The sequence below is a fragment of the Mauremys mutica genome, unplaced genomic scaffold (genome assembly GCF_020497125.1).
Source record: "Mauremys mutica isolate MM-2020 ecotype Southern unplaced genomic scaffold, ASM2049712v1 Super-Scaffold_100098, whole genome shotgun sequence".
Taxonomy (NCBI): domain Eukaryota; kingdom Metazoa; phylum Chordata; order Testudines; family Geoemydidae; genus Mauremys; species Mauremys mutica.
In genome coordinates this window covers 78,476-147,866 of record NW_025423265.1, presented here as the reverse complement: position 1 = coordinate 147,866, position 69,391 = coordinate 78,476, and the positions used below count along the sequence as shown (strand labels likewise).

General features: G+C 51.6%; 2 protein-coding genes, 1 long non-coding RNA gene and 1 other non-coding gene across 9 annotated transcripts; all 4 read right to left on the bottom strand.

The window, feature by feature from the left end:
• Nucleotides 1-23,388: 23,388 nt before the first annotated feature.
• Nucleotides 23,389-45,634, bottom strand: LOC123358868 (kelch-like protein diablo). The gene is made up of 3 exons (XM_045001026.1): nucleotides 45,618-45,634; nucleotides 43,310-43,537; nucleotides 23,389-24,918 (listed from the first exon to the last, which is right to left on the bottom strand). The coding sequence occupies exons 2-3, from the start codon at nucleotides 43,534-43,536 to the stop codon at nucleotides 23,430-23,432; spliced, it is 1,716 nt and encodes a 571-aa protein (XP_044856961.1). The 5' UTR covers nucleotide 43,537; nucleotides 45,618-45,634; the 3' UTR covers nucleotides 23,389-23,429.
• A 10-nt stretch (nucleotides 45,635-45,644) lies between these two features.
• LOC123358869 lies at nucleotides 45,645-48,227 on the bottom strand. The gene is made up of 4 exons (XR_006575781.1): nucleotides 48,117-48,227; nucleotides 46,795-46,941; nucleotides 46,379-46,530; nucleotides 45,645-45,696 (listed from the first exon to the last, which is right to left on the bottom strand). It is a non-coding gene; the product is annotated as an uncharacterized LOC123358869 (long non-coding RNA).
• Nucleotides 48,228-58,464: 10,237 nt separating this feature from the next.
• LOC123358854 (kelch-like protein 24) lies at nucleotides 58,465-66,908 on the bottom strand. Of its 6 annotated transcripts, none has more exons than XM_045001007.1 (5): nucleotides 66,866-66,908; nucleotides 64,007-64,161; nucleotides 63,325-63,403; nucleotides 61,473-61,700; nucleotides 58,465-60,396 (listed from the first exon to the last, which is right to left on the bottom strand). In XM_045001007.1, exons 2-5 carry the CDS (start codon nucleotides 64,086-64,088, stop codon nucleotides 58,947-58,949), a joined length of 1,839 nt encoding a protein of 612 aa, XP_044856942.1. In that variant the 5' UTR covers nucleotides 64,089-64,161; nucleotides 66,866-66,908; the 3' UTR covers nucleotides 58,465-58,946. The 6 variants fall into 6 exon arrangements, with proteins under 6 accessions (XP_044856942.1, XP_044856941.1, XP_044856943.1 ...); XM_045001006.1 differs by lacking the exon at nucleotides 66,866-66,908 and adding an exon at nucleotides 66,620-66,812; XM_045001008.1 differs by lacking the exon at nucleotides 66,866-66,908 and adding an exon at nucleotides 66,712-66,785.
• Nucleotides 66,909-68,949: 2,041 nt separating this feature from the next.
• Nucleotides 68,950-69,022, bottom strand: TRNAT-UGU. The gene has a single exon. It is a non-coding gene; the product is annotated as a tRNA-Thr (tRNA).
• Nucleotides 69,023-69,391: the final 369 nt, after the last annotated feature.

The window sequence follows — 69,391 nt, the reverse complement described above, 5'->3', positions numbered from 1 at the left end:
AGGGTGGCTGGCGGAGAGGAGAGGATAGCAGGGTGGCTGGCGGAGAGGAGCGCACAGCAGGGTGGCTGGCGGAGAGGAGCGGATAGGAGGGTGGCTGGCGGAGAGGAGCGGATAGGAGGGTGGCTGGCGGAGAGGAGCGGAGAGCAGAGTGCATGGCGGAGAGGAGCGGATAACAGGGTGGGTGACGCAGAGGAGCAGATAGCAGGGTGGCTGGCGGAGAGGAGAGGATAGCAGGGTGGCTGGCGGAGAGGAGCGGACAGCAGGGTGGCTGGCGGAGAGGAGCGGATAGGAGGGTGGCTGGCGGAAAGGAGCGGAGAGCAGGGTGGCTGGCGGAGAGGAGCGGAGAGCAGGGTGGCTGGCGGAGAGTAGCAGATAACAGGGTGGCAGGCTGAGAGGAGCTGATAGAAGGCTGGCTGGCGGAGTGGAGCGGATAGCAGGGTGGCTGGCCGAGTGGAGCGGAGAGCAAGTTGGCTGGCGGAGAGGAGCGGATAGCATGGTGGCTGGCGGAGAGGAGCGGATAGCAGGGTGGCTGTCGGAGAGGGGCGGATAGCAGGGTGGCTGGCGGAGAGGAGCGGAGAGCAGGGTGGCTGGCGGAGAGGAGCGGAGAGCAGGGTGGCTGGCGGAGAGGAGCGGAGAGCAGGGTGGCTGGCGGAGAGGAGCGGATAGTAGGGTGGCTGGCGGAGAGGAGCGGATAGCAGGGTGTTTGGCGGAGACGAGCGGACAGCAGGGTGGCTGGAGGAGAGGAGCGGATAGAAGAGTGGCTGGCGGAGAGGAGCGGATATCAGAGTGGATGGCGGAGAGGAGCGGATAACAGGGTGGGTGACGCAGAGGAGCAGATAGCAGGGTGGCTGGCGGAGAGGAGAGGATAGCAGGGTGGCTGGCGGAGAGGAGCGCACAGCAGGGTGGCTGGCGGAGAGGAGCGGATAGGAGGGTGGCTGGCGGAGAGGAGCGGATAGGAGGGTGGCTGGCGGAGAGGAGCGGAGAGCAGAGTGGATGGCGGAGAGGAGCGGATAACAGGGTGGGTGACGCAGAGGAGCAGATAGCAGGGTGGCTGGCGGAGAGGAGAGGATAGCAGGGTGGCTGGCGGAGAGGAGCGGACAGCAGGGTGGCTGGCGGAGAGGAGCGGATAGGAGGGTGGCTGGCGGACAGGAGCGGAGAGCAGGGTGGCTGGTGGACAGGAGCGGATAGCAGGGTGGCTGGCGGAGAGGAGCGGAGAGCAGGGTGGCTGGCGGAGAGCAGGGTGGCTGGCGGAGAGGAGCGGAGAGCAGGGTGGCTGGCGGAGAGGAGCGGATAGCAGGGTGGCTAGGGGAGAGGAGCGGACAGCAGGGTGTCTGGCGGAGAGGAGCGGACAGCAGGGTGGCTGGCGGAGAGGAGCGGACAGCAGGGTGGCTGGCGGAGACGAGCGGACAGCAGGGTGGCTGGCGGAGTGGAGCGGATAGCAGGGTGGCTGACGCAGAGGAGCGGACAGCAGGGTGGCTGGCGGAGTGAAGCGGATAGGAGGGTGGCTGGCGGACAGGAGCGGATAGGAGGGTGGCTGGCGGAGAGGACCGGATAGCAGTGTGGCTTTCGGAGAGGAGCGGAGAGCAGGGTGGCAGACGGAGAGGAGAGGACAGCAGGGTGTCTGGCGGAGAGGAGAGGACAGCAGGGTGTCTGGCGGAGATGAGCGGACAGCAGGGTGTCTGGCGGAGAGGAGCGGACAGCAGGGTGTCTGGCGGAGAGGAGCGGACAGCAGGGTGGCTGGCGGAGAGGAGCGGACAGCAGGGTGTCTGGCGGAGAGGAGCGGACAGCAGGGTGGCTGGCGGAGTGGAGCGGATAGCAGGGTGTCTGGCCGAGAGGAGCGGACAGCAGGGTGTCTGGCCGAGAGGAGCGGACAGCAGGGTGGCTGGCAGAGAGGAGCGGATAGCAGAGTGGCTGGGGGAGAGGAGCGGATAGCAGGGTGGGTGACGGAGAGGAGCGGATAGCAGCGTGGCTGGAGGAGAGGAGCTGATAGCAGAGTGGCTGGCAGAGAGGAGCGGACAGCAGGGTGGGTAACGGAGAGGAGCGGATAGCAGGGTGGCTGGCGGAGAGGAGCAGATAGCAGGGTGGGTGACACAGAGGAGTGGATAGCAGGGTGGCTGGCGGAGAGGAGCAGATAGCAGAGTGGCTGGCGGAGAGGAGCGGACAGCAGGGTGGGTGACGGAGAGGAGCGGATAGCAGGGTGGCTGGCGGAGAGGAGAGGATAGAAGAGTGGCTGGCGGAGAGGAGCGGACAGCACGGTTGCTGGCGGAGAGGAGCGGACAGCAGGGTGGCTGGCGGAGAGGAGCGGACAGCAGGGTGGCTGGCGGAGAGGAGTGGACAGCAGGGTGGCTGGCGGAGAGGAGCGGACAGCAGGGTGGCTAGCAGAGAGGAGCAGGCAGCAGGGTGGCTGGCGGAGAGGAGCGGACAGCAGGGTGGCTGGCAGAGTGGAGCCGATAGCAGGGTGGCTGGCGGAGTGGAGCCGATAGAAGGGTGGCTGGCGGAGAGGAGCGGAGAGCAGGGTGGCTGGAGGATAGGAGCGGAGAGCAGGGTGGCTGGCGGAGACGAGCGGATAGCAGGTTGGCTGGCGGAGAGGAGCGGATAGCAGGGTGGCTGGCGGAGAGGAGCGGATAGCAGGGTGGCTGGCGGAGAGGAGCGGATAGCAGGGTGGCTGGCGGAGAGGAGCGGACAGCAGGGTGGCTGGCGGAGAGGAGCGGACAGCAGGGTGGCTGGCGGAGAGGAGAGGATAGCAGGGTGGCTGGCGGACAGGAGCGGATAGAAGAGTGTCTGGCAGAGAGGAGCGGATAGGAGGGTGGCTGGCGGAGAGGAGAGGACAGCAGGGTGGCTGGCAGAGAGCAGCGGATAGGAGGGTGGCTGGCGGAGAGGAGCGGATAGGAGGGTGGTTGGCGGAGAGGAGGGGATAGGAGAGTGGCTGGCGGAGAGGAGCGGATAGCAGGGTGGCTGGCGGAGAGGAGCGGATAGCAGGGTGGCTGGCGGAGAGGAGAGGATAGAAGAGTGGCTGGCGGAGAGGAGCGGACAGCAGGGTGGCTGGCGGAGAGGAGCGGACAGCAGGGTGGCTGGCGGAGGGGAGCGGACAGCAGGGTGGCTAGCAGAGAGGAGCGGACAGCAGGGTGGCTGGCGGACAGGAGCGGACAGCAGGGTGGCTGGCGGACAGGAGCGGATAGAAGAGTGTCTGGCGGAGAGGAGCGGATAGGAGGGTGGCTGGCGGAGAGGAGAGGACAGCAGGGTGGCTGGCAGAGAGCAGCGGATAGGAGGGTGGCTGGCGGAGAGGAGGGGATAGGAGGGTGGCTGGCAGAGAGGAGCGGATAGCAGGGTGGCTGGCGGAGAGGAGCGGATAGCAGGGTGGCTGGCGGAGAGGAGCGGACAGCAGGGTGGGTGACGGAGAGGAGAGGATAGAAGAGTGGCTGGCAGAGAGGAGCGGACAGCAGGGTGGCTGGCGGAGAGGAGCGGACAGCAGGGTGGCTGGCGGAGGGGAGCGGACAGCAGGGTGGCTAGCAGAGAGGAGCGGACAGCAGGGTGGCTGGCGGAGAGGAGCGGATAGAAGAGTGGTTGGCGGAGAGGAGCGGATAGCAGGGTGGCTGGCGGAGAGGAGCGGATATCAGAGTGGATGGCGGAGAGCAGCGGATAACAGGGTGGGTGACGCAGAGGAGCAGATAGCAGGGTGGCTGGCGGAGAGGAGCGGATAGCAGGATGGCTGGCGGAGAGGAGCGGACAGCAGCGTGGCTGGCGGAGAGGAGCGGATAGGAGGGTGGCTGGCGGACAGGAGCGGAGAGCAGGGTGGCTGGCGGAGAGGAGCGGAGAGCAGGGTGGCTGGCGGAGAGCAGGGTGGCTGGCGGAGAGCAGGGTGGCTGGCGGAGTGGAGCGGATAGCAGGGTGGCTGGCCGAGTGGAGCGGAGAGCAAGCTGGCTGGCGGAGAGGAGCGGATAGCAGGGTGGCTGGCGGAGAGGAGCGGATAGCAAGTTGGCTGGCGGAGAGGAGAGGATAGCAGGGTGGCTGGCGGAGAGGAGCGGATAGCAGGGTGGCAGGCGGAGAGGAGCGGACAGCCGGGTGGCTGGCGGAGAGGAGCGGACAGCAGGGTGGATGGCGGAGAGGAGCGGACAGCAGGGTGGCTGGCGGAGAGGAGCGGAGAGCAGGGTGGCTGGGGGAGAGAAGCGGATAGCAGGGTGGCTGGGGGAGAGGAGCGGATAACAGGGTGGCAGGCTGAGAGGAGCTGATAGAAGGGTGGCTGGTGGAGTGGAGCGGATAGCGGAGTGGCTGGCGGAGAGGAGCGGACAGCAGAGTGGCTGGCGGAGAGGAGCGGATAGCAGGGTGGCTGGCGGACAGGAGCGGATAGCAGAGTGGCTGGCGGAGAGGAGCGGATAGCAGGGTGGCTGACGCAGAGTAGCAGATAACAGGGTGGCAGGCTGAGAGGAGCTGATAGAAGGGTGGCTGGCGGAGTGGAGCGGATAGCAGGGTGGCTGGCCGAGTGGAGCGGAGAGCAAGTTGGCTGGCGGAGAGGAGCGGAGAGCAGGGTGGCTGGCGGAGAGGAGCGGAGAGCAGGGTGGCTGGCGGAGAGGAGCGGAGAGCAGGGTGGCTGGCGGAGAGGAGCGGAGAGCAGGGTGTTTGGCGGAGACGAGCGGACAGCAGGGTGGCTGGCGGAGAGGAGCGGATAGGAGGGTGGCTGGCGGATAGGAGCGGATAGAAGAGTGGCTGGCGGAGAGGAGCGGATATCAGAGTGGATGGCGGAGAGGAGCAGATAGCAGGGTGGCTGGCGGAGAGGAGAGGATAGCAGGGTGGCTGGCGGAGAGGAGCGGACAGCAGGGTGGCTGGCGGAGAGGAGCGGATAGGAGGGTGGCTGGGGGACAGGAGCGGAGAGCAGGGTGGCTGGCGGAGAGGAGCGGAGAGCAGAGTGGATGGCGGAGAGGAGCGGATAACAGGGTAGGTGACGCAGAGGAGCAGATAGCAGGGTGGCTGGCGGAGAGGAGAGGATAGCAGGGTGGCTGGCGGAGAGGAGCGGACAGCAGGGTGGCTGGCGGAGAGGAGCGGATAGGAGGGTGGCTGGCGGACAGGAGCGGAGAGCAGGGTGGCTGGCGGACAGGAGCGGAGAGCAGGCGGCTGGCGGAGAGGAGCGGATAGCAGGGTGGCTGGCGGAGAGCAGGGTGGCTGGCGGAGTGGAGCGGATAGCAGGGTGGCTGGCCGAGTGGAGCGGATAGCAGAGTGGCTGGCCGAGTGGAGCGGAGAGCAAGTTGGCTGGCGGAGAGGAGCGGACAGCAGGGTGGCTGGCGGAGAGGAGCGGAGAGCAGGGTGGCTGGGGGAGAGGAGCGGATAGCAGGGTGGCTGGGGGAGAGGAGCGGATAACAGTGTGGCAATCTGATAGGAGCTGATAGAAGGGTGGCTGGTGGAGTGGAGCGGATAGCGGAGTGGCTGGCGGAGAGGAGCGGACAGCAGAGTGGCTGGCGGAGAGGAGCGGATAGCAGGGTGGCTGGCGGTCAGGAGCGGATAGCAGAGTGGCTGACGCAGAGGAGCGGATAGCAGGGTGGCTGGCGGAGAGGAGCGGACAGCAGGGTGGGTGACGGAGAGGAGCGGATAGCAGGGTGGCTGGCGGAGAGGAGAGGATAGAAGAGTGGCTGGCGGAGAGGAGCGGACAGCAGGGTGGCTGGCGGAGAGGAGCGGACAGCAGGGTGGCTGGCGGAGGGGAGCGGACAGCAGGGTGGCTAGCAGAGAGGAGCGGACTGCAGGGTGGCTGGCGGAGAGGAGCGGACAGCAGGGTGGCTGGCGGAGAGGAGAGGATAGAAGAGTGGCTGGCGGAGAGGAGCAGATAGCAGGGTGGCTGGCGGAGAGGAGAGGATAGCAGGGAGGCTGGCGGAGACGAGCGGACAGCAGGGTGGCTGGCGGAGAGGAGCGGATAGGAGGGTGGCTGGCGGACAGGAGCAGATAGAAGAGTGGCTGGCGGAGAGGAGCAGATATCAGAGTGGATGTTGGAGAGGAGCGGATAACAGGGTGGGTGACGCAGAGGAGCAGATAGGGTGGCTGGCGGAGAGGAGAGGATAGCAGGGTGGCTTGCGGAGAGAAGCGGACAGCAGGGTGGCTGGCGGAGAGGAGCGGATAGGAGGGTGGCTGGGGGACAGGAGCGGAGGGCAGGGTGGCTGGCGGAGAGGAGCGGAGAGCAGGGTGTCTGGCGGAGAGCAGGGTGGCTGGCGGAGTGGAGCGGATAGCAGGGTGGCTGGCCGAGTGGAGCGGAGAGCAAGTTGGCTGGCGGAGAGGAGCGGATAGCAGGGTGGCTGGTGGAGAGGAGCGGATAGCAAGTTGGCTGGCGGAGAGGAGCGGATAGCAGGGTGGCTGGCGGAGAGGAGCGGATAGCAGGGTGGCAGGCGGAGAGGAGCGGACAGCCGGGTGGCTGGCGGAGAGAAGCGGACAGCAGGGTGGCTGGCGGAGAGGAGCGGAGAGCAGGGTGGCTGGCGGAGAGGAGCGGAGAGCAGGGTGGCTGGGGGAGAGGAGCGGATAACAGGGTGGCAGGCTGAGAGGAGCTGATAGAAGGGTGGCTGGTGGAGTGGAGCGGATAGCGGAGTGGCTGGCGGAGAGGAGCGGACAGCAGAGTGGCTGGCGGAGAGGAGCGGATAGCAGGGTGGCTGGCGGACAGGAGCGGATAGCAGAGTGGCTGACGCAGAGGAGCGGATAGCAGGGTGGCTGACGCAGAGTAGCAGATAACAGGGTGGCAGGCTGAGAGGAGCTGATAGAAGGGTGGCTGGCGGAGTGGAGCGGATAGCAGGGTGGATGGCCGAGTGGAGCGGAGAGCAAGTTGGCTGGCGGAGAGGAGCGGATAGTAGGGTGGCTGGCGGAGAGGAGCGGATAGCAGGGTGGCTGGCGGAGAGGAGCGGAGAGCAGGGTGGCTGGCAGAGAGGAGCGGAGAGCAGGGTGGCTGGCGGAGAGGAGAGGATAGCAGGGTGTTTGGCGGAGACGAGCGGACAGCAGGGTGGCTGGCGGAGAGGAGCTGATAGGAGGGTGGCTGGCGGACAGGAGCGGATAGAAGAGTGGCTGGCGGAGAGGAGCGGATATCAGAGTGGATGGCGGAGAGGAGCGGATAACAGGGTGGGTGACGCAGAGGAGCAGATAGCAGGGTGGCTGGCGGAGAGGAGCGGACAGCAGGGTGGCTGGCGGAGAGGAGCGGATAGGAGGGTGGCTGGCGGACAGGAGCGGATAGAAGAGTGGCTGGCGGAGAGGAGCGGATATCAGAGTGGATGGCGGAGAGGAGCTGATAACAGGGTGGGTGACGCAGAGGAGCAGATAGCAGGGTGGCTGGCGGAGAGGAGAGGATAGCAGGGTGGCTGGCGGAGAGGAGCGGATAGCAGGGTGGCTGGCGGAGAGGAGCGGATAGTAGGGTGGCTGGCGGAGAGGAGCGGATAGCAGGGTGGCTGGTGGAGAGGAGCGGATAGCAGGGTGGGTGACGCAGAGGAGCGGACAGCAGGGTGGCTGGCGGAGAGGAGCGGACAGGAGAGTGGCTGGCGGAAGGGAGCGCATAGCATGATGGCTGACGGGGAGGAGCGGATAGCAGGGTGGGTGGCGGACAGGAGCGGATAGCAGGGTGGCTGGCGGACAGGAGCGGATAGCAGGGTGGCTGGCGGACAGGAGCGGATAGCAGGGTGGCTGGCGGAGAGGAGCGGATAGAAGAGTGTCTGGCCGAGAGGAGCGGACAGCAGGGTGGGTGACGCAGAGGAGCGGACAGCAGGGTGGCTGGCGGAGAGGAGAGGACAGCAGGGTGGCTGGCAGAGAGCAGCGGATAGGAGGGTGGCTGGCGGAGAGGAGCGGATAGGAGGGTGGCTGGCCGACAGGAGCGGATAGGAGGGTGGCTGGCGGACAGGAGCGGACAGCAGGGTGGCTGGCGGAGAGGAGCGGACAGCAGGGTGGCTGGCAGAGAGCAGCAGATAGGAGGGTGGCTGGCGGATAGGAGCGGATAGGGGGGTGGCTGGCGGACAGGAGCGGATAGCAGGGTGGCTGGCGGAGAGGAGCGGATAGAAGAGTGTCTGGCCGAGAGGAGCGGACAGCAGGGTGGGTGACGCAGAGGAGCGGACAGCAGGGTGGCTGGCGGAGAGGAGAGGACAGCAGGGTGGCTGGCAGAGAGCAGCGGATAGGAGGGTGGCTGGCGGAGAGGAGCGGATAGGAGGGTGGCTGGCGGACAGGAGCGGATAGGAGGGTGGCTGGCGGACAGGAGCGGACAGCAGGGTGGCTGGCGGAGAGGAGCGGACAGCAGGGTGGCTGGCAGAGAGCAGCAGATAGGAGGGTGGCTGGCGGATAGGAGCGGATAGGGGGGTGGCTGGCAGAGAGGAGCGGATAGCAGAGTGGCTGGCAGAGAGGAGCGGATAGCAGAGTGGCTGGCGGAGAGGAGCGGATAGCAGAGTGGCTGGCGGAGAGGAGCGGATAGCAGGGCGGGTGGCGGAGAGGAGCGGATAGCAGGGTGGGTGACGGAGAGGAGCGGATAGCAGAGTGGATGGCGGAGAGGAGCGGAGAGCAGGGTGGCTGGCGGAGAGGAGCGGAGAGCAGGGTGGCTGGCGGAGAGGAGCGGAGAGCAGGGTGGCTGGCGGAGAGGAGCGGAGAGCAGGGTGGCTGGCGGAGAGGAGCGGATAGAAGAGTGGCTGGCGGAGAGGAGCGGATATCAGAGTGGATGGCGGAGAGGAGCGGAGAGCAGGGTGGCTGGCGGAGAGGAGCGGAGAGCAGGGTGGCTGGCGGAGAGGAGCGGAGAGCAGGGTGGCTGGCGGAGAGGAGCGGAGAGCAGGGTGGCTGGCGGAGTGGAGCGGATAGCAAGTTGGCTGGCAGAGAGGAGCGGATAGCAGGGTGGCTGGCGGAGAGGAGCGGATAGCAGGGTGGCTGGCGGAGAGGAGCGGATAGCAGGGTGGCTGGCGGAGAGGAGCGGATAGCAAGTTGGCTGGCGGAGAGGAGCGGATAGCAGGGTGGCTGGCGGAGAGGAGCGGATAGCAGGGTGGCAGGCGGAGAGGAGCGGACAGCCGGGTGGCTGGCGGAGAGGAGAGGACAGCAGGGTGGCTGGCGGAGAGGAGCGGACAGCAGTGTGGCTGGTGGAGAGGAGCGGAGAGCAGGGTGGCTGGCGGAGAGGAGCGGATAGCAGGGTGGCTGGGGGAGAGGAGCGGATAACAGGGTGGCAGGCTGAGAGGAGCTGATAGCAGGGTGGCTGGCGGAGAGGAGCGGATAGCGGAGTGGCTGGCGGAGAGGAGCGGATAGCAGGGTGGCTGGCGGAGAGGAGCGGATAGCAGGGTGGCTGGCGGAGAGGACTGGATAGCAGGGTGGCTGGCGGAGAGGAGCGGATAGCAGGGTGGGTGACGCAGAGGAGCGGATAGCAAGGGGGCTGGCGGAGAGGAGCGGATAGCAGGGTGGCTGGCGGAGGGGAGCTGATAGCAGGGTGTCTGGTGTAGAGGAGCGGACAGCAGGGTGTCTGGCGGAGAGGAGCGGACAGCAGGGTGGCTGGCGGAGAGGAGCGGACAGCAGGGTGGCTGGCGGAAGGGAGCGCATAGCAGGGTGGCTGGCGGAAGGGAGCGCATAGCAGGGTGGCTGACGGGGAGGAGCGGATAGCAGGGTGGCTGGCGGAGAGGAGCGGATAGCAGCGTGGCTGGCGGAGAGGAGCGGATAGCAGGGTGGCTGGCGGAGAGGAGCGGATAGCAGGGTGGCTGGCGGACAGGAGCGGATAGAAGAGTGTCTGGCGGAGAGGAGCGGATAGCAGGGTTGGTGACGCAGAGGAGCAGATAGCAGGGTGGCTGGCGGAGAGGAGAGGACAGCAGGTTGGCTGGCGGAGAGGAGAGGACAGCAGGGTGGCTGGCGGAGAGGAGCGGATAGGAGTGTGGCTGGCGGAGAGGAGCGGATAGGAGTGGGGCTGGCAGAGAGGAGCGGATAGCAGGGTGGGTGGCGGAGAGGAGCGGATAGAAGAGTGGCTGGCGGAGAGGAGCGGATAGAAGAGTGGATGGCGGAGAGGAGCGGATAACAGGGTGGGTGACGCAGAGGAGTGGATAGCAGGGTGGCTGGCGGAGAGGAGAGGACAGCAGGGTGGCTGGTGGAGAGGAGCGGATAGGAGGGTGGCTGGCGGAGAGGAGCGGATAGGAGTGTGGCTGGCGGAGAGGAGCGGATAGGAGTGTGGCTGGCGGAGAGGAGCGGATAGGAGTGGGGCTGGCGGAGAGGAGCGGATAGCAGGGTGGCTGGCGGAGAGGAGCGGATAGAAGAGTGGCTGGCGGAGAGGAGCGGATAGAAGAGTGGATGGCGGAGAGGAGCGGATAACAGGGTGGGTGACGCAGAGGAGCGGATAGCAGGGTGGCTGGCGGAGAGGAGCGGATAGCAAGTTGGCTGGCGGAGAGGAGCGGATAGCAGGGTGGCTGGCGGAGAGGAGCGGATAGAAGAGTGGCTGGCGGAGAGGAGCGGATAGAAGAGTGGATGGCGGAGAGGAGCGGATAGCAGGGTGGCTGGCGGAGAGGAGCGGATAGCAGGGTGGCTGGCGGAGAGGAGCGGATAGCAAGTTGGCTGGCGGAGAGGAGCGGATAGCAGGGTGGCTGGCGGAGAGGAGCGGATAGCAGGGTGGCAGGCGGAGAGGAGCGGACAGCCGGGTGGCTGGCGGAGAGGAGAGGACAGCCGGGTGTCTGGCGGAGAGGAGCAGACAGCAGGGTGTCTGGCGGAGAGGAGCGGACAGCAGGGTGGCTGGCGGAGAGGAGCGGACAGCAGGGTGGCTGGCGGAAGGGAGCGCATAGCAGGGTGGCTGGCGGAAGGGAGCGCATAGCAGGGTGGCTGACGGGGAGGAGCGGATAGCAGGGTGGCTGGCGGAGAGGAGCGGATAGCAGGGTGGCTGGCGGAGAGGAGCGGATAGCAGGGTGGCTGGCGGAGAGGAGCGGATAGCAGGGTGGCTGGCGGACAGGAGCGGATAGAAGAGTGTCTGGCGGAGAGGAGCGGATAGCAGGGTTGGTGACGCAGAGGAGCAGATAGCAGGGTGGCTGGCGGAGAGGAGAGGACAGCAGGTTGGCTGGCGGAGAGGAGCGGATAGGAGTGTGGCTGGCGGAGAGGAGCGGATAGGAGTGGGGCTGGCAGAGAGGAGCGGATAGCAGGGTGGGTGGCGGAGAGGAGCGGATAGAAGAGTGGCTGGCGGAGAGGAGCGGATAGAAGAGTGGATGGCGGAGAGGAGCGGATAACAGGGTGGGTGACGCAGAGGAGTGGATAGCAGGGTGGCTGGCGGAGAGGAGAGGACAGCAGGGTGGCTGGCGGAGAGGAGCGGATAGGAGGGTGGCTGGCGGAGAGGAGCGGATAGGAGTGTGGCTGGCGGAGAGGAGCGGATAGGAGTGGGGCTGGCGGAGAGGAGCGGATAGCAGGGTGGCTGTCGGAGAGGAGCGGATTGAAGAGTGGCTGGCGGAGAGGAGCGGATAGAAGAGTGGATGGCGGAGAGGAGCGGATAACAGGGTGGGTGACGCAGAGGAGCGGATAGCAGGGTGGCTGGCGGAGAGGAGAGGACAGCAGGGTGGCTGGCGGAGAGGAGCGGATAGGAGGGTGGCTGGCGGAGAGGAGCGGATAGGAGTGTGGCTGGCGGAGAGGAGCGGATAGGAGTGTGGCTGGCGGAGAGGAGCGGATAGGATTGGGGCTGGCGGAGAGGAGCGGATAGCAGGGTGGCTGGCGGAGAGGAGCGTATAGAAGAGTGGATGGCGGAGAGGAGCGGATAACAGGGTGGGTGACGCAGAGGAGCGGATGGCAGGGTGGCTGGCGAAGAGGAGCGGAGAGCAGGGTGGCTGGCGGAGAGGAGCGGACAGCAGGGTGGCTGGCGGAGTGAAGCGGATAGGAGGGTGGCTGGCGGACAGTAGCGGATAGGAGGGTGGCTGGCGGAGAGGAGCGGATAGCAGGGTGGCTGGCAGAGAGGAGCGGATGGCAGGGTGGCTGGCGGAGAGGAGGGTATAGCAGGGTGGCTGATTGAGAGGAGCAGATAGCAGGGTGGGTGGCGGAGAGGAGCGGATAGCAGGGTCGCTGGCGGAGAGGCGCAGCTGGTGGTGAAGATTGCAGGAGAACCCCCTGGATAGGCATGACAATCAGGTGTCAACCTGAGCAGTGGAGCATGTGAGGGTACGTCTACACTACGGGACTATTCCGAATTTGCATAAACCGGTTTTGTAAAACAGATTTTATAAAATCGAGTGCGCACGGCCACACTAAACACATTAAATCGGTGTTGTGCGTCCATGGTCCGAGGCTAGCGTCGATTTCTGGAGCGTTGCACTGTGGGTAGCTATCCCGTAGCTATCCCATAGTTCCCGCAGCCTCCCCCGCCCCTTGGCATTTCCGGGTTGAGATCCCAGTGCCTGATTGGGCAAAAATCATTTTCGCGGGTGGTTCTGGGTACAGCCTCACCTCTCCCTCCCTCCCTCCCTGAAAGCGGCAGACAACCGTTTCGCGCCTTTTTTGCTTGGTGAACCGTGCAGACGCTATAGCACAGCAAGCATGGACCCTGCTCAGCTCCATACCGCAATCGTGGATGTTTTAAACACCTCGCGCACTCTCCTGCAGTATATGCTGAACCAGGACCTTCGAACCGAGGCGAGTAAGAGGCGGATACGGCAGCGCGGCGATGACAGTGATGAGGACGTAGACACAGAATTCTCTCAAACCGCGGGCCCCGGCGCTTTGGAGATCCTGATGGTAATGGGGCAGATTCTATCCATTGAACGCCGATTTTGGGCCCGGGAAACAAGCACTGACTGGTGGGACCGCATTGTGTTGCAGGTGTGGGACGATTCCCAGTGGCTGCGAAACTTTCGCATGCGTAAGGGCACTTTCATGGAACTTTGTGACTTGCTTGCCCCTGCCCTGAAACGCCACAATACCAAGATGAGAGCAGCCCTCACAGTAGAGAAGCGAGTGGCGATAGCCCTGTGGAAGCTTGCAACGCCAGACAGCTACCGGTCAGTCAGGAATCAATTTGGAGTTGGAAAATCTACTGTGGGGGCTGCTGTGATGCAAGTAGCCAAAGCAATCACTAAGCTGCTGCTACGAAAGGTTGTGACTCTGGGAAACGTGCAGGCCATAGTGGATGGCTTTGCTGTAATGGGATTCCCTAACTGTGGGGGGGCGATAGATGGAACCCATATCCCTATCTTGGCACCGCAGCACCAGGGCACCCAGTACGTAAACCGGAAGGGGTACTTTTCAATGGTGCTGCAAGCACTGGTGGATCACAAGGGACGTTTCACAAACATCCACGTGGGATGGCCAGGGAGGGTTCATGACGCTCGCGTATTCAGAAGCACTACTCTGTTTAAACGGCTGCAGCAAGGGAATTACTTCCCAGACCAGAAAATAACAGTTGGGGATGTTGAAATGCCTGTCGTTATCCTGGGGGACCCAGCCTACCCCTTGATGCCATGGCTCATGAAGCCATACACAGGCAGCCTGGACAGTGGTCAGGATCTGTTCAATTACAGGCTGAGCAAGTGCAGAATGGTGGTGGAATGTGCATTTGGCCGTTTAAAGGCGCGCTGGCCCACATTACTGACTCGCTCAGACCTCAGCCAAACCAATGTCCCCTATGTTATTGCTGCTTGCTGTATTCTCCACAATCTCTGTGAGAGTAAGGGGGAGACCTTTATGGCGGGGTGGGAGGCTGAGGCAAATCACCTGGCCGCTGATTACGCGCAGCCAGACACCAGGGAGATTAGAAGAGCACACCAGGAAGCGGTGCGCATCAGAGAAGCTTTGAAAACGAGCTTCATCAATGGCCAGGGTACAGTGTGACTGCTGTGTTTGTTGATGAACACCCAACCCCCTTGATTGACTCAGTCCCTGTAAGCAACTCCCGCTCCCCCTTCGAGTACAGCTTACTTATGCAAATAAAGTCACTCTCATTTAAAAAGCATGAATTCTTTATTGATTCATTATAAAAAGAGGGAGAGAAGTAAGGGTGTGCTTTGGGAGGAGGAAAGGAGGGATGGAGAAGGCCATTAAAAAAAAAATTCAGAGTAACGACATCCTTCTGGTTTGGCTGTCCACGGGGGTGGAGTGGGCGGGTGCACGGAGCCTCCCCCCACGCGTTCTTACACGTCTGGGTGAGGAGGCTAGGAACATGGTGAGGGGGGAGGGTGGTTATACAGGGGCTGCAGCGGCACTCTGTGATCCTGCTGCTGTTCCTGAAGCTCCACAAGACGCCGGAGCATGTCAGTTTGATCACGCAGCAGCCCCAGAGTTGCATCCCGCCACCGCTGATCTTCCTGCCGCAACCGCTGATTTTCCTGCCGGTCTTCCTGCCGCCACCTCTCATCTCGGTTGTCCCTCCTGTCCTCACATTCACTGGCCTCTTTCCTGTAATTTGAAACCACGTCCTTCCACTCATTCAGATGAGCTCTTTCATTGCGTGTAACTTCCATAATATCCGAGAACATCTCATCTCGTGTCTTCTTTTTCCTCCGCCTTATCTGTGCTAGCCTTTGGGATGGAGGAGGGATGGTTGAAAAATTTGCAGCTGCATGAGGGAGATAAATATTTAGAAAGATACATTTTACAGAACAATGGTTATACTGTTTCACAGTGAACATCACTATTCACCTAGCACATGTGATTTCCCTACAAGGTCGCATTTTTCATCTTAATAGTGACTGCTTGCAGCTCTGGGGTTACAGATCTCACAGACACATCAGGTCCAGGCATCAGAATTCAGCTTGCATGCGGCCATGGTAAGCCACTGTCTCAGTGATTTACCCCTCCCCCCCAACGCATGGCTAATACCACGCTAGCTCCCTGCTAATCAACAACCTTCCCCCTCCCCCCCACCCACTGCTTGTCCGGTAGCTTGGGGAAGATCGCCTCGCCGGTGACCAAACAGAAAAGATCATCAAACTCCTCCCCTCCCCCCGCTTCGCTACGTGCAGGAAAGTGTTTTTTTAAAGCTGCTGCATTCCACGAACCCAGTAGAAAAATGGCCACCCCCCTTACTTAAATTCCTGATTTTTAACCAGGTTATCCTGAACGATATCACTTTTCTGAGGATAACAGAACAAGATAAAGAGCGGATGCTTCTTGAATGCCAGCAGTCACCGGGACCATACGCTGCTATGCTTTGCCACGCAATGATCCCTGATTACTTGCTACATGCATGGCGTGGTAAAGTGTCCTACCATGGTGGGCGGAACAAGGCTGCCTTGCCCAGAAACCTTCTGCAAAGGCTTCTGGAGTACCTACAGGAGCGCTTCATCGAGATGTCCCTGGAGGATTTCCTCTCAATCCCCGGACATGTTAACAAACTTTTCTAAGTAACTATACTGTCTGCGAATGCATCCCAAGTCCTCAGGGCAAATCAATCATTAAAAAAGGCTTGCTTAAAAAACACTGTTTGCTATTTGCAAAGGTACACTCACCAGAGCTCCCTTCCATGGCATCATTCTCTGGAATAGTTGCTTGTGAGGGCTGGGAGCAGGGTAATTCCGTCAGGGTGATAAAAAGCTCCTGGCTGCTGGGGGTCACGGAGTGCTGTGTGCTCTCTGCTAGGTCTTCCTCTTCTTCTTCCTCTTCATCTTCCCCGTCTGCATAATCCTCAGACATGGCAGAGATCACAACCCCCACCTCGGAATCCACGGTCAGGGGTGGGGTATTTGTGGCGCAGCCCCCTAACATTGCATGCAGCTCAGCATAGAAGCGGCATGTTTTTCGACCTGCCCCGGACCTTCCGTTTGCTTCTTTGGTTTTCTGGTAGGCTTGTCTGAGCTCCTTAACTTTCACTCTGCACTGCACGGAGTCCCTGCTGTGGCCTTTATCCGTCATAGCCTTAGAAATTCTTTCAAATACTTTTTCATTTCGTCTTTTGGAACGCAGTTCTGTTAGCACTGAATCCTCTCCCCAGATAGCGATCAGATCCAGTACCTCCCGTGTAGTCCATGCTGGGGCTCTTTTTCGATTCTCAGGAGACTGCATTGTTAACTGTGCTGATGAGCTGTGCATGGTCACCTGTGATGATGAGCTCTCCACGCTGGGGAAGCAGGAAATGAATTTCAAAAGTTCGCGGGGCTTTTCCTGTCTACCTGGCCAGTGCATCCGAGTTGAGAATGCTGTCCAGAGCGGTCAGTGGTGCACTGTGGGATACCGCCCGGAGGCCAATACTGTCGATTGCGGCCACACTAACCCTATTCCGATATGTTAATACCGATATTAGCGCTACTCCTCTCGTCGGGCAGGAGTACAGAAACCGATTTAAAGAGCCATTAAAATCGATATAAGGTGCCTCCTAGTGTGGACGGTTGTGGCGTTAAATCGGTTTTACGCTCCTAAAACCGATTTAAACGCCTAGTGTAGACCAGGCTTGTGATGCACAACCTCACCCCCCCATACCTTTCCCTGCTTCCACCCAGGCTGGGAGGTAAATTGCAGAGGAACTTCTGATCTCTGGAGGCTGCACTGACCAAGGACAGAAACTGCGGGTGGGGTGAGACTGTTGGGTTGCTGGCCTTTTAGACCCTGACGGGGAAAGGACACTGCCAAACTCACTTGCGGGTGGGTCTTTTGCTCATGGTTTGTGTTATGAATCCTGTTTGTGGTGTTTTCTCAACATGATGCCACATTGTTTCCCTCCTTTATTAAAAGGATTTTGCTCCACTCAGACTCTGTGCTTGTGAGAGGGGAAGTCTTGCCCCTTAGGGGGGTGATATGTAATTGTCCCAGGTCACTGGGTGGGGGTCGAGCCGGTTTTACATTGTTATTGATCCCCTACAGCCTGTAATAGATCCCCTACAGCCTGAACCCGGCCCTTGTTGCTGCCAACTCAGACGGGCAGAAGAGTTTCATTAGGAAGAACAACATACAATCTGGAGCCACCCCCAGGGCCTGTGCCTCACACACAGTGCTGTGCGCTGTTCAGCCAGCTCCCCTCCGGGCACTGTGAATCCTTCGCACCCTGGAGACTGAACCTTGGCTGTGTGTTCTAGAGTCGCTGGGCTGGCCCGTGGAGCACACGGCAGGCTGAGGGCAGGGGGTGGCTGTGGCAGGGGCTGTGGGCAGGGGCTGGCAGTGGGCAGAGGGGGGCTGCGGAAGGGGCTGTGGCGGGGGGTGGCTGCGGGGGGGAGACACAGACACTCACACACACGGGGGCGGGGCTGGGAGCAGCCTCTCCCCGCCGGGGACTCACCAGGCAGCAGCAGCCGGAGCCCCAGGGCCAGAGGTCCGAGGAGCAGCAGCAGCAACCGGGTCAGGAGGCAGCTCACATGCCTCCCGCAGCCCAGCCCAGCGCCCCCCCGGCGGCCTGGAGGAGGAATTACACCCTTCTCAGCCATAGCCCTTCAAAGCTTCCCTCGCAGGGAACCCACTTAACAAGCGGTTCTAAAACCGCTTCTAAATTTAACAAGCGGTTCGTGAACCGGCTCCAGCTCACCCCTGCCTGGAAGGAGAGTCTCAACTAATGAGATTGTTTCCCTTCCCTACAACTTGATGTTCTCCTTCCCTGAGACTTTCATTGCCCTCAGCAGCACAGAAGCTGTCAGACTGGGGCTGGGACTGCTCTTTTGTGTCCCCTAAAGTCTCATCTATATACCGCTCTGTCTCTCTTAGTTGCTCCTGAGGTCTCAAGAGCCCATACTCGGTCTCTGAGGGCCATGACCTTATGCTGAATGCATACATATGCCACCTGCCCAAGGAAGGGAATCATACATGCTGCATTCAATGCAAGAAACTGGATAACCCCCCCCTGCTGCTGCACTTCTGCCTGCATTCTTTTTATTCCTGCAGCTTTTTTGTTTGTTTTTTGCTGTTTTTTCAGATGGGTGGGGGGGTTTATTGACCCAAGTTTAGAGACTGTCAGGTGTATCTGGCTCTCTCGCTCTCTCACTCTCTTTCTAAACTCCCGTGCAAAACTCCCCTGTTCACTAGCTCTTCTGGTTGCTTAGGAGCTGGCTTTTTAATCCCCTGTGCTCCCTGAGTAGCCCAGCCCCCTGATTAACAATTAACAGATCCTAAAGGGATTGGGGATCAAACCCTCATTAAGAAGCTCTCAAACTTGCCTTGCAGGCGGCTAGGCTCAGCACATGGCCCCCCAGACAGACCACACTATATATTACAGTCAAGCAACAAGCACACAACAAAAACAAACTCACCCCAATGGTCATAGGTAATAATTGGAGATATGCCAATCTCCTAGAACTGGAAGGGACCTTGAAAGGTCATTGAGTCCAGCCCCCTGCCTTCACTAGCAGGACCAATTTTTTTTGCCCCAGATCCCTAAGTGGCCGCCTCAAGGATTGAACTCACAACCCTGGGTTCAGCAGGCCAATGCTCAAACCACTAAGCTATCCCTCCCCCCTTACTGTCATGTAGTCGCTCCTCCTTCACCTGGAGAACTCCCTTGCAAAACTCCCATTTGCTGCTCCTGTTCACTAGCTCTTCTGGTCGCCTTCTCTCCCTCTTGCTGTCTCAAGGACCTTGTTTACTACTCACTGAGATAAACATGCATTCCTTCGTTTAAGATAGAACGCTTGACCAGTTCTGCTGAATTGGGACTATGTGGGTTTGAACATGTGCCACCAACATCATTCAGGGGGAAATTCATAATTTTACTTATAATGTTGCTACCCACATTTTATCATGATGTAATTGATCAGTGAGTTGTTCATTTTCAAATGGTATCTCTGTCACGGACCCACAGCTCAGGTGCCCTGGAACAGTCTGTGGGAGGACCCCTTCAGTGTGCCGGCGCCAACCTAGGGTCTCACTCTTTCCTGAGGGTGAGCCACTTGGCTTCATTGCCTCCTTAGATTGAACCTCAGAGCCTTCAGAAGCCCTGCTCTACAGTCCACCTGAGCTGGACACCTGAGCGAGGCTTGTACACCCAAAGGGCACAGTGCATCCCGACCTTCAGCATTTGCAGTGACTCCAAGCTAGCGTGATACAAGCAGTTGGGTTTATTACCTCTCTGGAACACAGCGCAGAAAATCCTCAGTGAGCATAGAGAACATAAGAACAGCCAGACTGGGTCACACCAAAGGTCCATCTAGCCTAGGGCTAGTCTACACTTACCTGCCGGGTCGACGCGGTGAGTTCGACTTCTCGGAGTTCGAACTATCGCGTCTAATCTAGTCTAATCTAGATTAGACTGTGACGGAGCGATTCTGGCGGGACCCAACTGAGAGTGCCAAATCAGGACCAATTGCTCAAACAGGGCAGTTACAGCCCTAGGCTGGGGTTTTTCCACCTCTAAGGCCAACCAAACCAGCCAGACAAAAAGGACTTTGGTCTCACCCCACTGGCTAACCACAAGTCACACAAGCAGTTTCCTTAGACACTCCAGTCTCCCAGTATCACCACCAGTGCACTCGTCCTGGGGATGAATGGTTATGAAAACCAACACCCCAATAAAAGAAAACGGTTCCCTCGATCCCAAAGGACCAAGCCCCAGACCCAGGTCAATATACACATCAGATCTTACCCACAAATCACGCTGTTGCCAATCCTTTAGAACCTAAAATCTAAAGGTTTATTTACACAGGGAAAAAGGTAGAGATGAGAGGTAGAATTGGTTAAATGGAATCAATTACATACAGTAATGGCAAAGTTCTTAGTTCAGGCTTGCAGCAGTGCTGGAGTAAACTGCAGGTTCAGATTAAGTCTCTGGAACATCCCCCGCTGGGATGGGTCAACAGTCCTTCATGCAGAGCTTCAGTTTGTAGCAAAGTCCTTCCAGAGGTCAGAAGCAGGATTGAAGACAAGATGGAGATGAAGCATCAGCCTTATATAGACTTTTCCAGGTGTAAGAATCTCTTTGTCTTCACTGTGGAAATTTACAGCAAAATGGAGCCTGGAGTCACATGGGCCAGTCCCTGCATACTTTGCTGAGTCACAAGGCGTGTCTGCCTTCTCTCCATGGGTCCATTGTGTAGCTGACGGTCCTTAATGGGCCATCAAACAGGCTAGGCAGAGCTAACACCAGCTTGTCTGGGAGGCTTCCCCCAGAAGCACAGCACAAACTTGAAATACAGACAGCATAGAGCCAACATTCATAACTTCAACTAAAAATGATACAGACATATAGACAGCATAATTATAATCAGCAACCCAGAACCTGGTCTTAGACACCTTATATGACCCCCTTTACTTAGGATTTGGAGCCACTACAGGACCTTGGTTGCAACCCATGTTCTATATGGTCCCCATTTATATCAATAACGTCACAACCTGCCCTTAGTATCCTGTCTTTCGACAATGGCCAATGCCAGGTGGCCCAGTGGGAATAAACAGAACAGGGAATCATCAAGTGATCCATCCCTTGTCGCACATTCCCAGCTTCTGGCAAACAGAGGCCAGGGACACCACCCCTGCCCATCCTGGCTAATTGCCATTGATGGACCTATCCTCCCTGAATTTATTTAGTTCTTTTTTGAACCCTGTTATAGTCTTGGCCTTCATAACATCCTCTGGCAAAGAGTTCCACAGGTTGACTGTGCGTTGTGTGAAGTACTTCCTTTTGTTTGTTTTAAACTGCTGCTTATTAATTTTATTGGGTGACCCCTAGTTCTTGCGTTATGAGAAGGAGTAACTAACACTTCCTTATTCATTTTCTTCACACCAGTCAAGATTTTATAGACCTCTATCATATCCACTCTTAGTCATCTCTTTTCCAAACAGAAAAGTCCCAGTCTTATTAATCTCTCCTTATATGGCAGCCTAATCATTTTTGTTGCCCTTTTTTGAACCTTTTCCATTTCCAATATATCTTTTTTGAGATGGGGCGACCATATCTGCATGCAGTATTCAAGATGTGGACGTACCATGGATTTATATAGAGGCAATATGATATTTTCTGACTTATTATCTCTCTCTTTCTTAATGATGCCCAACATTCTGTTGACTTTTTTGACTGCCACTGCACATTGAGTGGATGTTTTCAGAGAAAATTACAGCAGTGCCAAAGCCCTCTGATCCCTCTATTTTGTCCCAGGTCAGGAGAGTCTCAAGCTTCCAGCGGCCCATGCTTAACAACCTCCCACCTGGACTCTCATCAGCCCTTTGTTCTTATTCCTGGGCCAAGATTGCTGGCTTCCTGAGGAGGGGTGGGCCATCCATGGTCATTAGTTGCTAGGTACCAAATGTCCAAGCAATTGGAATAGCTATTGCCTTCTCAGACTCTCCATGGTCACGGAGACCAAGCTATTTTCTTTCTCGAGCTTCAGGCCATAGGGCTTACACCCTTAAACACAAAGACATTTGTTACAACTGAGTTTAGCTTCACAAGGAAAAGTTGCCATGTCTCCCTCCCTGATTTGTATGTACATCCTTGGTAGCTATCATGACAGAGGCTTCTATGGTATTCCATCCATGTTCCCCTACATCCAGGTCAAAGATGCCTGCAGTTTCTCTACAATAGAGTGAGTTTGGACAGCAGGCATCTCAGCCAGGCTGACCTGCTGTTGTCTGAGCATCTGGGCACCACTGGACTGTGCAGGAGGAGATCCTCACGGCTGGACTCTTATTTAGGGCTGACTGACAATTTTCCATCAAAACCGTTTTCCAATAGAAAATTGGATTTTTGATTAAATACTTTAACAAAAATTTGCATGTTTTCTATGGAAAATTTAGCCTTTTCATCAAAAGAAGCACACAAAACCCAAAAAGTTTTCAGTAAAATGCTGAAAAATTTAGTCTGAAAACTGAAAAATTTTGATTGAGAAATGTTGCCTCAGTGCCATAGTTCGGGGTCTCATGCCTCCTTTCTCCTCCAAGGACTGCATCTCCGATGATACATTGCAGCAGAGGCTCCTGTGAATCACTGTGGCAGCTTAGCAAATGGAAAGTCCTTGGTGCATCATGGGAGATGTAGTCTGAAAAGCTAGCCTAGCCCATACAGAAGAATGGCACCCAAACTACAACTGCCATGGGGTATTTCAGGGTCCCTTCTATGAGATAGGTATATCTCCATATACATTCTGAGGGAGGGATAGCTCAGTGGTCTGAGCAGTGGCCTGCTAAACCTAGGACTGTGAGTTCAATCCTTGAGGGGGCCATTTGGGGATTGGTCCTGCTTTGAGCAGGGGGTTGGACTAGATGATCTCCTGAGGTCCCTAATAATCTATGATTTTTGAACTGATATTTTCACTTTTTGATTTTTTTGCTGAAGTTAAAATTTTCCATGGGGAAAAAACAGATTCCAACCAGCTCTATTCCTGCAATACCTGGGAGCACAGCCTGGCCCTTCTAAGAGAGCCACAACTGGTCCACTAGGCAGAGAAGGCACAAATATGCTAGCGCTTGCTTTTCTTTTTAACTCGTGTGATCAGCACCAATGCGGCACATGGCTGCTCAGTCCCTCACTCTGCCCTCCATGTCCCTTGTTGTCCCCCAACTCCACAGCCCCTGCTACCCATGCAAATCTTATACCTTCCCTCCCAGTACTGGGAAGTGACAGGGTCATCTCCGGGAGGATTCCCTGGATGGAAGAACCAGAGGGCTCCAAAGGAGCCCTGCAATGACATCTACGCCCACCCCTCTCCCAGCTCTCAGGGCAGCAACGTAGGATTTGCCACACAGGAACAGACTGTGCTCCATCCAGTCCAGCAGCCAGTGCAAGATCCTTCACCAGAAGAAACCCTGCAGCAGCAGCAGTTATGGGCTAACATGCTCCAAGGAAAGGTTCTTCCTGATCCTCAGTAGTTAGAAGTTGACTCGCCCTGAAGCAGGTTTATCCCCCAGCTAACACTTTTGATAATTCTTTTACTATTCACTGCTCCAATAACTCTGTACGTACTTGTTACCCATTCAGTGTCGAACCCTTTCCTGAATCCTGCTAATCTCTTACCTTCAATGGCAGGGGCCGAATTAGGAGAAAGGGGGTGCAGCCATGGCAGGTACCATTTCCAAAAGCTCCTACGTGACTTAAGTGCCTAATTCCCAGTGAAAGTCACTTTTGAAAATGGGACCTGGACTCCTAAGGACGTAGATGCTTTTGAAAATTGTCCCTGGTTTCTGGACAGCCCTGTCCTCCCCAGAAAGGCCTTAAGTCTTTGGCAGCTGGGGCAATGTAGAACACCCCAGACGCTGTCGGGGGCTAGCCCCAGAGTTGGGAGGGGCCTAGCAATGGGTTACCGCCCTCTCCTTCCCTCTCTTCCACAGGGCTGTGCTTTTTTTGCTGCTACTACAGCCTCTTTCCTTCGAGGAACCAAACAGATATTAAAATGATTCTAGGGGAGAGCTCTGACTTGGTAGGATTTTACACCCACTTTGCACAAGTGTAAAGGACAGCCCCAACACGAGGCAGTGGTGAACTGGTCCCTCTGTACCACACCCTTTCCTTTACCAACAATCTGCTGGTTTCCAGTGGAATGCCTTGGAGTTCCATATAAACACAGGTAAACACACAGTAAAGGTACAGGCAGGTGATCTTCGCAAATGCAGCTTTAGGGACAGGATACACTGACCATGAGGCAATCTGGCACGTGGATAAAAAGCCGCTAACTCTCTCCTAACTCAACAGCAGTCAGGGCTACAGATGTCTTTCGAAAAAGAGACAGAATAGTTTTTTTGGGTAACTTCAGCGTTGCACATCCAAATCCGCTGATTCCCCAGTTGCTAAAAGGGAGTCTTTCCAGACACTGAGTCCATCTGTGGTCTCCAGGTTCCCAATAGTAAATTGTGTTATAATATTCCTCTTCATTTTCACCCTCGTGGTTATTATATAAATATGTATTTTCGCCACCCAGCACGTAGATCCTCTTCTTCCAGCGCACCACACCAGCGCCAGCAATTTCAACTGGCAACTTTGGGATCACGACATCCTTGTCCACTCTTCCATCTTCGTCCAGGAAGAAACACTTTCGACTGCAATGCAGGTTTCCTGAATCAGGCCATCTCTCATTATGATGTCTCACTCTGCTCCTAAAATACCCACCAATAACATATATCCCATTATTCATGGAGACAGCTCCCGACCAGTAGCACTCTGCATCCAGAAGCACCTGCGTCCACACATTGGAGCTAACTTTGTAGATCAAAACCTTCCTGGAAACATACCAAGAGCCCAGTTTGTCTGTCACGCCACCTATCAGGTACAATTTATTTTTAAGCACTGTGGCAGCAAAATGGCTCAGACTGTATGGCAGCCGAGAGATGGGAGTCCAGGTCTTCGCCATCAAGTCAAAGCACTCTGCAGAATCGAGATAATCTTCATACCTGCACCAGCCCCCCACAGCATAAAGCTTCTGGCTGCAGTTTAGAAACCCATGTGAAGCACGGGGCATTGACATGGAAGGGAGTTGTGTCCACCGGCCTCTGAAAGAGCTGTACTCATGGAGAGTATCTGAATAAGAGTCATCTGTGTGCACACCTCCGGTTACGTAGAGCTTATCTGCCACTGCCAGGCAGCGAGCACAGTACAGGCATTTCAAAGGCGTCATCTTTTCCCACTTTTCTGTCTGGGGGTCAAAACAGCCTACCTGAAAATCCTTCGTTTTCAGCTCTGGGCCCTCCATGTTGAACAGGTCCACGCACACAATACACTTGTTGTACATGCCCTGTCTAAGACCTCCACACTCCTGCAACCTCTCTTGTCTGTTGAGACGCTTCCATCGCAACCGCATGTCCCCGCAATGTGCTGATTCTAACTGGACCTCTCGGAGCTCTTCCTGGGTAAGGAGTGGAAAGCGGACATGCCTCATTATCTTACTCAGGAACGGACGGCGGTTGGAAGTTTGAAACTTCATCCAGCGTCGCACTGCCCGGTAGACAACTATCTCAGAAGAGACCACCAGGCTGTCTGAGGAGATGATGCTAATCAAAGTGCTGGGTTTCAGATGTAGGAAGCTTTTGTCCTCCAGAGAGAGGTGCCTAAAATTCAGGCTGATCTGTCTCATGGCTACTCGGAGCAGAGCTTGTTCACCATGGGCATAACCCAGTTCATAAAGCACAAGGCAATTCTCAAGGGAAACTTGTTCCAGAAGAAAGCTGTGAAAGTAATGGGGATAAATGTTACTGGGGAAGTCACAAGTGTGAGACACTTCTCCCCTAGACATTGGGGTAATAGCAACACTTAATACAAGGAGCTAAAGTCATTCTAAAGGAGAGGATCAAATTACATATTTAATGAAGATTTGTGACCCAGTCCACAGATTCTCCGTGAAGCCTTGTTCAAGTCACTTACTCTGCGCCTCAGTTTCCCCATCTGTACAATGCAGAGAACAGCACTGCCCTACCTCACAGGTGTATTTTGCAGATAAATACATTAAAGTGAGGTGCTCAGATACTTTGGTTATGCGGGCCAGATACGTATTTAAACTAGATACCACCTTCAATTCACACAGCTCTTCCACTGGAAACAATGTGAGGTTTGTGCAAAGATCAGGCTTAGAGCGTGACCCTCATATATTAACTCTCTTTGAGTTAGGAAACTTACTGTTGCATTCAGCATTAGTCAATGGCAAAACATGGCTCAGGGCACTTTTAGGACCATAGCTAGTTCTGCCTATTTGTTTGTCTGGCCATTTGCACATCTGTCTAATCTAATCTAATCTAATCTATCCCCATACAGTATAATCTATGCCCACACACCACATCTATCTATCCCCATACGATCGATCGATCTAAGATATCTACCAATCATGTATTGTAGTGTATTGAAAACTGTCAAAATTGTATGCTGTCACTTAAAATTTGCCTGGTCCAGGCAAAGGGGAAGCATGCAATTCGAGCATAGGAGCAGTCAGTCTGCTGACAGCCAGCCTAGATTAAAGTGGAGTGAGCTGCCTCTCTGTTTTGGGGTTCTTGTGGGACATTGTTCAGAATTCTAAGAAATAAAGTAGCGTTAATAAGCAGTCATGGGATAAGAGGGAAGGTCCTCTCATGGATCAGTAAATGGTTAAAAGACAGAAAGCAAAGGATAGGAATAACTGGTCAGTTTTCACACTGGAGAGAGGTAAATAGTGGTGTCCCCCAGGGATCTGTACTAGGACCAGTGCTGTTCAACATATTCATAAATTATCTGGAAAAAGCGGTAAGCAGTGAGGTGGCAAAATTTGCAAATGATACAAAATTACTCAAGAGAGTTAAGTCCAAAGCAGAGTGTGAAGACTTACAAAGAGATCTCACAGGACTGGGTGACCGGGCAACAAAATGGCAGATGAAATTCAATGCTGATAGGTGGAAAGTAATGCACATCGGAAAACATAATCCCAACTATGCATATAAAATGATGAGGTCTAAATTAGCTGTTACGACTCAAGAAGGAGATCTTGTGGTCACTGTGGATAGTTCTCTGAAAACATCCGCTCAGTGTGTAGCGGCAACCAAAAAAGCGAACAATGTTAGGAACCATTAGGAAGAGGCTAGATAATAAGACAGAACATATCATAATGCTACTATATAAATCCATGGTACACCCACACCTTGAATACTGTGTGGGGTTCTGGTCGCCCTATCTCAAAAAAAATACTTTAGAATTGGAAAAGGTACGGAGAAGGGCAAGAAAAATGATTAAAGGTATGGAACAGCTTCTGCGTAAGGAGAGATTAAAAAGATTTCAGAGTAGCAGCCGTGTTAGTCTGTATCCACAAAAAGAACAGGAGTACTTGTGGCACCTTAAGGTGCCACAAGTACTCCTGTTCTTTTATTAAAAAGATTGAACTTTTCAGCTTGGAAAAGAGACAACTAAGGGTGGGTGTAGCGGAGTGGCTATCCGCTCCCGCCCGGTGGGGGTTTAAAACAGCCCTGGGAAGTGGCCGTTAGCTGGGCTGATTGGGAAAGTGGCTGCAGCTGGAGGCCACGCCCCAAACTGAAGCCCTGGGGCTTATAAGAAGCAGGGAAGCCAGAGCCCAGGCAGTCTCTCTCTGGCCATAGAGAGAGATGGGCCTGGCTGCTTAGGGCTTGAGACTAGATACCTGAGTGAAGCAGGGCTGGGGGACAGGCTGAGGAGCTAGGGAAGCTCCAGCCTGGAAAGCCCCAGGCTGCGGCCTAGCAAAGGGCAACAGGTACTGGGGGTTGCAGAGGGCAGCCCAGGGGTAGGACAAAGCAGCAGGTCCAAACCCCTATTGCCTGTGATGAGTGGGCTGATACTGCAGTCTGCCCCAGGGTGTGGGGCTAGACCATGACTGTCAGTGGCCACTACTGAGGCAAAGTGGGGATAGTAGGGTGGGGGTTCCCCTGGGAGGGGGAGACCCAATTATAGTAAAAGGGGCACTGGGTCCTGGGAGGGACACGGGGCCGACAGTAAAAAGGGGGATCACCGGCCTGCAGAGGGCGCTCCGCGCTGAAAAAGAGTTAATTCCCGGAGTAACCAGCAGGAGGCGCCGCGGCGGTGAGTCGGCCCGTTTACAGTGGGGATATGATAGAAGTTGATAAAATCGTGCCTGGTGTGGAGAAAGTAAATAAGGAAATGTTATCTACTCCTTCATGTAACATACAAACCAGAGGGTCACCCAATGAAATTACTACACAACAGGTTTAAAACAAACAAAAGGAAGTACTTCTTCACACAATGCACAGTCAACCTGTGGAACTCTTTGCCAGGGGATGTTGTGAAAGCCAACATTATAAAGGGGTTCAAAAAAGAACTAGATAAGTTTCTGGAGGATAGGTCTATCAATGGTCTATCAACCCCATGCTCTGACTGTCCCTAGCCTGTGATTCCCAAAAGCTCTGAATGGATGACAGGGGATGGATCACTCAATGATGACCTGTTCTGTTCATTCCTTCTGAAACACCTGGCACTAGCCACTGTTGGAAGACAGGATACTGGGCTAGATGGACCATAGGTCTGACCTAGTATGGCCATTCTTATGTTCTTATGTCACATTGTAACCTTCCTGCAAGAGTATTTATGTCTTTATCTAACTTCTCTGTGTATATGCCATGAACATAACACTTACATGTACTTACCCGCAATTTCCAATTTGTGCACACAACAGCGATGACTACGCACTGTTGTAGTAAATGGGCCTATCACTTTTTACTTGCTTGGGAATTAACCATGAAAAGTAGTCAAGTTGTTTTTAATAAAGAATGTTATAAACAGGTGCAAGAATACCAGACAGAAAAACGTAATTAGTCCAAACAAAAAGGACGCCTGATATAACTCAAAGACTGTGTTAAGATCATGGTTGGTAAAGAAGAAAGTGCAACTCCAAAAACTGATGAATCAAAATTGGAGTGTTGGAAACTAAGACTGACTGATGTACAAAATAACGAGAGGATGGGCTATTCCACCCACCACTTCCTTTTTGGGTCTTTTAAGAAAGATACTTTTTGGGGAAAACGAGAAGAACAGATGGCAGCTACTAGAGCAAGCTTCACCAGCCTGGCTGCCACCCCTACTGTCCCCTGGGACTCCAGGCATTCATCATCCTACTCCTGAGAGATGCCCTGACCAGACTGGGCCAGAGAAAGTGACCCACATGACATCAGCACTTCTACTGGCTTCAGCTGAATCCAACTACCACCTGGGATGAAACAGGGTGGGACTTGCCACAGCTCATCTCAACCACCTTCTTCCCTTCTCCCCAAGGACAGTTATCCTCATCTTTGATACCATCTTAGAGACTGCGAAACAAGGGGGTTTTCCTTCTAAAAACCCTCTCCAGCTAAGGAAAAGGGAATAATGTTACAATGAAAGCCTGACAAAGCATTGGAAAGGTAAAGTAGTAACTGTTTTTCCTCATTTTCTTTATCTTTAAAGAAAGGTTAAAATGATGTTTAATGACGTGTTTGCCACAGTACTAAGCAGGCTGAGGTGTCTGTATACCAAACCCCAGACCTTCTTTAATGTTGGACAGTCACTGGGTTATGTTAACTTCGTTAGGCCCCTATATTCTATCTAAATTAATACACCACCACCTACATTACTTTAAAATCTTGAACCAGATTCCCAGCTGGTGTAAATCAATGTAATTCCAGTGAGGGCAATGGTGCTTCTACGTAGAGTCTGACCCTGAGGGACCGGGTCTGACCCATAGGCTGGGTGTTTGGCACCACTGACTTTGTATTTATAGAATACCTGTTATTTGAGGACCTCAACGTGATTTACAAACTAGAGTTCTACCAAAAATTGGCTTCAAATAGATATAGGGTAAAATATTCAAAAATATCTCACTGATTTAGGACTGTAAGTCTCATTTTCAAAAGAGACTTAGGCCTGGGTCTACACAAGAAAATTAAGTTTGTTTAACTGTATCGGCCAAGGGCGTGACAATCCACAGCCCTGAGCAGTGTTGTTAAGTCAGCCTAAGTCCGTGTGTAGACAGCACTAGGTCGATGAAAGAATTCATCCATCAGCCAAGTTACTGTCTCTCGGGGAGGCGGGTTACCTACGCCAATGGGTGAATTCTTCCCATCAATGTAGGTAGTGTCTCTGCCGAAGCACTACAGTAGCGCAGCGGTACGGCTGTAATGTTTTAAGTGTAGACAAGCCCATAGGCACTTAAACCTGAATCCACAAAAGGAATTAGGCACCTAAGTTCCTATTTGAGGTGCCTAAGTCCTGGTTTTGGTACCACTTGCCATGCACAACCCTTCCTGCTCCCACTGAACCCTGCAGGTGCCTAAACTCACTCGGTGCCTAAATTTCTCCACTGAAAGTTCTCTAGGCACCTAGGTTTCTGATTCTGGACATGCACATGGCTGCCTCCCTGTGGGCATCTGGGTGCCCATCTCCCACCTAAGGCCCAGAGCAATTCACAAACCGGGGAAGGTAGCTGTTAAGCTACCTAAGTCATGTAAGGCCCAATCCGGTCAGCATGTTCAGAGGCCACCTACTGGGTCAGGCCCTTCAGGTGAGTTCATACAAAGCAGCTGAGTGTGTGTGTGGGGGGGGGGGGGTTAAACGAGAGAGAGGACAAGAAAAACACCTTTATTCACATGAAGTCACATCATAAGTATTTTAAAATGTTATAAAACTACAATATATACACAAAAACACAAATCAAAACACACCTTAAGGAAACATTAAACCTGGATCACTAAAGTATCGTCACTAAAGTAACTATATTTTGAGTGAACTTAGTTCACTCAAAATATAGTTAACATACCAAGTCAACTGAAAAGTTTGCAGGTGGTAAGTCAGTTTCTAAAAAGTGTGATCAACCTGCACAGCTGTGCCCGGACCAGCCTTAGCCCATCACACCACTGTAACCCGGCCATTCTGTTCCGGCGAGATTTCAAAATGGCTTTGCCTGACCCAGCAAAAAGTTAGCCAGGCAAGAAACGAGCAGAATGCAAGCACTGTATCTCACTCGGGCATGAAACCAGGCCCAAACTGCTGAAAATCTGCTGCTGCTGCAAAAAAAAAAAATAGAATCAAACGGGGACATGTAGGAAAAGCTGAAACGCTGAGGCTATGACTATCCTACAGAGCTTACAGCGCCACAGGCGCACTGATGCAGCTGCACCGCTCTACGCTACTAGTGCAGACCCTCTAAGCCGATGGGAAGAGCTCTCCTGTAGACTTAATGACACCAGCCCCCGCGAGTGGTGGGAGCTATGTCGGTGGGAGAAGACAGTGCTATCCACCCTGACGCTTAGGGTGGTGTAACTTGCGTCGCTCAGGGGGTGGCTTATTCACACCCTTGAGCGACAGAACTTATCCTGACATAAGTAGCCTGTGTCTGAAGACAAACAAAAGGGGCACTGCATGGACATCTCATGGATAATATGGTGTGCAAAATGATTGGGTGCTACGATGCCATGCAGGAACCTTTAGGAAGGGACATTGTATAACATCCTCCAAGCTGGGGGCATAGAGACACCTTGGGACAAAGGCATCCTCCAGGCTGTATCAGGGAGATTAGAGAGGGCAGCATAATGCCGCATCTTGACACAAGTATCATAGAGCTGCTTCTTGGTCATGGCTGCAAAAGGAACATTCACCAAACTCCTCCAGGACAACAATCTGCTCGGTTGTACAAGGATCTCATGCACAGAAGGGGAGACAGCTAGTGAGGCAAACACAGGCTTGCCTCTTAGAAAAATCCCAGCCAAAACCTCCTGCAAATACTGAGCAGCCAGCTGAGGGAGCGCCGCCTGGAATTCAGAGAGGACTTTCTCCAACAAATGCACAGACCAGATTCAGGTCTGAACAGCAAGACTTCCAGCTTGACCAACGAGGAACAATCAGGTGAGAGCTTTGTCAACCCAGTCTAAGTAGAGGCAGAAAATAGGCTCATGCAGGAGAGAACTTCAGCAGGAAAAAGTGGGTTAATAAACAGTGGCTCTTCCAACAGCCATAAAATGGAAAACACCTGGTCCGGTTGTGCACTTTGCAGAAGTTGCCAGGTGTTAAAAAGACCATTATAGAATGGCGGAAAATCTAGATTCTGTAATCGACCAGGTGCCAGCAAAAATAGTCAAAGCCCAACCCCATAGCAAGACGGAAGGGAGAGAAAACAAAGGACTTTCAGGCCAGCAGGGAATCAGAGGACAGCAGCTGCTGAACAGACTGGAGGCAAAAGGCTGCCACGCTGCTGACAAGTCAATGAAGCCCTGGCCCCTGCATCTAATTGCAGGAACAGCAAAGCAGGATGCAACCAGTGGTAGCTATTAAAAAAAAAAAGTGAATATGCATCTGAATCCAGTCCAGAAGGCCTCAGCAAGGGTCCAGACACACTAGCTGGTGCCACAACATGGAGACCACAAGGTTGTTGGCAATCAAAACCCTTCTCCAAAAAGAGTCCAGAAAGGAGCCAGCAACATTTCTGCAAGAAGCCTTGCACCCGCCCTTCAACCCCCTCCCAGTTCTTTAACACATATTGTTCAGATCCAAAAAAGACCTCCAATACCTTAATGCCAGAGATGCCTCATTGCAATTGTTGGGACAACAAAGAGGGATCACTACCCTGCCAAAAGCCCAGTACATTTGAATGAGCTCTTAGCCCAGTTAATGCGGGCACAAGATGCTTGTTCTTACACTTGTAAACAAGTGTAAGATATTCAATATCTTCATTAACGATCTGGAGGATGGTGTGGACTGCATCCTTAGCAAGTTTGCAGATGACACTAAACTGGGAGGAGTGGTTGATACGCTGGAGGGTAGGGATAGGATACAGAGGGACCTAGACAAATTAGAGGATTGGGCCAAAAGAAATATGATGAGGTTCAACAAGGACAAGTGCAGAGTCCTGCACTTAGGACGGAAGAATCCCATGCACTGCTACAGACTAGGGACCGAATGGCTGGGCAGCAGTTCTGCAGAAAAGGACCTAGGGGTTACGGTGGACGAAAAGCTGAATATAAGTCAACAGTGTGCCCTTGTTGCCAAGAAGGCTAATGGCATTTTGGGTTGTATAAGTAGGGGCATTTCCAGCAGATCGAGGGATGTGATCATTCCCCTCTATTCAGCACTGGTGAGGCCTCATCTGGACTACTGTGTCCAGTTTTGGGCCCCACACTACAAGAAGGATGTGGATAAATTGGAGAGAATCCAGCGGAGGGCAACAAAAATGATTAGGGGGCTGGAACACATGACTTATGAGGAGAGGCTGAGAGAACTGGGATTGTTTAGCCTGCAGAAGAGAAGAATGAGGGGGGATTTGATAGCTGCTTTCAACTACCTGAAAGGGGGTTCCAAAAAGGATGGATCTAGACTGTTCTCAGTGGTAGAAGATGACAGAACAAGCAGTAATGGTCTCAAGTTGCAGAGGGGGAGGTTTAGGTTGGATATTAGGAAAAACTTTTTCACTAGTAGGGTGGTGAAGAACTGGAATGGGTTACCTAGGGAGGTGGTGGAATCTCCTTCCTTAGAGGTTAAGGTCAGGCTTGACAAAGCCCTGGCTGGGATGATTTAGTTGGGTTTGGTCCTACTTTGAGCAGGGGGTTGGACTAGATGACCTCCTGAGGTCCCTTCCAACCCTGAGATTCTATGATTCTATGAAGTGCAAAATGCCTGCACATCACTGTCAGATGTAATAAAAATGGAGCTATTATCAGTATAGGCTGAGAGATGAACCAGGAAGGCGTGTGGCACCCTGGCACAGACAGGCCAGTCAGATGGCCTCTGAGGAGGAGCAGGAATGGCTCCAAACTAAGAGGTTACAATGCCCAGACAGAGGACACCCCTGATGAATGCCTCTGCAAAAGGGGAAGCAGCAGAAAGACTCCTATTAATCTTCAGGACACTGAAAATGTTGTGGTACAAAAAAAATGTTGTTCGAAGAGCAACTGACCCAATCCCGAAAGCTTCTAATGCTGTTAAAAGATAATTATACTGAAGTCTATAGAGGCCTTCTCCTGATCCATTGAAACAAGCCCCACATCCAGATTACAAAGTTTGTTAACAGTAAAAACCATCACAAATTAAAAACAAATGATCAAACATACAGTGGCTAGGAATACGATATGTTTGATCAGGGTGTATTAGAGTCCAGAGATTCCTTTAGTTGGTTGGCTAAGGCCCTGGATAGTCAGGATAATCAGAGCAGAGAAGGGAAATAGGTGTCCAATTCCATAAGTCACAGAGATCCCCTTTCCTGTGTAGCGGGGTGGTCACTTCCTGCAGCAGCTGAGGGACAGCCCTTTCTCCTGGGTACGCTCCAGCACCCCTACAAAAAAGTCAGGACTGAGAAAATGCCAGAAAGGCTTGTAAAATTCAGATGGCAGCCCATCAATACCTGGGGCCTGGCCTGTCGAGAGCTGCTGGACCACAACAGAGAGCAACAGTGACAGCGGGGTGCCCAGGCACTGCTGCTCGTCACCAGTCAGATGGGGATAATCCCTGGTTCAGCTTCTCCACTGCCAGCACATCCCAGGCTTCAGGTGAATACAGAACACTGTAAAAAGAAACAGCTGCTTTCTGGATCTCAGCAGGGCCAGCCATCAGATGCTCCTTGCACCTGCTCTTCCAAGAAGTGCCTTGAGAGCCAGTTAAGGCTTAGGGAGTCTACACTGGGTTTCCCATGTCAAGGTTGCCATGAAGGCCCAAGGTATCTCATGCCGGGGCACTCATGGTCTGATGCAAGGACTGTGTGGCAGCTGGGAATGACTGCTGGCAGAACAGTTGGATCTGGACCTGACACCCCAGCACTGACTCAGGGACTCATACAGGGGCTTGTGCTGCTGCCAACACTCCCAAAACACAGCTAATACCTGGGTGAAATTCAAGGGCTGTAATAATTTGATATTAAGGCACCAGTGGGAAGCACAGGCAGGAAGAGACACTGACAGAAACATAGTGATGGTCAGACAAGCGAGTGGGAGACATGGAAGACCGAACTTCGTGCTATAAAAGTGATCCAGTCTATCCCCTGAGACCTGGTTGGGAGCAGCCTTCAGCCAAGTGTACGGCCTAACAGTGGGGTGAGAGAACCTCCAAACATCTACTAGCTCAAAGGCAATACAGTGCAGGTCCCTGGCCGACGGAGGGCATGGCTCCGCATGGCTCCTGTCTAAAACATCATCTACAGCACAAGTGAAGTCCCCTCCCAGGACAATAGCAGCATCAGGGCCACAGCCAAGCATAGGAAGGGCAAGTGTCCGCAGAAAGGAGACACAGTGTGGGGGCATACACAGTACAAAGATTAAAAACAATAGTGCCCATACGTGTCTCCACCTGGAGGAGCCATCCTGGCACAATCTCATTCACAGGCAGGATCTGTGCCCCTGAACCCCAGGAAAGAGAACAGTTACCCCAGCTGTGACATTGGCGCCATGGCTCGAGAAAGCTTTCCTTTCCCATGCCATCAGCCAGTTCCCCTGATTATCTGGGTCTAGGGTGACCAGATGTCCTGATTTTGTAGGGACAGTCCCGATATTTGGGGCTTTTTCTTATATAGACTCCTATTAACCCCCCACCCCCGTCCCGATTTTTCACACTTGCTGTCTGGTGACCCTAGCTGCCTCTGAGTGTGTCTCTTGCCAAAGGACAACATTGATCTGTTTTTGTCTGAGTTGTGCCCTTTTATGACCATCCCATCTAGGGTGACCAGATGTCCCGATTTTATAGAGACAGTCCCGATTTTTGGGACTTTCTTATATAGGCTCCTATTACCCCCACCCCAATTTTTCACACTTGATGTCTGGTCACCCTAATCAGGGAGAACCAAGCAGCAGAGAGAGAGAATGAAAAGTGGAAATGCTTTAAAAAAGAAAAAGCCATGGGGAAGCCTATATAGCTGAGCAATCCCTGCCCAACCCCCCCTGCCGGAGCTCACCTGGGCCCCTGGGGCTCTGTGTGCAGGCAGTTCAGGGAGAGGCACACTGTCCCCGGTAGGGAGCGGGAGCCAAGGCAGCATGTGCTTCCCTGGGTGCTCAGGATGGGGGGGTGGGGGGAGCCATTTTGGAGCAGTCTGGAGCCAGCCAGGGCAAGGGCAGGACTGGCTGTGTGAGGAGCTGGTGAGTCCCAGGCCTGCATGCAGGGTTCCCCCTGAGAACTGGCCTCTGGAGACCAGAAAGCGAAATCCCCCAGCTTGAGCCTTTCCTGCTGCATGGCGACACCCAGTTCGTAGAGTTTTGCTGGGAAAACTTCCCCCAGCCAGGCTGAGTTAGCCGCCCAGCTCCCTAGGTGAGACCAGTCACCACATGGCCAGCTCTGCTCTGGCTGCTAGTCCAGGGCTGCTGCCTGCTGGGAGTGTGTCGGAGCGCCCGGGGGGAGACTACCGTTGGGATGTCACTATAGTTTTGTAATCTGCACCTGGAGTCCTGCGCCCCTTGATTGTGAGGGGAAATCCTGGGCCAGCAGCAGCCCGACTCCTGCGGTGACTGAGGAGTCCAGAGCCATCTCTGACCCTGAGGATTATTCACAGAGTTTGAGAGTCACCATCTCTTAGTAAGCTAGTCAGGGAGACCCCTAGTTCCTGAACTGTGTCCTCAGGCCAGGGCATCAGGGGTTGGGGATTTTGTTACCTGCTGCCTATTAAATCTGCAGATGGATTTACCACCTTATCTCACTCGTGAGTCTTTTGGGCTGTACTGAACCCAGTCAGCCACCTTGCTAACTGCTGCACAGAAGGTATCAAGGCCACAGGTAATCAAGGGCCCCAAAAAAGTATGTGTGCCAATGGGAAACTAACTTTACATTTGCTATATCAGGTCACGTGACTGGGGAACTTTACGAGTATTATCAGCATGGGCACCGGTGACCCTGAGAATCGTGTTTTACCCTGTTATGTTATATTTATCTCCTGTTTAGTATAATTACTGTGTTGAATATAGTGTATATATTTGTGTTATTTCTTGTGTTATTTGGCAAGTAAACAAGGGTTACCCTATGATTAGAATTTTCCTTCCCAGCTGCCCTGGTGACCTTGCCTGGAAAGAGTGAAGGGGGTGGAGACACCACCAAATAAATTCACATGGGAAGACAATAAATCAGTTACACCCTGCTGAGTGGTGGCAGAATCCAGAAGAGCCCAGGCCTGTCCATCAAAACCTGGAAGAAGATTGGCATTGAAGGAGGTAACCAGGTGGAGAGGAGGCGCTTCACTCATCTTCCTCAACCACTGTTTGAGACAAATGTTTCCTACACTCAACCGAGGTCTCTCTCAAGACAAGGGCAGCCGAGTGAACAAAGCGCTGTACATCAATCCTCGACCTCAATTCCCCGCTTCCCTTTAGTGGTCTCCAAAAAGTCACCCATCTCCTGCACACGGTACCCACCCTTCTGACACAAGTGACTAGCTGAGACATCAGGGACCAGTGATGAGTCAGAGACCGTTGTCATCCTCTTCATCTCCCTCAGCGCCCAGCAGCTCAGGAGAACGTTGAGCCGCCATTGTAACAGTCTCCTTCACAAAGGAGATTCAGGAGGGCAGCTGGCAAATCCCTTTCCCCAAGAGGGGCAGTCAGTGCAGCCCCAGGCTGGCACCAAGCAGCCTCACTGCAGCCTGCATGATTGGGGGCCTGAGGACTCCCCTTTCCAGGGGAAGGCAGTGCCCTACTGGGAGCTCCAGGCACGGAGCCACCACCCAGCACGACACTATCCTCCTGCTCAGGGCCCGCAGCTCCATCCGCAGCAGCTGCCAGCAGCTCATGGGGCTCCAAAGTCTTTGCTTGTTTAGAAATAGTCCTGCATAAACTGGTCCCACTGGGCTGTTCTTCACTCCCAGCTCTAGAACCGCTCTGTAGTTCCTCTGCAGGGAGCCGCCCCTCAGCCTCAAGGACTCGCTTCTGTCTAGGTCCAAGTGATGGGGTCACAACATGGACCCTGGACAATGACAGACCACACACTAGTGAGGGGTGGGGAGATAGAACCAGGCAGTGCAGATGCAGGTTCTGTGTCCTGCTGGTCCCTTCATGTCCAGGGGCGGCTCTAGGCACCAGCAAAACAAGCTGGTGCCTAGGGCGGCAAAATGTAGGGGGCGTCCCCTGCCGCTGGGGAGGGCGGCAGGCTGGGCCGACGGACCTGCCGCAGTCATGCCTGCGGGAGGTCCACCGGAGCCCCGGGACGACTGGACCTGCCGCAGGCATGACTGCGGAGGGGGCGCTCGTCCCGCGGCTCGGCTGGACCTCCCGCAGGCATGCCTGCGGCAGCTCAAGCGGAGCCGCCGGACCCGCGAACCGCCCGCAGCTGCGGGAGGTCCAGCCGAGCCACGCGGGACCAGCGGACCCTCTGCAGTCATGCCCGCGGGAGGTCCGCTGCTCCCGCGGCTCCGGGGTGCCTCCCGCGCATGACTGCTTGGGGTGGCCAAAAACGTAGAGCCGCCCCTGTTCATGTCCCAGCCTACTCCCCACTATCCTGGGGTCCCACCTTCTCACCAGGGTCCCCTGAGCCAGCAGTGTGTGGGCAGGGACCCTTCAATGACCAGGGTCACCACTCAGGAAACATTTCATATTTTTAGAGGTAACAAACACTGTATAATCTGCCCCATCTCTGTGGTGCTTTGAAACCAGGTTCAAGGGCTGTTCGGCGTTATTTAGAACCACACAAACCCGGTGCCGAAACGACACCACAAGCCTCCCATTTGGGTTCTTGCAACCTAATGGAATCATCCTAACAGCAGAAACCTCCTTCCCATGACAGGCACATTCAGACACGAGCATCGAATTGTGAAGGAAGGAGGAGACATTGGAAAAAATGACAGTAGCAGGAGTAAACAAGGGAAAAACTTGAACGAAAGATTCCTTGATCCAGAGTCCTCCCTGTACCAATCGATTCCCAGGCCAGGAAAGTCACCCTAGATTTGTTCATCTGAGATGCAGATTTTATATTAGCACAGCCAATAACCTCTCCACTCAGCACCGCACCCTCCACAGTGCTGGAGACAACAGGTGCACACCGCACCCCACGCGTGTGAGACAAACGGCTAAACACATCTGAGGTGGACCCCATGGGGAACCCCCCCCCAGCCCCAAGGAAGAGAGGAGGCGACAAAGCAAAGAAACAGCTAGTAATAAAACCAAACCAAACACAGACTAACAGAAACCCAGCTAGTGCACATAGCAACAACAGTCTGACTCTCAGGGTACGTCCAGACTACCCGCCGTATTGGCAGGTAGCGATCGATTTATCAGGGATCGATATATCGCGTCTCATCTAGACACGATATATCGATCCCCGAACACGCTCCCGTCAACTCCGGAACTCCACTAGAGTGAGCAGCAGTAGCGGAATCGGCAGGGGAGACGCGGACGTCAATCCCACGCGGTGAGGACGGGAGGTAAGTCGGGATAAGATACTTCGATTTCAGCTATGGTATTCCCATAGCTGAAGTTGCATATCTTACATCGACCCCCTCCCCATGTAGACCAGGCCTGAGGCGCCCACCGTTCTGACAGAGAAAGGGATTACCAGGCTGAGACTGACTCTGTACCCTGGTGCTCATGTGGGAAATAGGAGACCCAAGATCCAATCCTGAGTCTCTAATTACTCTTCAATTATTTATCCACTGTGCAAGAGCTTCAACAGGAGAGACCGTGAGAGCCCCACATCAGAGTATCCCACAGGCCAGGGGCTGGGGCGTGCCCTTGAGAGGTGGCAGATGCCAAATCAAATTACTTAGCCCCCTCATGCACAGGGGGAACTTGAAGTAGGGCTTTCCCACACCCCAGGTGAGGATCCTAACTACTGGGCTAGAAGTCTGAGGGAGATCCTCTTCCCTAACTCCAAAGAGGGTTCCCAGCTGTGAATCACAAGCAGAAATTGGTGTCTCCCTGAAGCCTGGATGTAGGGGCCTGTCTCCCTGAGAGGGGTTGGGCTTAGGAAACACCCTTCTCATCAGCATCTCCCATTTGCTAAAGGCAGACTTTAGCAAACTCGGGGAGTTGGTAGGTAAGATCCCATGGGAAGCAAGTGTAAGGGGAAAAACAGTTCAAGAGAACTGGCAGTTTTCCAAAGAGACATCATTAAGGGCACAAAAGCAAACTCTTCCACTGTGTAAAAAAGATAGGAAGTATGGCAAGAGACCACCCTGGCTTAACCAAGAGATCTTCAATGATCTGAAACTCAAAAAAGATTCTTACAAAAAGTGGAAACAAGGTCAAATTACAAAGGGATGTAGAGACAAAATTAGAAAAGGCCAAGGCACAGAATGAGATTAAATTAGCTAGAGACATAAAGGACAACAAGAAAACATTCTACAAATACACTGAAAGCAAGAGGAAGACCAGGACAGAGTAGGTCCATTACTCAATGAGGGTGGAAAAAAAAACAGCAACAGAAAATGTGGAAATGGCAGATGTGCTAAATGACATTTTTGTTTCAGTTTTCACCAAAAAGTTTAGTAGCGATTGGATGTCTAACATAGTGAACATCAGTGAAAATGAGGTAGGATTAGAGGCTAAAATAAGGAAAGAACAAGTTAAAAATTACTTAGACTAGTTAGATGTCTTCAAGTTACCAGGGCTGATGAAATACATCCTAGAATACTGAAGGAGCTGCCTGAGGAGATATCTGAGCTATTAGTGATTATCTTCAAAAAGTCATGGAAGATGGGAGAGATTTCAGAAGACTGGAAAAGTCCAAATCTAGTGCCCATCTATAAAAAGGGGAATAAGGACAACCCAGGGAATTACAGACCAGTCATCTTAACTTCGGTACCTGGTAAAATAATGGAGCAAACAATTGAGAAATCAACTTGCAAACACCTAGAAGATAATAAGGTGATAAATAAGTGTCAGCATGGATTTGTCAAGAACAAATAGTTCCTGGCCAGTGGGAGCTGCAGAGCTGGCGCTTGGGGCGGGGGCAGCGTGCGGCGCCCCCTGACTGCCCCTACGCATAGGAGCTGGAGGGCGGAAATGCCACTGCTTCCGGGAGCTGCGCAGAGCCATGGCATGTGTGGAGCAGGGCAAGCCCCTGAACCTGCTCCCTGGCAGGAACTTGAGGGCTGCATTGAAAGGTCTGACAGGCTGGATGCGGCCTACCCCGGTCTAGATAATTCTTGGTCCTGCCTTGAGTGCAGGGGACAGGACTAGAAGACCTCTTGAAGTCCCTTCCAGTCCTGCAATTCTATGATTGTAGCTGAGACAGCTACATGCCTAGCGTGCTAGCTTTGTGAATTGCAGTCTGAAGCGCCTATCTCTGCTCATTTATGGTAGAGGACCTCTCTCAGGCTTTGTCTAGCACTGTGATTTTTCCAGGTGCCTAACTCCTTTAATGCATCTGTAACGGGGTGGCTACCCGCTCCTGCCCTTTGGGGCTTTAAAACAGCCCTGGGAAGGGGCTTTAGGCTGGGCTGATTGGAGGAGTGACTGCAGCTGGGGCCATGCCCCAAACAGAGCTGCAGGGCCTAAAAAGAAGGCCAGGGAAGCCAGAAGAAACACAGTCTCTCTCTGTATTCAGAAGGAGATGGGCCTGGCTGCAGGGAGCTAGACCGGGTACCTGAGTGGAGTAGGGCTGGGGACAGGCTGAGGAACTGGGGAGCTCCAGCCTGGAAAGCCCCAGGCTGCGGCCTAGCAGAGGGCTAACAGGTACTGGGGGTTGCACAGGGGGCAGCCCAGGGGTAGGCCAAGGCAGCAGGTCCAAACCCTCCTTGCCGGTGATGAACAGGCTGATACTGCAGTCTGCCCCAGGACGTGGGGCTAGAGAATGGCTGGCAGTGGCCAATACTGAGGCAAAGTGGGGATAGCGGGGTGGGGGTTCCCCTGGGGAGGGGGAGACCCAGTTAAAGGGGCACCGGGGTCCTGGGAGGGACATGGGGGACAGGAGAAGACAGGTGGATCACCGGCCTGCAGAGGGCGCTCCAAACGCTGGACTGAGCTAATTCCCAAGGACGACCAGCAGGTGGTGCTGCAGGGGTGAGTCTGACCCGTTACAGCATCCCAGCCTTAGGAGCCAAAATCTCACTGAAAGTCAATGGGACTTAGGCTCCTAAGGCACTTATGTGCTTTTGAAAATTTTACCCATGTAGACAAATTCCAGGCAAAAGTCTGTGGTTCACATAAGGACACGTGATTTCCCTGTACAGCCATAAAAATCCAGATAGCTGTGAAGGGTGGCTGCTTCTTGTCATGGGTTTGCTCTGTGTCGTCAGTTCTGCTTTTCTCTTTGCCAAAGGCCTTTATATCTCCTTCCTCACAGATTCCCAGGGATACAAACCTTACCGTCCTTTCTAAACCTTTGACTCCCTCCTGAAGTGTCCATCCCACCTCCTCTCAATATATAGCTGGCTTCTGCTAAGGAAACATTGGCACCATCCATCAAAAACTCTCCTCCTCCTGTTCTTTATCCCCTTCCCAGAACCATCCCTTCCCAGATCTCTTTGGATCAGAAAAGTATAGTCTCTTGCCTTCTTCCAATCCCACAATTTGTGCCAGGCCCTCTCAGCTCATCTCCCTTGCATCCTCTCCTACTCCCTCTCTGGCCCTTAACTTTAATCATCCTCTCAGAGCTGGGAGGGAAACAGTTTGCCCATCCTGCAACTATTTTTGAGTTTGGGTTTTTGTTTTTTCCTTTCCACATTGGGTCAAATCTGAGCGCTTTCAAAGTTTGCCAGTGTTAAAACCAGAGAGAGAAAGAAATGCTGACTCTATAGTTCAGTGGTCAGGATGCTCAGCTGGGATGTAGGAGTGTCACATTCAAGTTCCTGCTACAATGAATATTTATTTAGACAAAGTAGAACAGCTCCAGTAGGAGAGATTGAAAGCAGACTACCCTGGAAGAGTTGCCTTTGGTTAGGGCGCTCCCTGCGTGATTAGAGGCCAGGTTCAAATTCCTGCTCCAAAGCAGGCCCGGAGCCCAGGTCCCCCACATCGTAGGTGAGTGCTCTAACCACTAGGCTTTTCTGAGGTGTTGGTGGGTCTCTGTGGCTTTGACCAGAAATTCCACTGTGGACTCAAATAATCCTTCCCAAGGAAACGTTCATCAAACCTGCCATGGTCCTGGGAAAAGTTGCAGTGTCAACAAATTGCCGTTTGCCAAAGAAAAACTGTTTCACTGAAAAATTCCTGATCAACTCTGATCTCTAACTCTGGCTCCTCCCTCTCTCTCTTTCAAACACACCGCTGAGCACCCCCCACCCCATCCCACTGTTCTCTCAAAACTGATATTCATTTCTATAGATTCAACTCTGAGTTCCACACTGACTCTCAAACCTACCTCTCTAACCCAGGTGCTTACATCCGTCAGTCACATTCTCTGCCTGGCTCTGCTCCCTTTCCCTCTGGATGTGGTGCCACTAATTCAAACTGGACCTGTCCAGAGAAGAGCCTTTTATCTTTCCTCTCCTCTGCCCCCTTTCTCCGCTTTCTTTAGCAATTCCACAAGCTCTCTCTGCCACTGGGCTTGTAACTGTACAGCCATCTTCAGTCCTTCTCTGCTCCCATCCAGACTCCCAGTGAATCCTCCGTTTCTTCCTCCACAGTCTCTAAGGTTCATCCCAAACTTTAGTTCATTCCCTCATTATTGCCTGCTGTGACCAATGCTGCTTCTCGCTCTGCAGCTTACCACCCTCCCATCAATCCCCACTCATGTCCATCCAAAACAATGCAGCCAACATAATTTTCATCTCCCGACTTTCTGAATCTTCTTTAACCCTGATCTTCTCCGTTTTGCATCCAATGCTGTACTGTATCCCCACCTCCACTTTGTTCTATGGGTTCCTATAATAACCACCTCCCATTTCTGTACTCGTCTGGCTTGTATCCTTGCTACTCCCTTTGTTTCTGCCTGTTCCCAACTTCCTGTCTACATCCATAATCACCATCACATCTGGGAGACCCTCCCAGACAGCCCACACACACAGCTTTCTCCTTAGAAAGAGCCCTTAGACCCCCGTTATCCAAGGTGCACGTCAGTTTTGATGAAAATACTTGGCAGATTTTGTCCTGTTTGCCCTTCTACTATACCAGCCTGTACAGAACAGAATGATCCACGGAACACAAGCCCCCTTGGGTAGGGAACGTGACCTGTTTGGCAGGACTCTCCAAACAGCCAGCACTGTGCACATTTACAGCATAATCACAGTTGTTGCCATGTCAGCCTTACCTGGAGCAGATCTCCAGCAGAGGGAGGATCTGAAGCCTGCTGGCTGCTACGAACACAGCCTGGGCTGTCTCTGAAGTCAGTGATATCTTCTCTGTGTACAGATACTGTAGGATGGTTTGCACAGTGGAGGGGGCCATGTCCTGCAACAGAACTTCTCCATCCTGGGATTCTTTGAAGGAGCTGACAAACATGGCTCGAAAGTAGGGATTGACTGCAGCCAGCAGCATCCTGTGCAGAGAGAGAGAGAGGAAACACGGTCAATGGAGCATGTTCACGGCTCTGAAAAAGGAACTGACAGAACAAGGAGTAATGGTCTCAAGTTGCAGAGGGGGAGGTTTAGGTTGGATATTAGGAAAAACTTTTTCACTAGTAGGGTGGTGAAGCACTGGAACGGGTTACCTAGGGAGGTAGTGGAATCTCCTTCCTTAGAGGTTTTTAAGGTCAGGCTTAACAAAGCCCTGGCTGGGATGATTTAGTTGGGTTTGGTCCTGCTTTGAGCAGGGGGTTGGACTAGATACCTCCTGAGGTCCCTTCCAACCCTGAGATTCTATGATTCTATGAACTCCATTGCTTTTGCACTGATCCAGCTGGCCAGTGAGGACATGTTCCATACCTGCCCCTTCGCTTGCTGATAAACCTTCTGACTAGAGACCAGTTATAACCAGTATTCCCAACGTGGTTTTGTGCCCTTGTTTGGTTATTTTCTTCCTTCTGAGATTCTCTGAAGCTGGACAGAGTCCCAGGGTGGGTGTGCGGGGCATCCTCGCTCCTCAGTAATTTCCTGGTTCCAGCCTCTGGCCTTGAGACCTTCTGTCCAACAACCACCCTTTTGTCTGAGGAAGAGGCAACTCTTAATGTAGCTCCTCCTCCAATGCTGGAAGGAGTTATGGTTCCCACTTCTCCAGGAGCAGAGATTGGCCAGATCCCCCTCCCCTACCACTAGCCCTAGGATGGGTGAGTCCCCCACTCTGAATAGAGATGGGGAGGAATGGAGCAGAGGGACTGATCAAATGTGTCTCCTGGAAATGGGAGAGCAAAGGCGCTGCCTTCGGGGAAAGGGGACTATCAGAGCACAAGTGAAATTAGCCTCCCTCCACCCCATCCTTGTTCTCTCCTGGAGGGCTGGGACCTCAGATACACAGGGCAAAATCCTGACCCTACTGAAGTCAATGGCCATTGGCTTCAGTGAGGTCAGGATTTCGCCCCTAGATTTGAAGGAGGGAAGGGATCACTTTGGCTATCTAGTCTGACCTCCTGCTTCATAAAGGACAGAGAATTTCACTGCAGCCAGATCCCCCATCACCTTCTGTAATGTCCTAAGTATTGGATAGTCCTGCTCCTCCATCCCAGAAATTACTGTTGGTCTTTGTTATGTTGCAGTGCTAGATGCTGCCCTCTCCAGGCTTGCTGAAGAGGACTCTGGTTCTACTACTCCATGCCCTGGCTGTTCAGCAATTTGCCTCCTCTGGCTGGCAAGAAGAAAAACTAGTCTCTCCCTCTGTGATCCGCACCTGGGTTCAAGGATTACTCAGGGCTAAATGGGACGCTAAATGCCATTCCCAATTCAAATATATATATGGCTATCCATGGCCCTTGCTTTTCTGAAAAGTTATGGTCAGGGAAGTGAGGCAAACCCTTTTCTCAGATCACTGAGAATACAGCTACCTGAAATCATCTAAGCATCACTGAGAGTCAGAAAAAGAGACCAAGAAATGAACTAAATCAAACAAGATTTCAACTGCAATTCACCCTCACCCCTGCCATGCTGGGTCTTGGTCCCCTTCTCACACCAGCTTTACCTCATTGGCATTACTCCTGAATTACACCGGTGTGAGTGAGAGTAGACTCAGGTGCATGGTAGGAGTGAAACAGCCTGTTCAGAATAAGGAAATTGCTATATTTAAACTGGTACCAGGACAGGTAACACAAAGGGAAGGGTGGGTGGTAACTGCAGAAGAAGCGTGGAGGAGAGTAACTAGAACATTTATTTGATTTCAAGAGGCTGCCCAATTATGAAACCAACAAGAAGTAAAACAGAAATGTCTAGATGCTGAATGGCTGCAGCATGTATTTCTCTTTGCTAAGAGGCTCATAAAAGAGATTTTGCAAATGGCTAAGACATTTTTACAAAGGAAATATCCAAGGAAGTCAGAGACAAATAAAGCCACCCACAAGGTTGACTGGAGATAAATGAGATTTTTAAATTATGTGCTTAAGAAACGTCAGGTTATTGTGTTATGTTTACATGATGATCTTCCATTTAAACAAAACGAGAAATTAAGAGGGGCATATGCAGAACCTTTCTAACCTGTGACATGGGAACCTCTTTCCTTTAGCCACTATGGTGGCATCACACAGTCGCTGCTCCTGGTACAGCTGCTTCAAACCTGCAGGAAGGGGAAGACAAAGCCAAGGGTGTGTCAGAACAGACATTGCAACAGAAACATCAGCCGGCAAGAGAAGAAATAACTTGGTCTAAAGGAATTTTTAAATGGCATCAAATCTCAGGTCAGTTGTACTAATGATGCAGTGACTTCCCCAGGCGAGCAAAAGCTGTTCCCATTCGATGGCTCTTTGGTGGCCTATGTGAAATGAGCTAGGGGAGGGGGGTGTCTCAGACTAGCACCTATTTCACATAATGAAGGGGGTCCACTTTCCCAGCTGGCTCCCCCTGTTGGTAGTCTCAGCCAAGAGGCTCAGGACCGAACATGCCATGGGGACTGAACTCCCTTCTTGCTCCTATACAGGGTTCTTGCAAGTCCGGACCAGGACAACACAGTTCAGCCAGCGGGCGGGAACTTTGCCCTGCCTCCTGAAGCTGTGTCATTCTGAGGATAAATAGGAGACTTCAGTTTCCAGGGCTACCACATCAGTGTCTCTCACCTGCACCAAATTTAGCCAAAAACGATAAAAGGAAGGAACAACACTTGCAAGTAGTTTGCAGCTCAGCATTGTTCTTTGGTGATGTCTGTGCACAAGATCATTCATCTTCCATGGTCGATCCATGGTCGATCCAGAAGGGAGCCATTCTGTGGGATGTGACCCAAATGTGAAGAGTATCACACCTACCCTCTCGAATATAGTGTCCCAGTGGTTTAGGTGCCTCTTCTGTGTCATCCTCCTCCATAACCATTTGGGAATTTATCAGTTCGGTTCTGAGATGTGCCTGGAACCTCTGATAAGTGCAGCTGGACCTCAGGGTTTATCACAGGTGGGCCCAGCTAGAGGAACAGGAAATTAAGCTCACACTGATCATCAGAGAGATGCAGCTCCTTTAACGTCCTTTCTCTGCAGTGCTAGCTCAGCAGAGATATCTCGTGACTACCCCCAATATCTCCCAGTCAGTCAAGAGCATCCTTTAGGTCACTATTTTCCAGCCACCTGCCTGGGGTAGCTGAGTGGGAAACACCCTTATGTCCTGAGGTAGTCCCCCTCCATTGTCCCCCACTTCTCCTGCAGCTAAGTGATGTCTGCTGCTCTTTTACCTTAATAAGCAAATGATCCAGTCTCTCTGATGCTCTTGGGTCTTCCTCTAGGTGCGGCAGCGTGGTAGCCACTAGGAACCATTGCCTCAGAGCTACAGCCGGGAAAGTCTCTGGGTTTCCAAGTGATTGGCTCTCACATTCTGCTCCCTGAATAGTCCGTGGTGTGACGGGCAGAAGAAAACATTCACAGAAATCCCCCGGTGTGACATTACAGGTGTGACATAACCACAAAAGCCAAGACAGTGTAACTGACAGGAGTTGTCTATTTAGGTCACCCCCCTCACCCCTTGGTTTCGCAGTGTGGATAGCAGGTAAAATGCCACACTGATCAGACATCTCTGCCATACACAACTAGGCTTAACAGAGAAGTTCAGGAATGGAGTCAGAACTGGGACTCTGAATTTCTTAAGGGGAGGGGGGGAAGAGGGAAAGAATGCATGTGAATTCCTGAGATTTCCCCATTTTCATCCCTTATTACTGCTGCCTGCAAAACATACCTAGCCCCTTCCCTCTTGGTGAGTAGGGAGGATGCAGTGCTTAGGGATGGTTACAGTTAATTACCCCTGGATCTGTAGCCTAGTTTATTAAGAGCCTGCCTCCATGTCATATAATTCTTGGGGGATGTGAGTTTGTGCTGCACTTGTGAGTAAATCTATCTTAACTAAACATTTTGGACTCGCATGACTGTTCACTACTGAGAGTGAGTCAAATCTCCTCCATTGACGATTGCTCTGACGGGATTGCTCAATAACTTGCTATCAAAAGGCCCTTCTCAAAGATATCAACAGACAGTCATTCATTCAGAAATGAGGATCTAAGCGACAGGTTTTCAGAAGTGCTGAGCATCCGCAACAGGGATCAGATTGCCAGAAGATCGTATCTCCCATTTAGGCACCCAAGCAAAGTAGCAAGATTTTCAGAAGTGCTTAATTCCCGGCAGATCCCATTGTTCTCAATGGGAAGTGCTGTCTGATCACTTTTGAAAATGTGATCCTAAAGGAAGAATGGGTTCTGCAGGTGACCATATGAACAGGAAACTGTTTCCCCCATTCTGGTCCAGTTTTGGAAGATGGGTAGGCTGGTGCCTCAGTTACAAAACACTAGACTTTGGGGAGAAGACATAGGTGTTCCCTTCAAGGGAAGAAATAGCTCTTGTTACTCACTGACCTGGGATCTTAAGTGACACCAAAGATTCTTCTTTGCAAAATGGGCTCATCAATCGAGATCATCCTGGGAAATACTCTTTCCTCATTCCTAACCCCAGTCCCTTATGTACAATCATACCACATTCTCTCACCCGCATTCTGTGTGGTCTCACCTACCTGCTCCTCCTCCTGCTATTGCCTGTGTGGTTTTGCAGCCTTTACAATCTGCAACCATGGGGACACCTGGGTTACAACGGCCAAGGGGTGAAGATGTTGCTGTTTCCACTGGATCTGCGTTCTGTTTCCCAATTGGTCAGACTGGGAGATGAGTCACAGTCTGTTTTGCATACTGTGTTGTGATTCATGAGACTGGGATTGCATGTCTGCCTAGGAGGAGGGCAGGCAGGTGAGAGGGATGCAAGGGAGGTTTATGACTGGGAAGAGAGGGCAGCTGAAAAGAGGACTCCACTTGTGAAAGGTTTGGTTTCTTTCCCCTCCACACTTAGGAAGTGCAAGGGCTGCCTGTCCATTTAGACTTTCATGGAGGTCCTTAAAAATCAGTCCTGGCTGGTATTCAAGCTTGTAATGTCCTGCCTAAATCTCTCGAGTCTGGTTTAGTACCCAGTTGGATGGCCCTGCTTGCTGGAAATGCTCTGAATCCTCCCACCTTGCTTCAGAGACCTGTACTCAAGACATCACTTGAGAGATAGAAATCTCTTTTGCAATTCACCCTAATGTTTAGCTCAGACACTAAGCACAAGAGTGTCCTCCAGAGTGGGCTGTGCACTGGAACAGATGGCCAGGCACCAGCTGGTGCAAAATGTCACCCTGAGCGTGGTGAACCTTAGTGTGTTACAGATCTGTAGCAAAACCCCAAACCATCAGCTTTGGTGCGGCTTCCTTTACAACATGTTCCAGTTCTGAGCCCTGTCAATGAAACATCGCAAAACCCTCTCTTATAATCGTCGGTGGCAGAGCAGGGCCTTTTGCGTCTATCACAACATCCACTGGCATAAGCGGCCAGAACGATAACTTCTGTGCTCCAGCCCTGGAAAGAAGCCAGTGTCACCAACACAGACAGAAAGCATTTGACTCGCACAAGGCCTGCATAAGGAAACTAAGGGCTTTTCTACACAGCCTGTTAATGCACCACATCCCAGGGCGTCAAAATATTTAGGGTATGTCTATGCTCCAGCTGAGACTGACCCTCCTAGCCTGGGTACACAGACTTGCAGGGCTGGAGCTACTGAGCTAAAAATAGCATTGAGAGAGCTGCGGCTTAGGTGGCATCTCAGGCTCTCAAGCCCACCTGGGTCTGAGCTCAGGTGAGTAGCCCGAGCCTCCGTTAGAGCTACAACATCCACACGGCTATTTCTAGTTAGGCTCCCTCTCAGCTGCAGTGCTGAGTGTACTTAGTGCACTGGCCACCGGGGGTGTTACTGCATGTTAGGCCAGTGCACTGTAGATTCACACCCGAGCTTTCTGTACAGTAACATCCCGTGTAGACAAGCCGCAAGAAAATTCTTTAAGATAGCAAAGATTTGACACAAATAGTCATGACTTCAAAATATTAATAGAGTTCTGATCTATAAAAACAACATTTGAAAGTGAAGAACTTCATAGTTTAAGGTGCTAAAACGCTCCTTAACTCTGTCCCGTCAGCACTATCCACCCAAAGGACATATTATAGGTACAGTTTTTTAATAAGCTTTTGAATTCACTGACTTCCAATGCAAATGTCACCCACTACATAGAGGTTCTGTGTTAAACTAGTGTCCCTGACCCTAAGGAGTGAGCTCGCCTTCTATGGTGCTACAATTTCCAGATCAGTAGGGTGAAAGTTACCCTTTGTGATTCTTAGATTGGAAGATTCTTAGGAGCACACGAAGAATGAATATAGTGACAGAGTTACAAATAAAAATCTTGGTCGTTTTGTCATATGTAAAGGGTACGATTTCATCATGGAGGTCATGGATTCCATGACTTTAAGAGACCTCCATGACTTCTTCAGCTTCAGCCGGGTGCCCTGGGGCTGTCAGTCCCACCACCACCACACCAGGAGCGGGGCTCGGGCTGTCATCCACCCCAGACCTGCTAGTGGGCTTGGGCTTCTGTGAATTAGTGTTTATTGCCCACGACCCGTCCATGACTATTACTAAAAATAATTGTGACAAAATCTTGACCTTAGTCATAAGTTACACTCCCATTCCCAGAGCCCAAGCAACAGCCAATTCCATATTCATAGTCACATACCCAAAGACATTGTAGAGTCTCTAAGGTGTCACAAGTACTCCTGTTCTTTTTGCGGATACAGACTAACACGGCTGCTGCTCTGAAACCTGTAGAGTCTGGTGGATCTTTTTACGGGTGGTAATTGACATAGGGATGGTTCCTGCTGGGGTCTTCCCAATGAGATCTTCCACAGAGGTCGTCCTACTGTTGCCCAATCAGGGAATCTCTTTTATCTTATAGTTCTGACTGCACCTAACACCTTATGCATATGCATGAGGGTTCCAACCCTCCTTTTCCTTATCTGTGCTTCCACACCCTATCAATGTTGGGGTGACCCATTTTTCATAGTTTTTTCTCTTAGCTCCCCTTATTCTCACTAGCATTTTATTAACATCAATCTGTTCCCAGGGTAATCTGTGGTGAAAGCAGAATTTATGATGTTACAGTCAGGTGTCTTTCAGTCTAGAACAGTACATTGCGGTCTATTTTCCAGAACATCACCTATCGGCACATTCTTTGTGACTTTACTGGCATAGGGTTATTCTTAGGTCACCCCCTTACGTCAAGTGTCCTTATCCTGAGGGCTAGAGTTCCTCAGCTGAAATCTTACAGGCCTCAGCCTGCAGGTCTTGCATTGCAGCCACACTTTACTTATATACCTATTCACACTCATCACTCCTAAATACTCGTCAATCTTATACTCCTAATTTACATCTATCCATCTTACATCTATTTAGCACCCATTGATTACAATGACCATAACAATAGATGACACAATGATCAAATGAACCAATTGGCTAGAATAGATATGAAAAATCCACTCATCTACTTGGATTTTGTGAGTGAAAACTCAAGGATGGTTTATATTCTGGAGGAGTTTTTTGGGCACTGCAGGAACCCTGCCTCAGCTGTCTGTGAACACGGACTCTCTCAGCAAGAACACCACGTGGGTTACAAGCAATATTCCTGGGTACCTCATGAAAAACGTTATTGGGAGGGAAATCAAATATAAAAGTGATAAAAAAATTACAAAGGGACATATTTCAGTGTCAGAGACTGGGATGTGGGCAGTCATGCCTAGTGGTTGGTGCTGGAGTCAGGACCAGTGGTTAGAGTCAGGAATCAGAGCTAAGGCTCTCAACTGCAGCAGAGGCCAGATACTAGAGCTGAAGGTCAGAGCCAGAGTCAGGAATCGGAGTCAAGGGTCAGCCCCAGGTTACCTGGAGGGAGAGGAGGCAAGGCAGAGTACGAGGCAGGAGCAGGGCTGGAACAAGGACGTGCAGGAGCTATTGCTGCGATGGACAGATGGTTTGAGCAGCCACCTAACTGCTGCTGCTGCTGGGCTTAAGAACTGGTCTGCTGACTCTTCTCACCAATCAGGTGCCGTCAATCAGGCTAGCTGAACTTGTTAGGTTGCCTGGGGACTGGGTCTTCAGCAGGCCGATTCCTGACAGTATCCCCCCACCACTGAGGGTGCCTCCTAGGAGTTTTGGGGCCTGGTTTCTTGGGGGTACGTCCGATGGAATTATCGCAATGGGTCTGGGGCACGGACGTTCTCTACCAGGTCCCAAGACTGCTCATCCGGCCCATGGCCTTCCCAGTCCACAGGTGCTGCAGCCTTCCCCTAACTCCCGGAGAGCTGAGGATTTGGACCCAGTGCTCCTCCTGTCCACGGACTGTTGTGGGTGGCAGTGGCAGATGGGAGAAGTTTGGCTTTGGGTTCTTGGTATAGGGCTTTAAAAGTAAAAGGACTTGAACATCTTTCACCCGAAGGCCGCAGGGTTTACCCATTCTATAATCTTGAAGGGGCCCAGGTATTGGTAGTCTAGTGTGGCAGATGGGCGGCTCATTTTAAGGTTCTGGGCCAAGAGCTGTGCTTTTCCCTCTAGGGTCAGATTTGGGTCAGTCTTGGTCTGCATAACGTTTATAGGCTTGTTTGGTGGACTGCAAATATTTCCGGTGCACCTGGTGTAGGTGGGAGGCTAAATCTGTGGGGGCCAGTACTAGTGAATTTATGGGTAAGTCTGGGTGGAAGGAGGGATGAAAGCCAGAGTTTTCAAAGAATAGGTATGTGGGGTTGGAATTATTAATAATATTTGAAATTATTAATATTAATCTGGGGGGAAAATCACTAAACACTAATTGAACAAGAAATTCCTTTATTAAATCCAAAGCCTTATAAAATTGCTCTAAACATGCCTAAAAAGCCTAAATAATAAACAATTTACTACATCCAAACACTAATAAAACATTTATAAGCATCTGATCAAGATACTTACAAGCAGGCCAAACCCAGGGCGTGTTGTTGGGATGTTGGCTCCAGTTTGGTCAGGCAGGATTAGCAATGAACCCTGTAAGAGTTCACTTTTTATACCCTTTAACAAACAAGTGATGTCATTGCCAATTACTGGCTTCAGCTAAAAACCAATCTGAGACAGTTCACCCTTATTTCCAGTCTTAATCCAGATAAGATTTACAACCTTCTTTCTCCCCAAGGCCTTTCCTCCTTATCTCTTCCACTCCTTCCTGCTGACCAACTGTGTTTTAGTTGCACCTAAGTTCACAAGGGAGATAACACTGGTATATGGGGTGGGAAGATCCATGTTGACCCTTTTCAGAGAGATTCTTTGTGTCTTATTGAAAATTATGTGCAGGTCACACCTATCGGTCAGAGGCCTTCTTTTTAGAAACTTTCCCTAATTTCATTAGTTATTCTTTGAACCGAACATCCTCCCTACTTCATTTCTTTTGGCCTTACAACTCATTATTCTCAAGGCCTTCCTTCTACTTGCTAGTCAGGGCCTTTCTTTGCTGCAGATCTAACTTTAATTCTTGAATGTTATACTTACCCTACACATGGACCGCATTGGTATACGTGACTTCAGTGCAGAACATCACGGGGAACCAGTCATCCTGGTGGCAACACAGAAAGCACTGAAAATACTGCTCCAAGATTTGATTGCCTCTCTCTGTTTGCCCATTAGTTTGCAGGTGATAGACGGACGAGGTGAGGGACTTGATGCCAAGGTGTCTGAGAAATTCCCACCAGAATAGAGAGATGACCTGTGGTATCTAGTCCAATTCAATGCCCATCAGTAACCTGGGGTAATGGAAGACATTTTGCAGGAAGAGTTGAGCCATCTCCCACACAGAAGGAACAGTACAGTACAGGAACAGGAGGAAGTGTGTCATCTTTGTTAGGAGGCTGACTACAGCCAGGATTACTGATTGTCCTGGGAACATGGCAGTTCTACACTGAAGTCCACTGATATAGTAGAATGAAATGCCCAGAAATGGGAACCACTGTGTTATCTCTTGCTGGGGATTAGACTGTGCATCAGCTTCCTGCCACACCAGTCTGTCCTCCTCACCAATACACACCTCAAGGCTCTCCCAGCCCAGACCTTGCCTAGCAGGCAACAATCAGTAAACTCCAGCCCCCCGAGCACCTCCGAGATGTTTCTTTGCAATGCACAGTACCTACCACAGCACATTCACAGAAAATATTAAATTTATTGTTCTTTTAAAGAGTCAGAACCTTACAGCTTATTAACTTTCTGGGGTAAACACACCCTTCCCTTCAAAGACAACACTGGGTTGGTTTATAGTAAAAATAAAACAAGTTTATTAAAAAGAAAATAGGTTAAGTCAGTGGTTCTCAACCTTTCCAGACTGTTGTACCCCTTTCAGAAGTCCAGATCAGACACAGAATATCTCAACACACTATTACTGGAAAATTGCTTCCTTTCTCATTTTTACCACATAATTATAAAATAAATCGATTGGAAAATGCATATTGTACTTACATTTCAGTGTGATCCTTGTTTTTCCCCTGTGAGCCTTGTCTGAAGCCGGAGTCCCTGGTAGAGGGGCTGAAACCCAAGCCCCGCCATCCAGTGCTGAAGCATGTAACTTAGCTTCATGGGGCCCTGGGGAAATTGCCCTGCTTGCTACCCCCTAACACTGGCCCTGCACTTGCAACTGACCTAAACCTGTCCTGCACCCACAGGTTGAGAAACACTGATCTGGAAGAGTTGAGTGCTCCCTAGAAGACCTCTGGGTACCCCCAGGGGTACACGCACCCCTGGTTGAGAACCACTGGGTTAAGTTAGACCAAGTAAAAGGAATAAAGGTAGAAAGGGTTGCAAACAAAGTAAAAATGCTCTTTTTAAGGTCTAAGACCTAACTTAACACGCTACAGTCTTTGTTAAAGGCAGTTTCCACTCCTCTAATGCTCCCTTGATAGTCAGTCCCAAATAGTGTAAAGTTTCTTCTGCCAGGGTTAGCTTCCAAAAACAAAAAGGAGTGAAGATGGGTGAGGTAATATCTTTTATTGGACCAACTTCTGTTGGTGAGAGAGCCAGGCTTTCAAGCCACACAGATCTATTCTTCAGGCCTGGTAATAAGCCATAAATAGTGCCTCTGTTCAGACCATGATGTTTCCTGTCTAGCAGAGTTATGAATTTAAGCTCCCAGGCTTGTCTTTTGAAAGGTTTCCTTTGAGGATGAGGACTGATAGGCTCAAAAGCTTGTCTTTTTCACCAACAGACATTGGCCCAATAAAATATCACTTCACTCAGCTGCTTCATAGCAAAGAAGTTAGAAGTCCCAGCTGACCATTCAGAGGGGTCAGTTGCTAGATATTATTAACTGAAAAAAAGTTAGGAGTTACTGCTGACCTTTCCAGGCTGGTCAGCTCGTGCAAATACCTCATTGCAAAGACCTTTGCCCATTCAGGGCTAATTGGTTTGCAGAAATTGTTCATGGCAAACAACATAGGAATCCCTGCTGATCATTCAGGGTGGATCAGTTTGCGTAAATTCATCATTGCAATAACTTATTGCTTCACTGCTTTTCAGTAAGGGCATAAAGGGCATACAGGCTGCCGATGTCAAGTGTACCAGGTGTGACTGCTGACCATGCAGGGCTGATCAGTTTGCAGAGATTCTTCATGACAAATAAGTGAGGAGTCATTTCTGACCATTCTTGGCTTCTCAGTTAGCAGAGATTCATCATTACTAGCTAGTTAAGAGTTACTGCTGATCATTCAGGATTTACAGATCCCAAGAGACTGCTCCTGTCCCACAAGATAGGAGTGACTGTTGACTGCAGCACGTATCAGTTCCTGTGATTGTTCACTGCCAATAAATTAGGAATTGCTGCTGATCATTCTGGGTTTATCAGTTCCAGGGATTTATTCACTGTAAACAAGATAGGAGTCACTGCTAATCTTTCAGGGCTGATCAAGTTGCACAGATTCTTCTTTCCAAGCAAGTTGGGAGTACCTGCATTTCATTCAGGGCTTACAAGTCCTGGAGACTGCCACTATCCAGGAAATTCGGAGTGACTGCTGACCTTTCAGGGTGGATCAGTTTGCAGAGATTCTTGGTTATGAACCCATTAACAATCACTGTTGTGCACTCAGGGCTGATCAATTCGTGGAGATTCTTCATTGCAAATAAATTAGGATTGCCTGTTTAGTCCCCATGAACTTGATGAATCCCTATGGGGATCCATCTAGCATACTAAAGGGCCCACCCTTCTTTAGAAGGAGTGCAAACCTGAAAACACAAGGATCACCTGATTCCAGGACCAACAAATGAAAAAAAGAGGAGTGGAATTGAAAGCCATAGGGTTAGAATGAGGCTTCCCAAAGGGGATACCAAGCAGAGAACCCTGGACAGCGTCCACTGCTCCTCAAAAAGAGTGCTAGGAACTAGTGGATGCTGACCAGAGGAACTCCACCTGGAGACATGAAGAGGCAAGTGCACAAAATTCAGCCTCGGATGCTGGGAATCCTCCTGTCCAATCCCCTCCTTCTTGATTTATAGATGGCCAAGGTGGCGAATGCTAGGAAGCGGCTGACAAGGAGGTTCCATGACTTTGTGGGTGGGACTGAAAACAAAATACTCTGTGGATTCTCAAACTGAGCTGGGGAGCAGAGCCGGGCCAGAGAAGCAGCCCAGGGAGCTGGAGGCAGAGCAGCAACAGCCGTGCTGAGTCAGAGTGGTGGAGCTGGAGCTGGGTCTGGAGCAGTCTGGAGCCGGGTGCGGTGAGCAGCTGCAGAGAGCGAGGGGGACCCTGGGCAGTGGGGCCAGCACAGGGAGAGGCCCCCAGGCAAGAGGCCTTGCAGGCTGCACTGGAAGGGGGATCGTAAGCCTGACGGGGTGGGGGTGACACTGGGAAGAAGGGTCCTGCCACCTTGAGCAGGAGGTGTGGCGCCACCACCAGAGCAAGTGTCCGACCCGCAGCGTCCCTGCAGCACAGCAAGGGCCTGGGACATGTGAGGAACAGACAGGGCCGGAGCTACCATTTAGGCCAACTAGGAGGTTGCCTAGGGTGCCAACATTTGGGGGTGCCAAAAAGCAGTGCCCACAATTTTTTTTTAAAGCCTTTCAGCAGCCGCTGCGCTGGGAGGGTGAGGGAGTCTGAGCCGCCGGCAGGCAGCCCAGGGGTTCCCAACAGCAGGGCTTCTGGAGCAGAGGTGAGCTGGGGTGGGGAGGTGCCGGACGGCTCCCTGGGGGGAGGCTGCCGCAGGAGGGGCGCCTCCAGGCAGAGCTGCTGCAGGGCATGGGGGGGTGGGGGCGCAAGGTGGCAGTTTCCCCTAGGGCGTGAAACTTCCTTGCACCGGCCCTGGGAACAAACTGAACTTCCCTTACATCCCAGAGCTACTGGTTGTGATGTTCCCCTGCCACAGAGCAGGGTGATGGGTTTTCCTTCAACCTTTCCCAGTTTTTCCTTATTTTTTTAATTGGTTGCTGTTTAATAAATTGTATTTTCTTTGAACTGTGATGATCAGGGGGTCAGGGAAGCATCCAGTGCAGAGAGAGCAGCCCAGAGTGGGGACACCCTAGCCCCTGCCTTAAGTGACAAGATTGGGGGCTGAGCCCCACAGGAATCCTGGGCCCAGCCTTGTTGGGGTTACAAGGACTCTGCCACATGGGACTGTGGAAGGGGAGGTCAGGCAGGCCAAAAGGGAGTGGGAGCGAGGACTCAGATCCTTTCACTAGCCCACTTCACCAGGGTCATGTATAAGCCAGGAAAGTTCCCCACAACAATGGGACCATTCCCCCCCCTTATACTAGTAAGACAAGGGACACAGAGGGCCTTGCTTTCCTCCCTTTATTATCTAGAGTGGGATTTGTCATTTGCCAGACAGAGGCAGTTCCCAACCCTGCACACAGCAGCTCACATGGCAGCTGGGAGGAGGAGATCTGAATTTAGCACTTGGTGGCTGCAGGCCCTACAGGGGCAGGGGACAGGAAGATGCAGGATGGGTCTGACCTTCAGCTTCATCCTTCTGGAACATTAATGCGACTCTTCTACTCCTGCAGTTCTGACCCTGAGGCCCAGCCTTCATTTAGGCAGGCTCAGATGCTCCATTTGGCCCAGGCCAGGACCTTATAGCCATGAACACACATGCACATGCCCCTCCTGCTTCCACCCCTAGAATTGTTAATACATATGGGCCATAACTGGTCTCTTGTTCATAGGTCCCTTCTTACAGGGAGAGGAATCAAGGCTACGTTATGCTAGAATCATTGAAGTTGTTATACTTTATTCAATCAGTCCAGTAATATTACAAGACATTTCCATTGTAGTCTGACATACAGAACTAACATGTCTGACTCATACAGGTTGTGTGTGTGTGTGTGTGTGAGAGTAAGTAAATAATCAGGTACTCAGTCTAGAACAGCCATATCTGGAATCCTCATTCCTGCTCCCTAGGGCTGCAACAGAATTGTTTGTTGAGTTGGGGGATAAAACACCCTTTGAGATCACACCTACCAGTCAGGCATCACATTTTTAGAGCTGACTCCTTGACATGGAAGAGGAATTTCAATAGTTTCTCACTAGAGCGGCTTTGGTGACAGTTTAGAGCCCTGGGGAGCTCAGTTTGCCTACAGAACAGGTTCAGCCCAGGTAGGGGCAGGGGAGCTTCCCTTTAGCACCTGACACCAGATAAAGGACATCTGGTCCCCAGTTTTAGTAGTGAGAAGCAAGTCTGCCACTTGGCTACATGCCTAAGTTTAGGATGTTTAAAAACAGGTCTGGAAAGACGTTTAGGGATTAAAGAGTTAATTGACGTTCTCAAGGAGTCTGAAAGTTTCTGTGCATTTACTTGTATTTTAAATCAGTGTGTACAGTAAACAGGTACCACAAGCAAAGAAGGTTAAGTTACCACCACATCTAAGGAGAAGGATATTGACTGTCTGTGCCCCAACTGTACCACAAGACCCCATATCAATTAAATGAAAAATGAACTGAAGATTCTAGCATCAAAGAATGTCAAAGAACCCCAGAGTGTCAAAGATAAAACCCTGCCAGACATCAATAAATATGCAGTTAAAACACGTTTAAGCAGCAAGTGTGGAAGGAAGGGAATCTTCACTCATACAATACTTAAAATATTAGCTGCAGGTAGTTTGAGTCATCATCATATATCCCAGCAGTGACCATCCCCAGCTACCAAGACTTCATAGCAAAGAAAAGGGAGGCTGGTCAACTTTTGGGAATAAAATGGGTCAGCATGAAGTTTTAAGGCATGTAAAGATAGTTACTGGGTTTCCATTCTCACATACTATTGGTTGAATCAAGTGTCAGTTTCAAATGCTGTCCCTTGTATTTCAGGTTAAAAATCTATGGTTAGGCTAAGACAAGACAGATATTCTTGTGGTTTTCCCCTGCAGACAGCCCTGTGAGGTATAGGCTTTAGAAAACATTAACAGCAGCTATATGTGCACCTGATGAGTAGCCGCACGTGTACTGTCCCCTTTAGGACAAGAGGGCGAGAATGTGTTTTTTTGGTATCTTCATCGTCACACACCCAAACCCACTTACTCCATCAGCAATGATAGGGAGGTTTTCTGGGCATTCAGTCCAGGTGAGGTCACTGGGTTCCCAAAAGTAAATGGTGTCATAATATGTGCCCGGACTTTCATTATGTACATTGGGGTTAGTATATACCCAGCAGTTCTCCCCTCCCAGCACATAGATTCTCCTCTCCCACTGCACCACACCAGCACCAGCAATTCCTCTTGGCAACTCTGGAACAAAAACATCCTCGTCCATTCTGCCATCCTCGCTGATGAAGAAACACAGAGCAGAGCCACAAATAACTCCTGGAGAAGGGGACCTAACAGGAAGGTGTCTCATTCTTTCCTTGGCATAGCCACCAATGACATAGATCCCATTATTCATGGGAACAGCACCTGCAGAGCAGCACTCTACAGCCAGAGGAACCTGTGTCCATATGCCAGAGTTAATGTCATAAATCAGAACCCCCTTATACATCTCTGGGAACAAGTAGTTTCTCTCCCCACCTATTAAGTAAAGTTTGTCCTTGAGCGCAGCAGAGGCGGAACAGCTCAGAGCAAACGGCAGCCTAGAGATGGGAGTCCAGGTCTTCTCCATCAAGTCAAAGCACTCTGCAGAATCAAGGTAATCTTCAAACCCACAACAGCCTCCCAAAGCATAAAGCTTCTGGTTACAAGCTAAAAACCCATGTGAAGCACGAGGTACCGACATGGGAGGCAGATGTAACCACCGGCCTTTAAAGAAGTCATATTTGTGAAGGGCAGCTGAGTGAGATTTGTCCCTAAGGGTGCCTCCGGATACATACAGCTTGTCACCTACTGCCACGCAGGCTGGAGAGTAGAGGCAATTCAAAGCTGGCAGCTTTTCCCAGTTCTCTTTTCGAGGGTCAAAATAGCACACATGGAATTCCTCATTTTCCATCCATTTGCTTATCCACCTGGACAGACTCACGCACACAATACACTTGTCGTACATTCCCTGCCTGAGTGCCCTAGAATCAAACGGTCCATCTATACTGTCCAGCTTCTTCTGCCACATCTGAACATCCAGACAGTGTTCCCAGTCTGACTGGACCTCCCGGACATCATCCTGGCTAAGGAGTGGGAAGCGGATGTGCTTCATCAGCTCACCAATGAGAAGGCTACGCTCAGTTGTTTGAAACCTTACCCAGCGTTTCACAGCCTGGTAGATAACCAGCTCAGAAGCCACCACGAGGCCATCCAAAGAGATTATGCTGACCAGAGTGCTGAGGTCCAGATGTAAGAAGTCATCCTCCTCCTTGGAGAGGTGCCCAAAGTTTGTGGTAACGAGGTTCATGGCGACACCAAGCAGAGCTTGATCGTTGTGTGCGTAAGCCAGCGCATAATACACAAGACAGTTCTCAATGGCAACATTCTTCACAAGGAACCTGGTAGGAATAACCAGAGATTGGAACGTTACTGGGCAGATCATAAGTAAGAGAGATGTTTACCTCTGTATCCGAAATTGGGGCAATTGGAGTAAGACATCCTTGATATTTTCACCAGCAATAAGATTCACTGATGAAAGGGCTGGCTTTACAGCCCTGGAGACTAGAGACTTCCTACCGCAACGTAAGCAGTGACAGTGCATGCTTCCTTCTCCCACCAGCCCCTACCAGTTTGCAGTGGAGGAAGCAGTGGGTTATTGTACAACACTGTTGTGGATAGGAGAATACTGGCTCGGAGTCTGGAAGCATGGGGATCCTGAGACCAGCCAGTGTGTGTGAGGCAGCAGCATTTCCTACTGCAGAGGCAGCTAGTTTGCCCTGCTCACCCCCACCCACTGGAGAGCAGCATGAGGAGCTGCAGAGTCACCCATCCCGGCAGAAAAGTCTGCTGCTGTTTTGAGCTGTAGATCCCCCTCCCTGCCTCCAGCACGTGCAGGCTGTAGGAATGGGACCCTGACATTTTTGTAGTTTCTCCCACATTTCATTTTAAACCCAACCTCCCTGGGGGGAGGGCAGGAGGAGAAGGGGTCATTTCTGGGGGCCAGGACAAGGAAATAAAACCAAGGGATTAATAGAAAATATGAAAGACTTTTTTTTTTAAAAAACAGGGAAAGAGGGAGAGCAGGTCTGTTGGTAAATAAGGTAATGAAACCAATGTAGGTTCACACATTCAGCCAAACAAGATGAACTAGTGGAACATTTGAACTGGTCGTCGTGGTTATCAGACTTCAGATACAGTCTGTAGTTACTGGAACCAGCCTGACATTGAAGGCCACATACATGTGTAACCCACACACCCCCTCGGTGGGGAGTCTGTCCCATCTAGTGACACCAAGACACGGAGAGAGAGATTAATGAGTCTGCTCTACAGCCTTAGCTAACAGCCATATGGCCTTTAGCTCATGCATTTAGCTCAGAGGTCCCATCCCGTCAGGCGCCGACCAGGTGTTACACATGCATTAGCCTCCCTCTGACCTCAAGACCAAACCTAAGGCTAGTTGGTTCTGTTGTATTACCTGGAGCAGATCTCCAGCAGGGGGAGAACCTGAAGCCTGCTGGCTGCTACAAACAGCCCCTGGGCAGACTCTTTAGTAAGAGAGATCTCTCCCGTGTACAAATAGATCAGTATGGTTTGCACAATGGAAGAGGCCATGTCCTGAAGCACAACTTCTCCATCCTGGGATTCCTTGAAGGAGCTGGTAAAGATGCCCTTGAAGTAAGGGCTGACAGCTGCCATCAGCAACCTATGGGGATAGGGAAATAGTATTAATGGAGCAGACACCAGCTACAGTTCTACCTCCCTCAGGGGGCTCTGACCTCCTTAGCTCTCAGGCAGAGCAGAGCAAGACCTGATCAGATTTTGGAAAGGAGACATCCAAGGAAAGGCCAGCAGACTGCAGGAAGTGGTCGTATTGGCTCAGTAAGAGTCACCTTCTCCTTCAAGCTAGTATTGTACCATGGTGTGACAGGGTACTGTAACTGCTGAAGGTGGAGACAAACATTGAGATAATGAAAGAACCCCTAACACTTCGCTTACCTAATAGAGTCCCTCCCAGGCAGCTAACTAATCACAAGGAGAGAAAGCAATGCAGAGCAAACATCTTCACTTTGGTAAGAGGTTAACTTTGGGTTCCCAGAATAAATTAAGATACATTAAACAACCCAATCCTAGTATTAGGAATCTAGAAGATGAACAGCAAAGGTGACAATTTACATTAGTCAAAGCTGAATGGGGAACTTTAGAGGGACCTAACAAAACTACATGAATGGGCAACACAATAGCAGATTCTTCAGTGTTGATAAATACAAGGCGATACTGATTGGAAGGAATATAAAGGCTGCTGGGTCAGGGTAGATGCCAACCTTGGATGAAAAAAGTTCCCCCATCAATAGATTATTCCAAGGTTATTAATTTTTTTTTTAAACTATGACAAAAACAAAGCAAAACCACATACATATTTTCCTCTGAAGTATTCACTGTTGGCAACTGCAAGAACAGGGGACTAGATGAATAGCCCGACCACTGGTCTGATCCAGTCTGACAAGTCCTAGGTTAACCCAGCGGCACTGGCAAAGTTTAAAGTTGTTCTGTTATCTGCTGCCCTCAGAATTCCGTTACAGCCGGTTGTCCTGCTCTGCCTGTGCTGAGAACTGGCCCGGTGTTCTTGTACTAGGAAGCCGTGTTCTACATCAGAGGCTGCATTGCATAGCTGGGCAATGTAATACCTGTACTGTCTAGAACGTACGCCTAGGTGAGTTTTATGCAGTGTTGTTGTAGCCATGTCGGGGGAAGTTGGTAAACTGAACTCAGGTCAGGAAATGGAGAATTAAGGTCTTTGCTGACCAAGGACAGCCAGCTGTGAGTGGGATGAAGTGGAGGGAAAGGGGAATGATGTGCCAGTGCTTGCTCCCTTTTGATAAGTGTTTTTGTTACACACAGACTCAGTGCTTGTCTGTGGGAAATACTGCTTCGTGGTGGGGCCCAAGGGTGGTGTTAAGTTTTCCCAGATTACTGGGTGGGGAGCTCAAGCCAGTTCCATGTTGTAGAACAAGAGGAATCCCTAGATACTGAACCTGGCCCTCATTGCTGCCAACGTCACCTGGCAGAAGGGTTACAAGTGTTAGGTAGTGTAGGGCCAAGAACCAGTCTGTGCAGGACCCCACCAGAAATACAACTAAGTGAGGATTCCCCATTTACAGTTGGACTTGATAATTCCCCATTTTTATTCTATTTAATGTGCAGTGTTAAATTTTATATTTTAAAAATCAAGACATCATGCAATACTGACTCAAATGACCTACAGAATGTAAGTATATTACCTTTATCAACCAAACCTGTAATTTCATAAAAAACCCTGAAATATTTACCTGTGACATGGGAACCTCTTTCCCTCAGCCACTATGGTGGCATCACAGAGCAGCTGGTCCTGGTACAGCTGCTTTAAACCTGTAGGAATGGGGAAGCCACGACAAGGCTGCTGTTAGAGACGGCACAGAAACATCCAGGCGAGAGAGTTCTGTCTGAAGGGCCTTAACACATACTGCAATACCTTGGGGCAGCTACACTGACGGCTGGAAAGAGCCTGCCTCATGGGTGATTGAGTGCCACGCTCAGCTGGTTAGTGGATTACGGGAAGTAGTTCAGTTGACGAGTTTAAGACCCTACTGGCCTGGGATCCACCACAACAAACCCATCTCCAGTGGCATCAACTCTCCCCCTTGCTGTCCAATTCAGAGTGACAGTGGCTGACTGGGCAATGGAGAATGGGCTGCTGATGCACTAGGTCATATGAGGAACCTTGCCTAGTTGTCACCTCTACTGTTCCTGCTCTAGATGGTCACAGAGGCCTTCGGTCTGCAGGGCTCTCAAGTCGTCATCTATTTATCTTAAGTGCTGGCAAAAGAAGAGGTATTTGCCCTCATGGCAGTTCACGGGGGGATGTTTGCAGGCCTGACTGTTCGTCTCTCATGAAGCATCCCATGGAACGTTGCCCAAATGTCCGACAGGACCTGTTCTATATCGGGTCAGACTGGAAAGCTGCAAATTTACCCTTTCTCGTGAAGTATTCCAGCGGATTAGGTGCATTTTCTGTGTTTTCCTCCCTGCCTTCCCACTCTGGTGCACAATCCATGCTCCAAGCCACTAAAAACCAGATTCAGTAATCAGAGGGTGGCTTTCAGGATCCTTGGTGTCACTAGCCAGTCCTGCCATTTAAGAAAGGATAAGAAGTTGGTAACTAATTACCAGAGGACATTTGTTTCACAGCCATTCCCAGATCTCCCGTGGGAGCAAAGTTTTCCTTAGACAGTGGAGCTGACCTCAGCCAACATTTTCAGCAGGACCCCCTGGTTTTGTCCAGTCTTAGATTCAGAGATTCCAAGGCCAGAAGGGACATCTCCTGTAGGGCAGAGTTCCCCCAGCGCCAAGTGTCGTCAATGACAACTGCAGGGTGTAGCAGTTCTGGAAGTCAAGCCTAAGCTGTTTCAGCCTGGGCACCCCAAAAATATACATGAGTCAAGGCAGTCAAGACCAGTGGTTGTTTTGGCCTTGTCTTCTACACCAATTACAATCCTAGGACAGTAACAAAAACCCAGAGCAAACTCCCCTGCCGAAACCAACATGCCAGAGCCCAAAACACTGCTACAGAGGCTTGTCCGTAACTGGATCAGTAACCGATAATACCGTAACTGCAGTCTTGCATACAACCACAAACACCAGAAGGGTTTGTGCCACTGCACACAGAGGTATTTTCTGTAACTGGGACAAGGAATTTCCTGGTTTGCTGGGGATGAAAAGTGTTCATCCAGCAGCAGCTTGGTTTGCTAAGCTCTATCTAATTAGCTCCTTACTGCACTGTACGAGCACTTCAATCCTTAATGGTTTTTAGTCTCTCAGCATCCCTGGGGGGCATTAGCCCCATCCTACAGAAGAGGAAAGGAGACACTGAGAATGGAAGTGATTTGCCCAACATCACACAGGACATATGTGGCAGAGACAAGAATCAAACCCATGTTTTAGAAGCCCCAGACTAATACCCTCCCCCCCCCCATCCTGCAGAGAGAGGAGAAAAGGTTCTTTGTCTCAGGGTATCACAGAAAGCAGCCATTTTTCTCCTGACACCCCAAAGTAGCAGACTGGCTCACTTCCTAAAGCTGTGGCTCTCCCTGAAGCCACCCATCCTTCCTCCGCATTCAAGCTAGCATGGGCCCTTCAAACAAGGAAAAGGGGGCACACTCTTCTCTTGTATCAGCACCTTGACGGGGGGGGGGGGAAGGTAAAATACGGGTCCCAGCACAGCTGGGCTCAGGCAGAGCCTAAGCCTTTCTTTCAGGGGCCAATGAGCTATTCCTCCTGCCCCGTCTCTACCTCCTTGCAGGTCAGTGAGTTATGTAAAGCATGGCTTTTCTGGGCCCCTGTCATAAGTAGTTAGTTAAGGGTTAAGTTCTACCTGTAAAGGGTTAACCCAGACCTGGTGAAACACCTGACCAAAGGACCAATCAGGGAAGAGAATTTGAAAATCCCAGAGAGCAGGAACTTGGGTCTCTGTGTTCTTTGTTCTGTGTTCTTAGCCGTCTGGTACTACACCAGCTCAGACGCTTAACCAAGCCTGCTCATCTTTCTGAACTAATTTCTTCTATTCAAGCTAGTGAGTATTAGAAGTACTGGGTAATTTCATATAAGAATCCTATGTCTGCAATTCTGTGTGTTTGTATTGATTATTCGTAATTTTGCCTGTATTGTTTGTACTGAGGAAAAGGGAGAAATTTCTCCAGGGATTAATAAGATTAGACCCTATGAATGTCCATCTTGGATTCATAGAAATTGTGTATTTTTTCTCTTCTTTTTTTATTCTTTTAATAAACTCTTTTAAGTTCAGGACTTGGTTAAGTTCCTTACCTGTGGATTCAGGGGAAGGAAGCTAGGCGCCACTCTGTGGAGACAAGGGTTGTCTCCAAGCAGAGAAAGCAGGGAAGGGAGAGGGAAGGAAAGAAATCTTCCTCCCTCTGTGATTTGATCTGTGCTACCCCAGGAAAGTCTCTGGAAGGAGGAGAGGGAGGGGGGAAGTGGGCTGCTTCCCTATGTGTAGAGATTCAAGGAGTTTGAATCAAGGTATCTCTCTCTCCGAAGCAGGCTGGAGAGAGGGAAGAGAAGGGAGGGGGAAGGTTCCTCCTCTGTGAGTGGATCTGTGTTCCCAGGGAGTGTCTTTGAAGGGAGACGGGGGGGGACAGAGGGGTGTCTCGATTCACCAAAATAATCGAGTGGTGGCAGCAAGAAGGAACCCTACCCTAAGGGTTAGGGTGGTGGCAGAATACCTGCGGGTCCCCATCTTTGAACCCACAAGCTCAAAGTGGGGGTGAGATCCCAGGACAGCCCCAGTGGAGAGAGGCCCCAGGTCTCCTCCCATAGGAAAGCCAGCTAGACTCTGCAGCTCCTTTTAAAATCCCTTCTCCCTAACAAGCCCCAGCTGGCAGGTCCTCCCTCCAGGATTAGCAGCACTGGTATTTTCAATCAGCAAAAAGCCTCTTTCCTTTCCCAGGCTTTCACTCTTCCTTGGCCAGCTGGGTGTGGAGTTGGCACCCCCATCCCAGGGGACTCAGGGGAAGCTCCCTAGCACCCAGTCTCTCTCTTTAGAGACCCCCTCTGTTAACACACCATACTGACCCTCTCTCTAGCCACATGGACAGGAGCCAGAGGACAGCTAGGGAGAACAATAAAGCCACCACTGCATTGAGGACACACTTCTCCAGACTCACGTGTGCAAGACAGCAGCCAAGGGAGAACTTCCCTCTGCCCTGCCCACAGGTCTAACTTTCCCCATGCTGCAGATTCAAGCAAAGGAGGCCAACTACAAAAATGCTTCATGTGGTTAATATATAGACACTCCCTCCCCCAGCACCAATCTCCTACCTAGACCACCAGCAGCCACTAATCATCACAGCGTCTAAGGAGCCATGCAGGTTTAACCCATATTCTGTACATATAAGACTCGGCCCCGCCCCGCCCTATGCAGGAACCAATCAGAGCCGTGACCGTGCTGACAGCTCCACCTCTGCAACAGCTGTGACAAGGGTTACACCAGCCACACTCACAGTTCTTTGCCTTCCGAGTTCTCATTGGGCAAGAAGTGGCATCTTGGTTGGAAGCAGGGAATGCTGCTGCCCTGTCCTGCAGCCCCAGTGTAGGAGGGACAGACAACAGCTGTTCCCAGGTCTCAGCCTAGGTCCATCTCCAGACAGCAGGTGTGTCATGGGAGCAGGGGCCTGAGTGGATGGGAAGTGCAGTGGCAAAAGCCCCTGGAAAAAAAAGAGGAGTCACTGGGCAAATGAAAAGTAGCCCCCTATTGAGGGGAGGGGAGGTCCCCAAGCTGAGAAAGAGGAAACAGTGAGGAGGGAGCAGTGAGCCTTTCTGTGCCCCACCGGAGCTGAATAAAACCCCCATCCACCCTGTGCATTTAGGCCCTGGCCTAATCACAGAGAAAACCCTTAAATAAGGTGGGTGAACACCAAGGAGGGAGAAGAGCTACTGATGCTAAAGGGCAATGTTGGCACATGAGGAAATGGGGTGAAACTGGCCCTAGATACATTTCTTCTGGGAATCAGAAGAATTAGAGGAGGGAAGTTCTGGAACAGTTTCCCAATAGGAACCTTGGGGACAAAACCCATGAGTTGAAAGGTGGCTCCTGATGAGTAGTGCTGGACAGATCATGGATTTTGCTGAACAAAACATTTCATTCAATCTGAAACAAAGCTAGTTGCTATTTTGGGCATTTTAACAAAAGCAAAGGAGACCTAGATTCTCAGGGGGAGAAGAAGATGGTGGCTTCCTTGTAACTTTCATGCTAGTGGTTAGAGCACTTCCTCAGGATATAGGAGACCTGGGTTCAAATCCCAGCTCTGTCTGATGTGGTGTATGGACTTCCTACATTGTGTTTCCTCCATTAGCAGGGAAGCACCCTAATTGCTGGGTTGTGGATACACTGGGCCACAGTTTTCTCAGTCTATTCTATTGAAGTGGGTCCACTGTATACATACATAAATAAATATTCAGTGGGCCCCTAGTAGAGACTCACTCTGTAGTCTGGTGTTTATGATACTTCCTGGGGAGATAGGACCCCCAGGGTCTGTTCCAGCTTATATTTAATTATTTATACACAGTTGAACCACATCAACAAGAGAGACTGATGTGCCACCAGACTCCTTGTTGTTTTTATGACATCATCACATGCAGAAAGAGCATCCTTTTCCCTCTCCGTTCCCCTTTCAGTAGGGTAGGCCGTGTATCTTGATGGTTAACAACACATTCTTCACATGCTAAGTGCACTTGGCACACTCCATACCCTGCAGCCCGGAAGATCACCCCGCAAGTAGCATTTTCTGAATCCCATTGAGCCGCAGTTAGCTGGGTAATTATCCCAAGTGAGAATTCTGGAGTATGCCCAAGACTTTTCTGGTGCAGTGGAGAAACGAATTCCCCCTGCTGTTATTCACCCCTTCTTGTCACCTGTTTGAAATGGGCCACCCTCATTACCACTACAAAAGTGATTTTTCCTCCCTTGGTATTCTACTGTTAATTGAATTGTCTCATTAGCACTGACCCCCCACATGGTAAGGCAACTCCCATCTTTTCATGTGCTGTATATTTATACCTGCTACTGTATTTTCGACTTCATGCATCTGATGAAGTGGGTCCTGGCCTGCGAAAGCTTATGCCCAAATAAATTTTAGTCTCTAAGGTGTGACAAGGACTCCTCATTGTTTGAAGTGTGCTCAGGTGCTCACCAGAATAGCTGAGGGGTTAAGGCTGTGAGCTTAAATTCTAATGGGTGTGAGTCTGTGTGGGTTTGAATCCCCTTTCTGGTAAGGCTGTGCTAACTGCTATGTCCTTTTGACCAACTGGTGCAAAAGTTCAGGCTGCTGCTGCTTCTCTTTAACATAGCATGCTGCACCCTCCCAATAAAAACCAGCATTTCATTGTTTGGCTAGAACCTGCCAAGGCTCCAGTGAGATTTGAACTCACCACCCCTGGTTTACAAGACCAGTGCTCTAACCCCTGAGCTATGGAGCCAGGGTACAGGTTGCTGCCCTTCTCCTCACACATGCACATAAGTGATGCTGTGCCTGCCTGGGCCACTTCCTGCCGCCATTGTCTGTGGCAAGGAGGTGTGAAGAGTCTTCTCACCACTGGGCACTTTTGTGTGGCCTGGCAGCTCTCTTCCCGGTTACTGATACATTAGAGACTTTACAGTGGCACAGCTGCACCGCTGCAAGGTCTCTAGTGTAGATGCTGTAAACCAACTGGAGACTCTCCCTCCAACTTAATTAATCCACTCCCAGTGAGCGGCGCTAGCTATGGCGATGGGAGAAGCTCTCCTGCCAACATAGCACTGTCCATACTGGCACTTAGGTCAGTGGAACTTATGTTGCTCAGGAGGGT

Excerpts from the sequence above, each read along its gene's own strand:
- LOC123358868 (XM_045001026.1), bottom strand. The coding sequence starts at position 43,536 with ATGCTGCTGGCTGCAGTCAATCCCTACTTTCGAGCCATGTTTGTCAGC. Across the intron at positions 24,919-43,309 it reads CTGCTGGAGATCTGCTCCAG|CTTTCTTCTGGAACAAGTTT; the intron begins GTAAGGCTGACA and ends TTACTTTCACAG.
- LOC123358854 (XM_045001007.1), bottom strand. The coding sequence starts at position 64,088 with ATGGATTGTGCACCAGAGTGGGAAGGCAGGGAGGAAAACACAGAAAAT. Across the intron at positions 63,404-64,006 it reads GGAATACTTCACGAGAAAGG|GTTTAAAGCAGCTGTACCAG; the intron begins GTAAATTTGCAG and ends CCATTCCTACAG. Across the intron at positions 60,397-61,472 it reads CTGCTGGAGATCTGCTCCAG|GTTCCTTGTGAAGAATGTTG; the intron begins GTAATACAACAG and ends TATTCCTACCAG.